This window comes from Populus trichocarpa, chromosome 11, assembly GCF_000002775.5.
Source record: "Populus trichocarpa isolate Nisqually-1 chromosome 11, P.trichocarpa_v4.1, whole genome shotgun sequence".
Classification (NCBI taxonomy): domain Eukaryota; kingdom Viridiplantae; phylum Streptophyta; class Magnoliopsida; order Malpighiales; family Salicaceae; genus Populus; species Populus trichocarpa.
This window is the reverse complement of record NC_037295.2, coordinates 11,646,170-11,707,117: the sequence shown is the minus strand read 5'-3', so window position 1 is coordinate 11,707,117 and position 60,948 is coordinate 11,646,170. Positions and strand designations below refer to the sequence as shown.

The window sequence follows — 60,948 nt, the reverse complement described above, 5'->3', positions numbered from 1 at the left end:
GAATGCCCCAACTACAAGCTCTTCTTGAATTAAATTAATCAAGTCTAGTGCTTCATTATTTAATGTGTTCTTGAAGTTCATTTTAGCCTGCGCATCTTAAAGAAATCTATTGAAAACCTCTTTGAACCTATTAACCATAAGTCTTGTTACTAGACCAACTAGAACCTCTAACAAATCTTTTTGAAGTCCATTATTTAATATCTTATTGAAATCTATTAAATTAATCAAGGCTTATGCTTTATTATTTAATATATTTTTGAAGTCCATCGTAGCTCACGTATAATAAAGAAATCTATTGAAAACCTTTTTGTACCTTTTAACCCTAAGTCTTGTCATATGACTAACTAGAACCTCTAACGGATCTTTTAGTGTTTCTTGGAACACATTAGGTTGCTTTGCATTTTTTTTTATTTTCTTTTTATGAGATTATCTTGATCTCATGATTTAGGTCGTGGGTTTGACAGGTTGACATTGATTGACCCCATTTATTTTTTTGTGCCTTTTTTAATTAAATATTTTTTTAATTAGATTTTATATTTTTTTTCCTTTTGCTTTATATGAAATGATCTCGATCTTATAACTCATGTCAGAAACCTGATAAATTGATCCAGGTTGATTATGTTCATTTTTTGATCCTTTTTCAACTAATTTTTTCTTCAACTTCACCCTTCAATAACTTAATTGTTTTTTTAGTTTAAATTTTTAATTTTATTTTTCAATATTAAATTGTTTATGAATTGAGTTTCATAATTATTTTTCTATTTTTTTATGGACTTATCATAGTCTTATAAATTTAATTTTTTTTAATCTCAATCACAACATTCAATATTTAATCTATTAAAAATAAAGTTTTATACTTTTTTTGTTTTTTTATAAAATGATTTCTATCTCATGAATATATTGATAATGATTAAATATTTTTTTTAACATTAAAAAATTTAATTTGACTGACAGGATAACAATAATTTAATTACAACTAAAAAGAGTATAAGATGATATATATTATTTTTTTTATATAAATAAAATCACAATCTATTTTTTTATTTTCATTTCTTATCTGATATTGATAATAAAATACATTAATTTATTTATTTCACTTGTGGAACGAAACTTTATTCCTGTCAAACCGAATTATATCATTTTTAATATTTCAAATAATATTTTTTTAGTTTGTATTGTGTTGTGGGTGTCTTTTATATATATATATATATATATATATATATATATATATATATATATATAAATATTAATATATTAAAATTATAATAAGATATAAATTTTGTTTTTCAAAATAAATAGACGAGGAAACACTTCCAAACATAACAAAAACAATTGGCTTTTGGGGTCTGAATCTGTCTTCCCTTATTTTGATATGTAGACCAAAGTCCATGGAGAGCAAAATCTTCTTCTAATTACTTTTCAATTACGTTTCTTTATTTCTTTTCTCTCTCTAGAACTGTTTTGTATCAATCGTATGCATTTTTGGAGAGATCTACCATTTCAGTTTGGAATTGGATCTGTAGTAGCTGTAGATAGTGTATAATACCTACACATATACTTGCAGACTAAGATTAGATCTTGGAAAGCCAAAACGAAATGGACAACGGAGATATTGAAGGTGGTGGGTCAGAAGACGAATTCCACACGAAGCAGAGTGGTCGCAAATACAGGCCTGTGGTGGCTCACGATCCCGCCGTCCTTGAGATGTCCTCCGTTCCTCCCGGATCTTCTTCCCAAGAAAAAACAAACACGAATTCCGATCGTTTGAATGATAATACAAATGGTTCAGAAAGAGAGCACAGATTGGAATTGTTTGGTTTTGATTCCCTCGTCAACATTCTTGGTCTTAAGAGGTACCTTACCTCGTTCATTCCTTTATTGTTGAACATCTATCTACATTATTGTTGAATGACTTGCTGTTCCAGTATGACAGGGGAGCAAGTTGCCGCACCTTCTAGTCCCAGGGGGGATGGTGAGGATGCTCCTGTCACCTTTGATCGAGATCGCCCAGGGGTATTTGCTACTGCTCCCTTTCTTTTTAGCAATTTCTCACTACTAGTTTTCATCCACTATTTATGCTTTATTTCTTTATTGATACATCAATGCAGCATAATGATCTTAAACTGGGAACGTTGATGGGTGTTTTCGTCCCATGCTTGCAAAACATACTTGGAATTATCTACTATATTCGGTTTTCTTGGTAACTATCTCGCGTGATGCTTCCTTTTAGCTTCCCTTTGTCCGCACCTGCATTTTGTTTTAATGTGAGTGATTATAGGGTCTGTGCAGATATGTACATCCACCTTGTTTCTTGCTTTTAATTGATAGCAATGAAGTTTTGAAATTCGAAGGAGAAATCTATCCAGTCGAATACTTTTTAATTTCACAAAGTGCTGCATTTAATCGCATCTCTCTCTCTCTCTCTCTCTCTCTTATATGTATTCATCATACAAGTTTCTTTAAGAAATATGGTTGAATTGTCTTTTAATATCAATAAATCATTCAACTAATGTCTCGTTTTTTTCTCTTGAACTACCCGTTTATTGGACATGCTAATAACGCTATTTAAAAGTGATAACAAATTGAGAGCTCTGAGTTCTCATTTTTGGATATACCCATATTTTCCATTTCTTCTTTATAAGTTGTGGTCTAACTGTCAATTGAATAAAGGACTATGATGTCCTCTCGTGAACCTGGAGCTGATTGTAAAATTCAAGTTACCTATAACATGGACATTTAGAAGTTGTGTTGTATTTAGATTCTTGAAGGTTTTAATTTTATATGGACATGGTGGGTTGTAATCAAGCTTGAGGTAAAGGAAAATAAATTGACATTCAGGTTTGGTTTATTAATGGCTTGCTGGCCTTTGATATAGTTAGTGTTTTTTTAAAGCCTTCAAGTTTGTTAATTTTTTCAAAAACTCTGTCAACTATTTTTAAATAGATAATCTGTCAGTTACATTTTTGTTAGTGGGAAGGAAAAAAATGTGTTAAGAGACTTAAGTTCACAACTATGTATAAAATGTAAATCTAGAATAATCAGTTTTGAAATTGGCTAGATGCTTGTAGAGGTAAGATGGGGAAAAGTTTTGGCTTTACATTGACTTGTGCCAGAAATCATACATCAAAGGGTATTCTGAATGGGGTTTATATAACCCAATGAAAATTAGGAACAGCTGTGATATTCAAAACAAATTGCTGGTCCTACTTCCTTCCTATGATTTAATCTGAATCTAGTTGTACTAAATGATGTTGATTACATCCTCCCCCTCTCACCATTCAGACTGACTGGATGTTGATGATGCACATTTAATTTCATGCCAATGCTTTCTCATACAATAGTTTTTGATTGCTTTATGTTTTTGTAAAAATTGCAGGATTGTTGGCATGGCTGGCATAGGCGAATCTCTGGTGCTGGTAGCATTTTGTGGTTTGTGTACTTTCCTAACCGGGATTTCACTGAGCGCTATTGCAACTAATGGTGCAATGAAGGTAAGTATCAGTTACGACATTATTAAATCAGTTCTTACTTATGTTTTGGATAAAGTATTGTTGGGGTTTAGTATCTACAAGGCTATTTTCACAGCCTTTTTCTACACCAGCTTAATGGCTTGTTAAATGTTAAATAATTCTTTCTCAATGAAAATATGGGATCGATTTTCAATGATAGCTCTTTAGCTCTTAGATTGAGCATATTAGGGACATAAGTGAAAACATGATTAATAAATTAGTTCTAATCGGTAGTTATTTTTGAAAAAATTACCCTAGATCTTACTAAAAGAGATACTGTTTTAATTTACCCTTTTTTTTTTCTATTTCTTTATGGTGGTACTTTGCATCTACTGGATATTGCATGACCACCCTAAATGTGCTTCCACCACAAGGGTTGATGTTAGTTGTCTGATACTTGTTTGGTCAAGAGAAGCATGGTAATGTTGTGATTTTTAATTTATTTGGTTCATTCGAGGATTCTTTCTGAACAATTTTGATGTAGAACAATTATCCCAAGAATTTATGGTCCAAATTAAATCATGAAGTTACTGTTTTCCTGTTTTAATTAATTTCCTAGTTAATTTTAGATTTTAATTATTTGTTTCATACTTAACTTAAGACTTTTAATTTAATTAGTATTTTACTGTTTAGGAATTCTAATACTAGATGAATTCTATTAATTAGGTAAATTTTAATTAGGAATCATTTTTTATAAAGGATTTTAGTACTAATATAAATAGGGATGCCTAGTTTATTTTATGGAGATCAATACTATTATTTAGAATCAATAAAAATACCATAGAATTTTCTCTACAATTTGGTCTGTAACCTTAGAGCTTGAGAACCTTAGTTTTATCTTCGCTATACGTTGCGTCAGGAGACCCCCACTTTAGAAAAACTTGTCCTCGAGTTGAGTTCAATATCTGGAAAATAGTCGTAAAGATCAGCAACATTGAAGGTTTTTGATATGCCCACGCTATCAGAAAAACTAATAACATAAGCATTGCCATTGATTTTTTTCAGCACCTTGTACGAACCATACTTCCTCATCTTTAGTTTGTTATAGGTGCCTACTGAAAACCTCTCCTTACACAAGAAAACCATGACTATGTCTCCTTCTTGAAACAATTTAACCCACCTATGCTTGTCTGATGCATGCTTATTTCTAGTAGTTGTTTCTTCTCGTTTTCTCCTGATCTCGTGATGCACAATTTGCACCTATTCAGCCAAATTCTTTGCTGACTTGCTAAACCTAGTAGCTTTAGGCAATGAATGTAGATCGAGTACATGATTTGAAGGCTTCATGTACACAGTTTCAAATGGTGTCTTGCAAGTAACACTATGCTTGGAACTGTTGTAAGCAAATTCTGCCTGAGTCAATGCAACATCCCATTGTATAGGCTTGTCTCCATAAATGCTGCGAATCAGATTGCCTAAAGTTCTGTTTAGAGATTTAGTATGGCCATCAGTTTGTGAATGAGCAACACTACTAAACTTCAAAGAGTAGTTAACATCTTCCACGAAGTTAGCCAAAAATGACCAAGGAACCTGGTATCTCTATAACACGTGATGGATTTTGGAACACCATGCAACCTCACTATCTCCCTGAAAAGAAGCCCAGCCACACTGATCACATCCATAGTTTTCTTACAAGGTATAAAGTGTGTCATCTTTAAATATCTATCTACAACAACAAAAATAGAATCCATTCCTCACTGAGTTTGTAGAAGACCTATCAAAAAATCCATGGAAATATCTTTCCAGAGATGTTCAGGTATAGGTAGAGACATGTATAAGCTAATTTTTTGTGATTGCCCCTTAGCTGTTTGACAAGTAAAAGAATGTTGAAAAAAATTGTTGGCATCATGCTTGAGCTGAGGCCAACAATACTTATCTTCCAAAGCTGACACTCTTTTATCTTTTCCTCCATGACCCTTTAATCCGCCATGCAAGTATCGAATCAATTTCTCGCCTAGGGATGTGCGAGAGATACACAATCGATTACCTTTCAGTAAATAACCATCATGTATACGGAAATCTCCATCAACTCAACCATTAGAACACTTATACCATATCTTTTGAAAAGCAACATTTTCACCCTATAGCTCATTCGACCCTATAGCTCATTCGTACACCCAAAACCCATAATCTCGCTACGAAAAGTGATTAGTAGGGCAACTTGCCTACTTAATGCGTTAACCACTTTGTTCTGAACTCCAACTTTGTGCTTCAGACTGAAATTTAACTTCTGAAGGAATGTAATCCACCTGGCCATCATATCCATATTGATTTGTTTATGATTATTCAGAGACTTAAGAGTTTCATGATCTGAATACAAGATAATTTCTATTAATTAAATAATGCTTCCAAACTTTCAAAGCCGTTGCCACATCATAGAGTTCTTTATCATAGGTAGTCCACTTCAAATGAGTTTCATTTAGCTTCTCACTGGAAAAGGCTACAGGACATTTCTCTTGGGAAAGAACTCCTCCAATACCTACTCCACAAGCATCACATTTAACCCCAAACAACTTGTTAAAGTTGGGTAAAGCAAGCACTGGAGCATTGCATAACTTCTCTTTTATTAAGGCAAAACTTTGTTCTTCCTCACCCCATTTAAACTTTCCTTCAAACATTCAATGATTAGTGCCACAATACTACTAAAATCTTGAATAAATCTTCCATAAAAAGTAGCCCAACCATGAAAACTCTGCACATCATTAACTGTCTTGGGCATGGGCCAATCACGGATTGCCCTCACTTTCTCCTTATTGACTTCAACTCTATCAGCTCTTGCTACAAAACCCAAGAATAACAGCTTGCTGGTCATGAAGCTACACTACTTCAGATTTACATACACCTTGTTTATAAGCAACACCTCCAGAACACTCCTAAAGTGCTCAATATGATATAAGCAACACCTCTAGAACACTCTTTAAGTGCTCATTATGATATGTTTCATTATGACTAAAAACAAGGATATCATTAAAATAAATCACAACAAATTTATTTATGAAAGATTCCAAAATCTGATTCATCAGCCTCATGAATGTACTCGGTGCATTCATTAACCTAAATGACATGACTAACTAATCATATAACCCATCCTTTGTCTTGGAAGCTATTTTCCACTGATCCCCTGGTCGAATTTGATGGTAACCACTTCTCAAGTCAATCTTCAAAAAGACTGTTGCACCACACAATTGATTTAGCATGTCATCTAACCATGAAATTGAAAACCGATATCACACAATGATTATATTAATGACACGACTATCAACACACATATGCCAACTACCATCCTTTGGTGTCAGTAAAGCAGGGACAACACATGGATTTAAGCTCTCTTGAATCATCTCTTTCTTTAGCAATTCATCTATTTTCTCCTTTAAGATCTCTCCTTTTTTTGGGCTCATTCTATAATGAGGTAAATTTGGAAGACTAGCCCCTGGTATCAAGTCAATATGGTGTGAATATCACACGTAACTCATTTGGAATAACTTCTTGAAACTCTTGCAATAGAGACTTAACAACTCCAGTGACCTCAACTGCCTTGTCAACTCATTTGTTTCAATGCCTTTCCTCCAGCCTTTTGGGCTTTTGGTTGGGAATTCCTCTTCAGAGGAATCAAAGTAAAATTAATCCCATCCTTAACAAACTTATAGATGTTTCTGTCCCCCATGCCATGCATTTACATTATACTGTCATGGCCTACCAAACAAGTTACAAGCATTCATGTCAACTACATCACAGTAAACTTCATCCTTATATAGTTGTCTATGGAAAAAAGGAATTTTACATCTTTCAATTACTGCTATCTTTGGTACCTTTTTAATTCAACCTATAGTGTAAAATTCTGGATGTTTTTCAATATTCAAACCCAATTTAATAGTGATTTCCCTAGCAATAATATTCTCGTAGCTACTGCTATCAAGAATAAAGTAAAAAAATTGTTGGTGTGTCGTCTCATCATTAGCTTTTGGTGTGAACAACAATCATCTCACCACATATGCTTGGCCATCATCATCCTCATACTCACCCTCACCATCAGGTTCACAACACTCCTCCAGATACAAAGACCTTCTCTACACTCTTCATCCTCACGTTCAACCACGATCACAAGTCTTCTCTGAGGACATACATTGGATCTATGCCCTTCCTGATTGCATCTATAACACTTTATTGGAGGTGGCTTGGCATGAGGATTATCACACTTATGTAGCATCGTGGTGATCATCTTCTTGGAACAAGATTTTGAGTGGTGTGGGAAGAATGAAGAATTCTTGTGTTTTTATGGTTTTAAAAAAACCGGAGTTGCCACCTAGTATTCTGGTCACTAGAAACTTAAATGGTTTTCAGAGTTTGGATAATGGGATTTGTTGTGTATAGGGAAAACAATATCACTCCTAGTACACCCTACCTACGATAGCTGCATAACTCATTTGTTTGATTATTACTAAGGTTTTGTTGTGTTTTTCTAACCATTGGTCTGTCTAATGGTTAAAGCAGGTTCACCTTAAAAGAGTGAACCATGACTTTACGAGTCAAGCCTAGCTATTCTAAAGCCAAAATATATTTTTTGCATTGTTTTTTTAATATCGGGAATACATCTTACGTATAAGTTCTTAATCCTTTATATTAAAAATAAATAAATTGAATTTTTGGTGTTTTTGAAATTTAGATCAAGTCCTCTTGGTTTTAATAAACTTATTATTAAATCCATGATGCATACAAAATATAAAATCTATTTTTTGATTTTTTTTGGTATGCTAAATCATGCAATGTCTTTTTGTCATATTTTTGTATTTTTTTAAAAAATGCAAACATGATTTTTTTGGAAAAACTTGGCCATGTTCATTTTAAAAAACATAATGTATATTTTGAAAGATTGATTTTTGTTGTTTTTCTATTTTTTTACAAAAAACCTGGTTTATATAATACTGAAAAAACGTCTCATGTATATAAGTTCATAATTTTAAATATTAAATATAAAATGGCAAAAAGTGATTTAAAAGGCCCAAAATTAATTGCGAAATAGTCCTTCAAAAATTTGAAAAATAATTAAAATTAAACTAGAGTGTGTTTGGCTAAACACAAGAAAAAAAAGAAAATAAAGGGTGTGAAAAATAAGTTAGGTTGTGTTTGCCAAACATGCGCAAACACGCCCATAACTAAAAAACACAAGCTTAAATATTGCTTTAAGGGTGTGTTTGCCATACACGTCTTAAAAAACTAAAGATGCAATTTTTCCTTGTTAGATTTTGGACCTTAAAGGTTTAGCCCGATCAAATGGACTGCGCTTCCTAGCCTGACCAGAAGCCAACACAAGCTTTGTCCAAAGAAATTAAATGGGCTTAAAAAAAGAGAATTGAAGCCTTATCTAAGAAGAGCCAACAGGCTTAACAAAACAACCCAAGTTTACTCCTAAAAAAACAAAAGGCCTTGAAGGCCTAATCCACGAACAAATCCAAGAAGAAAGTTTCATGTTTTAAAGATTAAAGCAACCATTCATGAACTTGCCTAGAATTCTTTTATTTTTCCAGGTACTAAAGGATCAAGCTCAATCCATATTCAAGTAAAGCATAAAAAGAGACTTAACCAACACTTCAAAACTAAGCTTGCATACACCATCTTATCTCATTTTGGTATCCAAAGATTAAAAGAACAGACATGGGTATTTCATGCTTAAAACAAAATCTTAACCAAACATTTTTTTGTACAGAAACAAAGGACCAAATGCTTAGCCTGATCCATGGGTTTCTTTGCCAAAACCACACTTCAAACATTGTGTTCAATAAATGCACATTTTTTTTTCTAAAATTCCTCAACCCCTGAAGTGAGAATCTATTGTTATACCAAAGCAAATGTTCGGAGAATAAGCTTTCTATCGTAACTTGTAGTTGTTCCTATCTCTTTTCTTGCTGTTGATGGCAGTTGCTTTTTTGGAGCTTTGGAGGTTGAAAAATCATGGCAGGGGGGCGTGGTGAAGGGTTTGAATGTTGAGGACTGTGGCTACTGCCAATGGGAGGAGTGATGGTGAAGGATAACCCTTGGTGTACTGGTGTACGGGGAAAAGAGGTAGGAGATATTGGCAAAAATGAAGGAGAAGAAAAGGAAAAATGGTGTTGCTGGGGTCTATGAACTAAATTGGGTCACAATGGAAACAATTTTGTACCATCCCAAAATGGAAAATTTAACAAACTCTTTGAAATGGAGGAGTACATAAATAGATTAATTGGTAAGTCAAACAATAAAACCAGTTACGCTGTTTTATGTGGTTCAATATAGGTTTGTGAAAGTATTGAATTGAAAATTCATATTGAATAGAAATTCAGATTGGTGCATGATTTGGATCATGGTTTGAGTAATCAAACAATGAATATCCCTTTGTCAAACACTTTATGTTGATCAAAGCTGTTAGAAAAACATTTGAGATAGAAATAGCATTTAGTTTCAAGTTAAAATGATAAATTTATAGTTTAGTTGGTTTGTTCAAAATATGGGTAAAATTGAGAAGGGGAAGAATGCAAAGAATGATCTTGTGATTTTTCCAATTTGCAATGCAATTACCGAGCTTTGAATTTTGATTCTTCAGAGGCATGTGGTTTCCCTCCTTTAGCACCTGCCTTTTTTTTTTTTTTCAATTCAAGTTGCTGATATGATTGCCTATAATCATCCCATCTTTTTATTTTTTTATTTAGGTAATTGAGTCGTAATCCTTCATTTTTTTTAAAATGGACCAAATTTATGTAATGCTATCCCTTTGCTGACCTGACGACCTGACATGGTTCTTGAATCAATATGAACTTGATTGAAAACACAGAACTTAAATATGTATTATGTTTTTTTTATCAACCATGTACTGTTTTTTCATTGGTCTTGGATAGTTTTATTTTTTTAATAATAATAAAAAGTAGTCTATTTCATGATTTTATATATTTTTTGGTACACTTGAATAGATGAATCATGAGAAGATGAATCATGATAATGATTAGTACATAAAATGTAGGGTATATTTTCATGTGTAAAAGTGTTTGGTATAGCATATTTGATAACATTCTAATAAATTGTTAGAAATTAGAGGATTAGGATTTCTTAGAAAAGGTACATCTATCTAAGTTTTGAGGACTGATAATGCAATTATCCCTTCGATTTAATTAATAGTTAAAGGGGTAAATGCTACGCGAGGAAAGCACATGCTCAATGTCCAAATTTAAATTTGAAAATTGGTCACTCAAATGTAAATAGTCCAAACTAAAAGGTTCTTTTTTGCATTTTCCCCAATTGAGAAATATGGGAAAAGTTCAAGAATTTGGCTACTATGTTGGGATCAGTGTTGTTAAAACCATGCCTTAGGCATGCTTGAGGCACAAGGCATGAATGCTAAAGCCAATGCTTTTATTTAACTCGGTGATGCAACTTCACCGAGATGTGGATCCAAAGGCACAAACCCATGCCTCAAAAGAAATCTTTCCTCTATTTAGTCAGTTGCTTTATACATTCTCTCTCTCTCTCTCTCTCTTGCCTTTCTTTCTTTCCCCTCTCTATCTACAACATTTTTCCTCAACTGAGGTCCATGACAATTTTTTGTCCTTTGCTCTAGCATTTGAGCTAATAGAGAAAATTAATTATCATTGTACTTTTCTATCTTCTCTTTATGTCTTAGAAATCTTTCCATGCAACTCTTCATGCATTCTATTAAAAAAATACACGCCTTGATTCTCCCAATCTCTTAACAACAGGACAACTTTGTCATCATGTCCCACAAGGGATTTGGTGAGTTACGGTTTCATAAATGTGGATTTATGAATGATTAGGGGATTGTTTTAGTAGAATTTAGTATTTGAATTAAGGCTGTAAATATTACCTACCTGATAGTGCAGTAGGTAGGCAATAAGAAAGAGAAGAAGAAAATAGCACATAGAGAAAAGAGAAAAAGACACTCAAGGCTGCAGCTCTGAAACAAAACCAAAATACTGATAATCGCATTATCAAAATATTTCCAATTAAACTGAAAATATGCTCCTTTTATAGGCATCAAAGCACCAATAGTTCTAAACTAAATAGTATTCTTCAATGGACTAGAATTACAAGAAATATAAACTATTTGGGATTTAAAGTTAAATGAAAATAATTTCTAAGCCTCTCTCTTGTTGATTGCATCAACAACACTTCTTGAGTTACAGTTTGTTAAGCATGCTGTTTGCTTTTTTTCTCATTTTCAGTTTCTTATAGTTGTTATCTTCTGATGACAAGTTCAATTTTGGAATAGTTTTTAAGCAAGTCACTTGTTGTATGAACCTTATTTATAGGGTGGGGGCCCATATTATCTCATTGGTCGTGCCCTTGGTCCTGAGATTGGAGTGAGTATTGGATTATGTTTCTTCCTTGGGAATGCAGTTGCTGGAGCTCTGTGAGTATATCTTGTCCCTTTTCTGATGCCACCATGTTATGTATGGTTAATGCCCTAGACCATGTTCTAGGACTTGAGGTTCCAATTAGTTTTATTATCTTTATGGCCTATTTGTATACGCTAAGTATTTGTGTTGACATAATTCTTTTCATTTGCTTCTACTCATTGTTTTAGCTATGTGTTGGGAGCTGTAGAAACCTTTTTAAATGCCTTTCCTGCTGCTGGGCTATTCGGAGGTAAAGATTCAGAGTTTTCTGTTGATATTATATATGATTGGTAGCTGTTAGCATGAATCTAACCTTACCATCTCAAAATGTTAAAGAACACTGATAATTTATATCTTTGGCTGTTCATGTTTTCCCTGTAGAGGCTATAACAACATTTAATGGAACAGAAGTTGCACATCCCATACAAAGTCCAAGTTCACATGATCTGCAAATTTATGGGATTGTTGTGACAATTCTCATATGCTTTATCGTGTTTGGTGGTGTGAAGATGATCAATCGAGTTGCACCTGCTTTTCTCATTCCTGTTTTGTTCTCGTTGTTCTGCATATTTATTGGGATATTTTTGGCGAAGAAGGACTACCCTGCCGGTGAGTGTTAAGTTGTTAAGTTCTTCTTCTTCTTTCTTGGTAATGTTTGCCTATTACTTGTCATAGCTACTCTGGGTGATGCATTGAGCATTTAAATACGATAGAAGTGTGGCATTGGAATGATGTTTTGGAGTACATGTTCCAAATCCTTGACCAAATTTAATGTTGATGAGTACATACGTGGTGTTTTTTAGACTACACCCTGATCCATTCTAACTCTGGAGGAAAATAATTAGCTACACTGTAGTTTTTTCAATTCACGGTTGTCTTTTACAATTTAGTTTTGATAGCTACATTGACCTATTAACTATCAGAATCAGAAAAAAGACTTGCCATGTTCATGATCGTAGCCTAAACTATTTTGAATTTTGAATTGAACTGTTAAAGACAAAAACCTAATGAGAAACAAAATTTGTTTGGGCAGACAGACTAGTTAATCAACCAGGCGACCTAGTGAAGCAATTTGTTTTCTAAGTATTTTGTTTTCAACTTAGCAATACTTCTCTGTTTATGTTTTTAATTATTCTTGAAAGTAAATTTGATAATATTATATGCCATGTTTTAAATATAAATATTATTTGAGTTAGTAATAGAGGTGGCAAATGGGTGGGCATGAAATAGGTATGGGCAATGTTCTGTGCATACCCTTTTATGACCCATTTATTTTTTCAATGGGTACCTACACCCGCTTAAACCCACTTAACCTAGCCATCAACCCATTTAAATTGTTTGACCAATTTTACTGTTTGATGTGCAGGGACTTGATTGCAAAAGAAAATTTTAATTAAGGGACTAAAATATATTTAGTATAAATAGCTTTCAAATAAGAACTCATTTGTTGGAAAAATAAATTAAATAAGTTTTTCAAAAATTGAGGGGCTAAATGAAAATTAGTAAAAATTTTGTTTTCCCTCTCAAATCAAATAACCAGCTATGAAATTTGATGGGGTCGGTCGATATGATGAACGGGAAATTCCCTGATGTTGCTTCATTGAAGTCCCTCATGGAATAAGAATTGGCTGATGTTGAAGGCTTTTACAATTCTTTGAGCTATATCTGTTAATGGGTCAGATGGGTGACCCTTACCCAACCCCATCCATCCCATTTATCTTAGAATATTTTTGGGTCAATCCATTAGTGATCCGTTTAAATTTTATACTGACACTTTTATGATCCATGCCCCTTTAAAATAGATAGATTTGGGTTGGCTTTTGCCACCCTTGGTTAGTAATTATTATGGATAACATATAAATAAATTTGCGAATTTACTTGTGGGTTTTATCTGATTCACGAGTTCAATCAGTGACCACCAACCTTGACAGCTTCACTATCTAGCTCAGTTTTGATAACTATGAATCCTGAACTTAAAATTGTGTTCTGACATTAAAACCTTTGATTTAGAACTATCTGTCTATAGATGAATACACTTGATGATTATTGAAAGCAATGGGCTGAGATAGAGCTTTAGATCTTAAGTGCATCTTTCACAAGGAGGAAATTGAATGCTTTGGTTATCAGCTCTGTGACTAGCAGAATGTATTTTTGGTTCATTAAAGGGTTTGGTTTTGCTGGGATGTTTACAACTTTTAGTTGTCCATCTTTTGGATGTATTTTTTGTCTTTTCACGAGATAAATGGATTTTGGCTCGCCTAACAGAGATTTGCAGCATCTGTGAAGTTGAAAACATATGTTCCCTCTTCAGCTGTGCATCTCATAAATCAATTTAGACGGCATTGTACATTTTTGGTTAACTCACTTCGAATGTTTTTAATTAATCATCCTATTGTATCCTTCTTACTCCTACTTTGGGGTTTACCTATGCCTGTGAAGACAAGGAGTTTTCATTTGCATATCTTTGTATCTCGTATAGGATGGTTTGTACAGGATCTTTGTCAATGGTTAGTGCTGCATTGTCAAAGTGTTGGAGATTGCTATCATCTAGCCTCTTCTTGTCATTGTTTGAAGGCTTTTGCACCATTTTTTCTCTTAGATCTAGCTGCTTATGTTTATTGAGTCTTCGTTCTTCTTCATGTTTTATGTGTGTTTTATTTATTAATTTATTATTGTTTAGATACATTTAGTCAATGAATAAACAGTGAACCATTCATTCTGACTTTAACAGTATTGTTTGGACTTCCATGATGAACATTATTAGTGTTGAGCTTTATAGGTTGGTGGCTTTGGATCTCTTTGGAATTGTTGGTGGCATTAGAACTCAATGGAATTTCACTATCCACTTGCATCTCTGCATAAAGCATAGTGTAGCCAAGTTACTTTGCTGATTTAAGTTCAAGGCAAACAATTTCTTTGATTGGTACATCAGGATTCACTTTTGACCTTAACCTATATGCTAATAACTGTCAACTTTAATTGTAAATGTATCTGTGATTGATGTTTTCATGGTCTTGCTTTCACTCTTATTCCTTGTTCTTTCTTATTGGTTGGTGGAGAAATAAAACTAAATGCTTCTCTTTCCATGATTTTAACAGATGGAATCACGGGCTTGAGTTTGGAAAGTTTTAAAGAAAACTGGAGTTCAGATTATCAATTTACTAATAATGCTGGCATACCTGATCCTGAAGGAAAGGTCTACTGGAATTTCAAGTAAGCTACGACAAGAATTTTCAATCTCATAGTATTTGTTGATTGTTGAAGTTAATAACATAAATGGATCTGATTGCAATATTATTAAGTGATGTACTTCCTGTTTTATTGTAATACCAGAATACTCTGGTATATATTAATTTCCAACCGTTGAATAAAGTTGCCGGAAGATGCTTCTTTCCTTTGGTTTAGCAATCTGAACTCTGTTTTCTGTTGGGAACACTTGCAATTGAATTTGAATGAGAGATTTTTGTACATTGTTTGGAAAGAAATATGCTTATTCCTTATACAGTTCAAGGAATGTAGAATGGAAAACTAATTTGGAGCTCCATAACCATGGAGCAGAAGCTGGTAGACTTGATTCTTCTACTTTACACCTTTTTTTTCATGTTCAGGTAACCAAACACAGTTTATGTCATCACTAGAAAAAAGAATAATGAACAAACACCTAATGGTCCAGCAGTTGTGAATATCTAATTTATATCATCTTAGTTGCCCTAGTTAATGGATTTTAAAGTTCCTGGAATTACCTTCCAGCTTGATACACTTTGCTTTTCTGCCACACCCTCCCAAGGCACACACCATTCTCTTTTTAATTACCATCACTGGAACTGTTGGGCATTATGCAATCGTGTATAGCTGTAAGCATTTCAATCAGTTATCTTGCTAATGGGTGTTAAAAGAAGTTGAATTTTTCATGGTTTTCATGTCTCAGTTAGACAATACTATGCCTCGGGCCCTTACCAAAACACTTCTATTGGTTACAATTCTATTGTGTCAACAACACATTCCTTTAAAGCATGGAAATGCATTTTCTTGAAATAGGGGTGAGATGAATTTTTTTATGCCTTTTCTCATTTTTTTTTTCTTAATTTCTTTCAGTGCGTTGGTTGGCCTATTTTTCCCTGCTGTAACGGGAATTATGGCGGGCTCTAATAGATCAGCCTCACTTAAAGACACACAACGTTCAATTCCCATCGGTACATTGGCTGCAACTCTTGCAACCACTGCACTATATCTAGTGTCTGTGTTATTATTTGGAGCACTTGCAACTAGAGATGCTCTCTTGACAGACAGGTATTTTGCATGGCCTTCTACACAAGTAGCCTTCATACTTGCTGTGAACATCTTACATTTTCCCCTCTTCAAATGTGGAATGAAATCCCTCGATATTTGCTTTAAACTGTGGACCACAAACTTCCCTCTTCTCTAGTAACTAACAATATTCAACTTTTAGTCAAGTGACCGGGCATTTGCAAGGCCACTTATCGGTTATATCTTTCTTCAGTGCCTTGTAGTTATATATTAATACCTAGCAAAGCATATCTGCATAAATATATCATCACTTAATTGTCTACTGGAATAATGTTGTCACCTAGTTTCTGTTAATTATATTATTGACTAGCAGAGTTTTCTTTGTTCATATGATGGATTTTCTCATGAGATTGTAGCTGTGCTCTTCGTTTTTATTTTCTTTAGTGGCTTGCACCTTTAGGTAATTTGTGGATTGCATCTTTATGCTTTGTTCATATGATGGATTTTCTCATGAGATTGTAGCTGTGCTCTTCGTTTTTATTTTCTTTAGTGGCTTGCACCTTTATGTAATTTGTGGATTGCATCTTTATGCTGTGACTTAGGACTCATTATATTGCTGGTGTGTTACATACAATAAATGCTTATACTAAATGCTCTTAATGCATTGTTAGATTTCTAAAGTTTTACTGGTCCTAGTTTAGTTTTAGCTATTTAGGTCTGATGCATTAATTATAGAAAGTGTTACTAGGCCTATGCTAGTTCTAAGGCTTCTATCACACATACTGATTATTGTATTATTCAAAATTTATTTCTGTAGAATTAATCTCTGTTATAAAATCTCTAGTTATGTATAGAATTGGAGATATTGTAAAAATTTAGAGAAAGATGCAGTTACCAATGTTAATTCAGGTTACCTTTCATTAAAATTCATTCTTTCATCTCATACTTGCATGATTAATAAAAATTGTAAAATACTGTTTGAATTTAATGATTGTATGGGAAAAAAAAATCATGTTTTAAGTAAAGATATTAACAACTTTGAATCATGCTGATGCCTGGATTATGTCTTGTCATGCTAGAAAAAGAAAGATATGATATGAGAATGCATGGTTATGGTTTGGGAATTCCTAAATGCCTTCAAAGTAGGTTAGGTAGCCTGGGTCTTCAATTGCTTTATTAGCAAGTCACTTTCGGTTCCTCATGTACACTTTGGATGGTATCAACATGTCCATAAGTTTAGAATTTTTTAAGTTTTTTCCTTCACTTGGTGATACTTTCATCCCAGTTCTTTGTTGCCTCCTTTTTATTTTGAATATACATTAGGCATCATGGTCATTTCTGCTGAAGAGAATAATATATGGTCAGTATGTTGGTTTGAGTTGTAGAATTTGGACTGCATCAAAACTCTCCACTATTTCTGTTTTACTGCTGAACTGTACTTTTTATGCAGGCTACTTACAGCTACTGTTGCCTGGCCTTTCCCTGCCATCATCTACGTTGGTATCATTCTTTCAACCTTGGGTGCCGCTCTTCAAAGCATGACAGGTGCCCCACGCCTGCTTGCAGCCATAGCCAATGATGAAATTCTCCCTGTTCTTAACTATTTCAAAGTTGCAGATGGACATGAGCCACACATTGCTACTCTCTTTACTGCATTTATCTGTGTTGGGTGTGTCGTTATTGGGAATTTAGATCTTATCACACCAACTGTAACTATGTTTTACCTTTTATGTTATGCTGGCGTGAACTTGTCTTGCTTCCTTCTAGATCTTCTAGATGCTCCCAGTTGGCGACCACGGTGGAAAATTCACCATTGGAGCCTCTCTCTTCTTGGAGCATCACTATGCATAGGTATGCCTCTTACTTTTCCCTTTGAAAAAAGAATCACATATTGTTTTGCTACTGGTATTATTTTTTAGGGCCTAGAGAGGCCTTAGGACTGTGGTGTTTCCGCACCTTATAGCTTCTTCTCTCTGAGTTCTTAATAGTGTCCCAAAAGAACAAATATGCAGTATTGTCCTCTTCGCCAGCCTGAGTTTAATACTCTCATCGGATGCTTTTGGAAATGTGATGTCCATTCTACTATTTGGAAATGCAGAAAGCTTTCTGTTACAACCCTTTGGCTTTATTTGTTAAAAGCTGGAATGCTTTAGTGTGTTAATTTCAGCTATATTTTCTGGAACGTCATACTAATCACTGTAATGTGTGAGGTTAATGCCCATGTGTATTAAAAATGGATTGCTTTGGGATTATGTGCATATAAATGAACCTCAACCTCAATCTCGACCTGTGCTTTTGGCTTTGTTCAATCGTAAATGCTTTGGGTGCACTAAATTAAGGTGAAATATTATGCTCATCATGTTAATAGTGGATCGCTTTGGGTGATATACATGTATGAACACTTGAAGCTAGACTTGAGATTGATGGAGTTGCTATGTTATACTTAAAGAACTCTCTTTGGAAACCCAAGGCTGCATTAGATGGTTCTTCATCAAGAAACAAGTTGTTATGGTAGATTTCTTGGTTTGGGGTTTAAAGTTTTTGAATCATAGATTATTTTGTAAGCAGGGGCAAAATTGTTATTTGAACACATTCCAGCAAAACAAGAGTATTGTGGTCATTTTGATATTTGGTAGGTCTAGGAATTAGCGTCTTAAGTCTTTAATAGTTTATTCCTATTTAGTTGCTTTGCTTGTCAAGTTGAGATTAGTTATGCCCATGGTTTTTTCGAATTGCACGTGAACGATTTGTTTGATTCACACAGCAAAAAATTTGACTCGGGCACATGAATTGGATTTATACAAGAATCGCATCTGAAATCATCCTGAGTTGTGTGTTTTGTACAATTCACTCAGTTGCCCCAAAAATATCAAATCTGAAAGAAGGGAATTCTGGAAAAAAAATAAAGAAAGATGGAGGAATTGCAAGAGAGAAAGCAGATTCGATAGAAAATTGTAGATGTACAAAGGATTTGTAGAGAAAGAAGCTTCAACTCAGACTTAAAAGTACTTTTTAATATAACCCATTAGATATTTTATAGAAGTACCTTTTTATCTTTTATTTCAACACAAGGTTCTAGAATTTAATCTTTTGAATTCTAAAACCATGGAGTTTCTTGAATCTTAGAACTTAGACGTTGGTGAGTTACTGCTAGGTAGTAGTTACTTATTGAACTAACACTTTGAATCATATTATTGCATAAATCATGGATGCTTTATTTTAGTATATTTATTATTGTTCTATGTTTTTGTTTAATAAATTTATGGCATTTATGAATCTTACTATTCGCTATTCAGAAAATGAGCTTTCCTATTAACGATTCAAATCGCGATTTGACAAATATGGTTATGCGAGGTTCATTTTCATATTCCTATTTACTAGCCTTAGGTCTAATTAGGATTTCAAAGCAAGCACCATTTGGGGAGAATCTTCAAGATTTACTAAAACTGTGGTACTCAATATTTTGGTGCCTATAAGCTTGGTGTGTGCTTTTATACATTTAATGTCCTTTTGTATATGCATGCATGCTTGGAAGTTGTTTGTGTTTGTTTCAGGATCTTACCTGCCTTCGCTGGTTTACTGCAGTTATCATGTTCTTGATTTCTTGGTCGTTCACTGTTGTGTCTCTGGCACTAGCAAGCCTCATTTATTATTATGTCAGCATTAAAGGAAAGGCTGGGGACTGGGGTGATGGCTTCAAGAGTGCATATTTTCAACTAGCTCTTCGCAGTCTTCGATCGCTGGGAGGTAGTGTCTGTCCTAAATTCGCTGTATGACAAAGTTTAGAGTTCTTGAGTCATTACATCTCACTGGTGAATATTGAAAGCATTATGTGCTCTGCTTGGTGGCCTATTATGGCAATTTGCTATGAACAGTCAGTACTGCTTCTATCAAACATCTTGAGCACAAGGAATTTGGTCGATATGTTTTTAGTGTCTTTATCTTTTTTTTCTTTTCTCTCTCTTCTCATTACCTATGTGTGCTTGTGTGCATGCATGCCTTTTCATTGTGTTTGACATATCTCACTATTACTTGCAGCTAACCAAGTGCACCCAAAAAATTGGTACCCAATCCCTCTTGTATTCTGCCGGCCATGGGGAAAGCTGCCAGAAAATGTTCCCTGCCATCCCAAGCTTGCCGACTTTGCCAACTGCATGAAGAAGAAAGGCCGTGGGATGTCCATATTTGTCTCTATACTAGATGGAGACTATCATGAACATGCTGAAGATGCTAAGGCAGCCTGTAAGCAACTAAGCACCTACATTGATTACAAGTGCTGTGAGGGCGTTGCAGAAATAGTTGTAGCCCCCAATATGTCTGAAGGTTTTCGTGGAATTGTCCAGACTATGGGCCTTGGTAACCTGAAGCCCAACATTGTGGTGATGCGGTATCCTGAAATCTGGCGGCGTGAAAATTTAAAAGAAATACCTGCCACTTTTGTTGGAATAATCAATGACTGCATCGTTGCAAACAAAGCTGTTGTTATTGTCAAGGGTCTTGATGAGTGGCCCAATGAGTATCAAATGCAGTACGGAACTATTGATTTGTATTGGATTGTAAGAGATGGTGGTCTAATGCTTCTTCTTTCCCAGCTCCTTCGTACTAAGAAGAGTTTTGAGAATTGTAAGATTCAGGTCTTCTGCATTGCAGAGGAGGATTCAGATGCAGAGGAACTCAAAGCTGATGTGAAGAAGTTTCTCTATGATCTTCGGATGCAGGCTGAAGTGATTGTAATATCTATGAAATCTTGGGATGTGCAAATAGAGGGTGGATCTCAACAAGATGAATGGTCAGAATCATTTACACCTGCTCAGCAGCGCATTGCTGGCTACTTAGCTGAGATGAAGAGGGCGGCTCAGGGGGATGAGAATAAGCTGATGGCTGATGGGAAACCTGTAGTAGTGAACGAGCAACAGGTAGAGAAGTTTCTTTACACCACCCTGAAGCTAAATTCAACGATATTGAGATACTCTAGAATGGCTGCTGTTGTGCTGGTGAGTCTGCCCCCGCCTCCAGTACACCACCCTGCTTACTTTTACATGGAGTACATGGATCTATTAGTAGAGAATGTGCCAAGGCTTTTAATCGTAAGAGGATACCGTAGAGATGTTGTAACTCTATTCACATAGTTGCCGGTGGTTTACTTTCTGGATGGTAAATGCTGCATCCCTACTTGTCCATATCCTCCAATCTTTCCAATCTTTTTAGTTTCAATGTTACATTCATTCTTGCAGTCTGTGGCAATGCATCCGCCTGTGTGATAGTCACGGTAGAAACTTGGTAGTTTTTCAGTCCTTTGGGGATGCGCATTTGAAATGTACGAGGTCAAATTTTGAGATAGCGAGACTAATCTAAATTTTCCCTTTGCATTGAACTTTTTTATATATTAACAAAAAAACTGAACTCATGGCCACAAAACTGAACTCAAATATTGTGTTCTATTCATGCGGTTGTGCATGGTTGTGATCAAGTTTTCAGGTGGCACATTCAATGTCATTTGTTGGCTAACCATAAGCTTTTGTGTTGGCGTTTGAATCTTCATAGTGGCTCTTCTATTACGGGCACTTTGACATAGATGATTTTTTTCATCCTTTCCCTCTACCTCAATTCCTATACTTGTTGCTATAAAGTTTCAAACAATCATTTTTTTTATGTGGTTTTTTTTTATTTGTTTATTCTAAATAATTCATGAAATTGAAGTTCTTTTTTAATATTATTCTCTTTTGATCTTTTTTATTTGTTAGATTTGGTTCTTAATTTTTCATTGTTTTTTTTTTGTTTTTTTTTTTATCATTTTTTTAATTGATTTTTTTTCAATTCATCTTTCAACATCTTATTTTATTTTTATTTTTATTTTAGTTTTTATTCTTTTAATTGCTATATTTCTTTTAGATTTTTTTTTATTGAAACTTTCTTTTTAAATTTTATCTTTCAATATTTTGTTGATAGAAAATTTGCCTTCATGATTTTTTCTGTTTGCTTTCTATGTGATAATTTTGATTTCAAGACTTGAATTACAGATTTGAAAGGTTATCATGCGTTGATTTAGGTCTTTTTTTAGATCATTTTTTCCAACTCCATAATTCCATAGGGCTATTTCAATTTCACGTGTTAGGTTGCGGGTTTTGTGGCTTAATATAGGATGACTCGGGTCAAGTTTGCTTTGTTCGATTTATCTGTTGTTGTCTTGGCCGAAGTTTGTTTTATTTGAGATGGTTTTTAAAATTATAATTTTTTACGATTTTATCCTTTAGATTTTTTCCTATAAGATTTGATCCTCATTCTTTTGACTAATATATATATATATATATATATATATATACTTTGGCAAGTTTTTCAAATTAATTTTATCCGGTCTAGGACTTCAAGGGTTATAATTTTATCCGCCTTAAGTTTTTTTCCTATCAAATCTTATCTCGATTCTTTTGATTACTATTTTCTTTACTTCATAAAATTTATTAAATTGATATATTTTTTCTATTTAATCCTTCAACATGAAAATTGAGCTTTTTAATTAAGTTCGACTCTAGAATTTAACGAGTTGTGAGTTTTTAAGATTAACTCAGGTTTAAGAGGTTCGCTGATGTTTACTTGTTTTTTTTTTTTTTTTAAGCTCGTTTTTTTTTTCAATTTTATCTTTCATTGTTTATCCAATTTGAGAGCAGTCTCTGTTATTTGTTTTTAATTGATTTCTATAAAAAATTTCAATGATTTTTATAATGACTTGATTTATCTTGGTTGACTTGGTTTATATTGGTTTTGTTTATTTGTTGTTCTTTATTAAATTTACTTTGATGAATTTTTTAAATTAATTTTTTTTCTTATTTCATCCTCTAATATTATATTCGTTGAGAATTAATTTTTTTTTTTAGTTCCATCCTTCTAGGTTGAAATTTTTGAATATTGAATTTCATGTTTTTCTTTAATTTCTTTTATATTTGTTTATCTCAGTCCCATTACTTAAACTACAAGTTTAGCGAGTTAGTGATAAATGCAAAATATACATATATTTCTACTCCTCTTACATTATGTTTTTTAATGTGTTTTAAGCTTATTGAAAGTTATTATATGAGTTTAGCATACCTAAAAGACTTTGTAATTTAATTGCTAAAATATAAGAAATTATGTATTTTATATTTCAAACCTTAATTCTTGTCACAGGTTTTTCACCAAGTTAGAGTTCCAGAATGTGAATATGAACTGAATCTAAGTTAAAGTACACGTATCAAGCTTTATAGGAATGAATTATGGGAAGAAATCTGAGTTTGTTTGGACCTCTAAATAGACCTGTAAAAATTGGGTTGGAATCTTACTTGTAACAAAATTTTCTGTTTTTCACACTAAACATTCAAATAGGCATATCTTGAGCTTCAAATATTGAAACTATACGATTCAAAAGCTCAAATTTATTTACACATTCAAGACTACAACTTTTATTAAGGGCTTCAGGTCAGGAAAAAGCGTTTTCAAGATGAAAAACATGATGCAAGTTGAAGGATGAGTTTATCTCCTGATATGATGAGAAACTAACAGTTTAGAAGTCTTATCGTTAAGAAGAAATCTGATGGGATTAGATAGATTTCTTCTACCGCTGTAACCTTCTAATATTTAGCCTTGATATCTTATCATGAAGGGTGCCTTTTGAGCAACAAAAACACCAGGAGATCAACGTGATAAGGGACTTGGCTATTGGAATTTTCCTAAAGGATGAGCAACTAATTCTTGAGTTCGGTTCAGAAGGAATATACTCTATCTCCATTAGTAGTTGTGAGGAGTAATATTTTCATTATAATAATTTCATATTCAAGTAATTATTTATCCTTATTTTAGAATTATGTTATTGATTTATTTTCATGCTAATTGGATTATTTTGAGATGACATATGTACTTTCTAGTTTCTTTCAATCCGTAATTGTTGTTAGGAACAAGAATAAAAAACAAAAGAATTAACTTGATTAGTGCAACTTTCAACTTAATTTGTTATGAAGGAATAAACTAAGTTAAATTGTTCAAGTTTTTGAATGGTTGCTTAGAATAAATTTAATAGACTTGCTCCTAAGACTATTTCTAAGTGAATGAGAATTGCTTTCCAATATTAAATTTACTTGATGATAAGAAATTGATTAAAAAGTTTTGTCTAAGTAATTTACTCGTAATCTTCTTAATCTTCTTTAGCTTTAAAGGATATCAAATTTATTTGCTTGACTTGAAACATATTTATTTTATTGTGATAATCAACAGAATTAGAGGAATGAATGTCTAGATCCTTGAAATAAGTTAACAACATATCGATTCATCATTTTTATTTTCAGAATCCTTCTTTCTTTAATTTTTTTATTCAAATCACCCCGTCCTTTTTTATTGTAGTATCTAATAGGAAGATTAAACAAAATTTCTTTTGGATTCGACCTGGTTTTCACAATCATACTATGAAATCATTTTGTTTGTGATAGCAAAGTCAAAATTATATTTTGGAGGTTCTAATGATCGACCAGTTAGCCTAGGTTGGATTGAGTGTTTTTTTAGGATCGTTTTGTTTTTAAAATCAATATTTTTAACGTTTTGTCCTTCATCATTGAGTTGTTTAAAAATTAAGCTTCATAATCTTTTTTTGTTTACCTTTTATTGGGTTGTCTCATTCACATGATCTATGTTGCAGAGTTTGGTTGACTTGCCTGGTTTGTTGATTGTTTTATTGGCTTTTTTTTTTTAAATATTGATTTTGTTTTTAATTTCATCTTATTACATTTGATTTGTTTGAAGTTGGACTTCAATTTCTTTTCTTGCTTTAAGTTGATTTATCCTAGTCTTATGACCTGACTTGCATGTTTGACATGCTCACATAGGTTGGCTCATATTGGTTTTTTTTTTCTTTACTTTTTTTTTCTCCAAGATTGGCTAGAATTTTAACTTTGTCACCTTTTTTGTTTTGTTTTAGTAATTGTTTAATTTTTTGCAAGTTCCCAACATTTTTTTTTGTTTAGATTGGTTCATTTATTATTGTTATCTAGAATTTTATTATCTAATTAAATTATACTGGTTTTTTTTACTTAGTTAGGACACGATGCATACAATGACTCAACATAATTGAAATTTCAATCACCGAGAAGTATCGCACGCACAACTCAAAATGCGCAGAAGCCACTCATGTGTAGGTGCGTGCATCGCATGCACTAGCAATTTTTTTAGATTGAAAGGTAAATTTATCAGACTTAAAAGATGAAAGTGCTCTTAATGATCCTGGAGTTCATAAAAAAAAGACTTATATGAAAAGACCAAAATATCCTCTATGCATTGCTTAATCTTTTTTTTATTCCAGGGGAAAAATTATCATTTTACAATAGTTTAAAGAAAGGAAAAAAAATCAAAATAACCCTCTTAACTAGCTTTAAAATTCATAATCTAGAAGGTAATTATGTCATTCTATTGTATTTAAAAAATTTAAAAGACAATTATACTCTGCACAAGTCTTTAATGATTAATGCACTATGTAATAAAATCAAAATATATGAGGGGCTGATGGTTTTTTTATAAAGGAAAAAAAAATATAATTTCATTATTCTATTGTATGAATAGTGAAATAAGTTTATAAGCACAATGTTTATGCCTTCAATTTTTTTTTTTTTATTATATGGATGTTCTCGTTATCAATACACTAGGAATGATGCAAAACATTAAGTGTATGTTTATGGGAAAATAATAGAAATGGGAATGAATGAGTGAAAATTAGGTTATTTTTCTTTGCCTAGATGATAAGATTAAGAATAAAAATTAAAGGAAGAGAAAACGGATAAAATTAAATTTGACTTACTTTTTAATGCACCAATGTTTAAATGGGGAGGAATTAATTTAGTTAATTAGGCAATCTGAATTTGAACTGAGAAAGAAAATTAGAAAAGAAAGATTTAAAGCCCCCTACCTTGCCACTCAACCATATAAAAATAAACAAAAATAGCCCCTTTTTCTTACTAAACTTTTTTCTTTTTTACCTGTATCTTGATATGAATCCCTTTTCATTCCAAGGGAATAAATTTACAATATTCTCCATATTTTATTTTTTTATTTGTCATAACATATTGATTTAGAAACCTAATTACTTAGAATCTAACTCAGTGAATCAAGACATTGAGCTCATTAAATATGATTGACTCAAAATCTAGCTGTTCAAAAAGTTAGAAAAAAAAAATAAAAATCAAATTACTTAGAGTAGAATTGAAACCTTGAACCTCTTTTATTATCTAAAAAGACCTTACCAACTCAATAACACCAACACAAGTGATTCAATTTAGCTTTAATATTATATGTATAGTTTCAAATAATAAAATGTTCAATTTCTTATGTAATTGACTTACCATGTCAACTATGTGACGCAATAGATTGGCCCATGATTTGTTAACCCAAGACTTTAACGAGGTTAAACTTTATGTTGGATTTGATAACTATACCCAACTCTTCTCATTGATATTTTAATATTTTATAAGAGATAAAAGAATATAATTTTATGGACTCATGAAGGGTTAACTTGAATACTAATGCTATTAAATTATGCTATTTCTTATTGCGAGTCAAAGTCATTTGAAACTTTTATTTTTATTAATGTCATTTTTAAATTGTTTAGATAAGAAAATGTTTTTTTTTTTTGATAAAAAAGGATTTGTGTTTAGAATCCTTATTGAATTATAGTTTAGAATCCTTGTACAAATATGATAGTTTGAACTTACATTTATTCTATAACTATTCTATAAATATAAGATCCTCACGAATTCAAGATTTTTTATGTGTGAAAATCATTAAATAAGAGCTTGGGAGGTTAAATACTCGTATGCTAGGTATGTTTGGGAACGCAGTGCAAACCACGTTCTTAAAAATTTTGAATTTTTTTTTGAAATAATTTTTTTATGTTTTCAGATTGTTTTGATGTGATGATATAAAAAATGATTTTAAAAAAAAAAAAACTTCATTTTGATGTATTTCTAAACGAATAATTGATCCACCATTCAAAACAACAACCACAATTATTATTAAGGCTAAAGAGTATTGGCAAGTCATTCTTTATAGAATAATTGATCCACCATTCAAAACAACAATCCTGGATTGCAAAAAACAGAGATAGAAGGGCAAGGATTAAAAGATCCAAGGCAAAAAATTATATTTTTCAATCGATTGACCAATCAATCTTGGAAATCATTCTTTACAAGGATACCTTTAAGGATATTTAGGATTCCATGAAAAAGAAGTACCATATAGCAGCTAGAGCAAAGAGGTAGTAACTTCAAGCACTTTCAATGGAATTTAAATTGTTTAGAATGAATATGGAAGAGCCAATTAAAAACTATTTTCCATGAACGATGATAATCATTAATAAAATGCAGATCCATGTGATAAAATGAAGGATATCATTATAATTGAGAAAACTCTTTCATAATTGGCATTGAAATTCAATTTTGTTATGTGTTCAACAAAAGAATCTAAGGATATTGATGATCTCTGAATTGCAAAGTTTCTTGCAAGGAATGAATCGAGAAGGTAAGGAGGAGTGGGGAATTTAACATTAATATAAATACTGAATCATCACGGTAAGGAAGAGTCTGAAACCTCTATCTTTCTTCATCTTTATAGTAAACTCTTCTTTAAAAAATAAATAAGCATAATCATATATAATGCGTCGAGGGTGGGAGATGAGGAGGATACGGGGAATTTAACATTAATATAAATAATTATCCATGTTGAGTAAAAAAAGACATGGTAGAATGTGTGAAGTAAATACATATACCTAACATTAATGCTTTGAATGTAAATTGACTTTCGTACTCTTTTGTGTCTATCTCAACTAAAAGTACATTGGTTTTGTTTCAAAGTTGGATAGTCAGTCTCATATGTGCAATTTGTATTCTAGACTTAAATTCTATACTTCTACCATAACTCTAGATTTGTAATTCCAGATTCATTACAGTGCCATAATATAATTAATTCAATACATAAGAAGTAATTAAATATTTTAATGCTTTGAATGTAAACAAGAACTTTAATAATTCAAGGTTAAATAACGTGCATTCCACTACAAGATTTCACAGTTTTACCGACATAACTATTCTGTCGGTATGTGATTTATAGTCCGTCGGTAATATTTTTACCGACGCATTCCCCGACGGAAACATTTTGTCGGCTTTCCTTTCGTCGGTAATACCTCATTCCGTCGCTACATCAGTCGGTAAAAAAAAAATTGCCGATGGTTTTACAGACGGAAATTGCGCGCAAAAAAAAAATTCCCGCTTGAAATATACCGACGGATTTATTCCGTCGGTGAGTGTGTGAAATACCGACAGACTATTTCCATCGGTCAGGTCGTCGGTGATTGTGAAATTTGCACCAAGCTACTATGAAATGCCGACGGATTAATTTCGTCTGTAAATTCATCGCTAAGATGTCAAATGCCGATGGATACAGTCCGTCAGTAAAACCCTCTGTGATTATTTTTAAATATGTTTTTAAAAAATTATTTAGAATTAATAATATAAAATTATATAAATTAATAGTAAAAAAAACCAATTATGCAAATAAAATTTTTATTAAACATCAAAAACAAAAAAAAAGTTAAATAATATTCATTACAAACTTAATGTGTTTCAAAAAAAATATTAAATTAACTATTAAAGTTAAATAATATTTATTACAAATTAACATAATGGTGGAGCTAGAGGAGAAGGAGGAGGCTGGTTGTTATACGACCAAAAAGGAGGAGGCGCATGTATCACCACTCTGTGATGCCATGTTCAGGACCATTTGGCGAAGGTGTTCATGATTCGCTTTGAGTTGTGTATACTCCGCCGTTAGGGGGTCGTATTTTTTGGTGAGCTGATCCGTGTGTTGCTACAAGGCCACGAACTCCTTAGACTGGGTGCTCGATACTGATTGGGAGCTCCTAACAGTTGAGACACTATGGGCCGCCCGCAGGTTCTCGGCCGTAGTGTTGGAGAGCCCGTACACCCGATTTTTATCGGGTTCACCGGATGATCTAACCTCCATCCACAAATCCGAATCGAAATCCGGATGGGTCGAAGGATCGTCTCCATATCTCTCCCTCAACCGGCTATTATAGGTCTCCTGAAAATGAAAAAAGTAATCATAATATTCAATTTAATAAAAATAATAACTTATGAAATAAAATGGTTGAACAAACATACCACAAAGTGTTGTGCATGGTTGTCAACGAACTGTTGCGCCCCCTTTTGGCAGTCTTGACTCCGCACGTGCGTCTCAACAAACAACTCTATTGGGCTCGGCTCACGTTCAAGAGACGTAGCCTATAATGAAAAAATTAATTAACAACAAATTAATTTAATGATATATTTCATTTAAATTAATCTTACCATCCGTTTCGCATGTGCTGCAAGCGAAACAGAGCCGCCGGTGTGCTTTGTCACCGAGCCATGAATTGTCCGATTCTGGTTGCCAGCACCGGCCTTGAGTGTGGTGTGAACCGTTCAGACGTCACATGCTCAAGATAGTGCGGCCATATATCTGTCGGGATGTATATCGGTTTGAAATCCCTCCAAACCGCCATGTCGTTCCAGCAATGGAGACCCTTATCCCTCACGGTTTGTTTTGCCTTTTTTGTGATTTATACCAAAAAATCACGCAACCTACTTCCATAGCGAGAAATTAGATTTTGAAACATAAATTTTTTTTCTAAAAAAATCTTGTATTGTTTTCGATGTTACCTAGTTGCTGCGTGATTTTCCCACACCCTCCTCACAACTTTGTCATGCGCCCTGTCCCAGACGATTTTGTGTTGTGTATAAATAATTAGGTAAATAAAAATAATAATTTATTTACAATTATATTAATAAATTATTAGAAATAAGCTAGAAATTAGAAATTAACACCAACCTCAAATATGTCAAACCATGCATCGGTTTGAGGTATCCATACAGCATGTCTGGATACCTGACTCCATTGAAATAATGGAATCTCCATCGATGATTTAAATGCCGATGATATTACTCGGGCGATTTCAATGTTTGTGAACCTGAAAATAAATTAAATTAATGAAATATTGATTAGTTGTTCATAAATTATGTTATAATTAAAAAAAAAAACTAAAACCTTAACAAACTTACATTGAAAGGTCGTCCTTCCACTGTGCCTCGTACTTGCGGGTGAATTGATTTCGCTGCGAAGGCATGCCGCCTCTTCACTGTGAAACCGCGCTGGAAGAGGCAGCATCAGTTGACGGCGCAGGTGCCTCTTCTTGAGAGGCACCTAAGGATATGTCATCCTCGCTGCTAGAAGAACTAGCTGTGACCATACGTGAGCGACGAGCCGTGGATTTCGTTCTACGCATCTACACAATTTTATACGAATAATTATATAATTAAATTCGAATGTTAAAAAAAATTCGACAGCACCTCCCCTATACTGGAGACTACCCAAATCCACAAACCTGCAAATATTGACAATAGCCACAACCAATTGACCCCATCTATACTAATATTGTATATAACATAACATCTATACAAATAACATCCACACTAATTACAAGGTAAATTCAACATTAACAATTACAATTCAATAAATTATTCAATTATTATGGCAATACAACAATAAAATATATTCAATAAATTAAAAAAAAAACTCTAGACTAACAATTAAAATTAATGGAAATAATTAAACACAAATCATGCAATAATAGAGTAAAATTACTAATTATTCCAACATATTCAATCACTAATTCTAAGGTAAATTCAACGTTAACAATTATAATTCAACAAATTATTCAATTATTATGGCAATACAACAATAAAATATATTCAATAAACTCAAAAAAAAAATGTAGACTAACAATTAAAATTAATGGAAATAATTAAACACAAATCATGCAATAATAGAGTAAAATTACTAATTATTTCAACATATTCAATTACTAATTCTAAGGTAAATTCAACATTAACAATTACAATTCAACAAATTATTCAATTATTATGGCAATACAACAATAAATATATTCAATAAACTCAAAAAAAAAAATGTAGACTAACAATTAAAATTAATGGAAATAATTAAACACAAATCATGCAATAATAGAGTAAAATTACTAATTATTCCAACATATTCAATTACTAATTCTAAGGTAAATTCAACATTAACAATTACAATTCAACAAATTATTCAATTATTATGGCAATACAACAATAAATATATTCAATAAATTCAAAAACAAAATATAGACTTTAGGAATGAAATATGCTTACCTTAATAATGTGTTTATTTCAAGAATTTATCTACATTATAAAAATACACCAAAACAAAACACATAACAAAAATAACAATAGCTAAAACAAAAAACAAATAAAAAAATAAAATATTTAAGAAATGAAGAAGAGGAAGTACATACCTTTTAATTTGCTGAAGATTGAACTAAAGATTATAAGACAAAAACACAAAAATCTTGAAGGAAATGAAAAGAAAAAACGAAACTGTGAAATGAAACAGGCGAAAAAATGAACTGCAAGGGTGGTCGCTGAGATTTATAGTGCAGTTTTACCGACAGCTTCACCAACGGAAATAAAAAAATAATATTATTTTCATAATTTCGTCGGTGAAGCTCCGAAAATTCGTTGGTAAATTTTGAATTTCGCACCATCATTTTTAATTACCCTCCATATTTTTCGTGGTTCGTTGGTAATTCTATCGGCAAAATGATGTGGTCAGAGATGCATTTAATGCCCCACCCTTTGGAATTCGCACATTCTGTCAGTGATTTTATCGGTAATATTGACCCGCCGACAATATACCGACGGACGAAAATCCGTCTGCACATTCGTCGGTGATTGTGGCATTTCCAGTAATTATTTTCCAACTCTCTGTGAAATGCCGACGGATTGTGGGTCATCGGAAAGTTCATCGGTGAATGTAGCATTTCCAGTAATTATTTTTCAACTCTCTGTGAAATGCCGACGGACCTTAGTCGGTCGGTATGGCCGTCGGTGATAGTGTATTGTACAAGAAAGATTATATTTGCATTGCCTATTTACCTTCCTGCAAACACTTAAATGATAAATTGTCCATCGCAAAAAATAATAACAACAGTGCTTAAACAATACATATATAAACTTATAAAATAAATATTTTGTGTTACAAAATATATCATCCATAATATATATTACATGAAAAAAATGTTTTACACAGGGCTTCATTCTGATAGTTAGTCAGAATTTTCTTTTTCTTCGTCGTCAATTGAATAGTCATCACCTTCATCGCAATCTTCAATATGGATATCATCATCTTCATCGACATTTGCTTGTCTGCTAGAGATCAAAACAACATCCAACTCCTCTGCGTCAACATCAACAAGACTATCATCGAAAACATGAAAATTTGAATTTTCTTCCAAGTCAATCGAAGGAGCAACTCGATATGGTTCAACCAACTCACTAACTTGAAAGACTTTATCTTGCACACTTGTGTCTTCGTTCTTATCCTAAATAAGCTCGACACGACCTCTGGGTTTTGTTTTTAAAACGGACAACCAATTCACTCTTGATCGATCCTTTTTAAAGGAAGGGGTGTATGTGTAATAAACTTGTTGACATCTTTGCGAAAACAAAGACATCATTTACGTTGCGGAGTCTAGCTTTTGAGTTGATTTCGACCAGACCATAGTGCGAATCAACTCTGATTCCTCTGTCAGTCGTGTCATACCAATAGCATTTGAATAAAAACACTCTATTCTGCTCGCTATGATATTGCAATTCAACGACCTCTTCTAATCTACCATAGTAGTCAACTTCTAACTCACTACTAGTCGATCCCTTAACACAAACAACGCTGTTGTATGTCTTTTTTTCATACCCGTATTCTTCAGTATGAAACACATATCCATTGACAAAATACCCGTTGTAGCACTTAACTTTTCTTTTAGGACCCAGGCTTAGTGAAGACAATGACTTACCAACACTCATTCCCATTTGATAAACCTTGTATGTAATGTACATCAATGAACAATCTATATTTTTCTCGTAATGACATGCATCCATTAATTTTGCAAGTGAGGATGAGTTTGTGATAGTACTTACATGTGTTCTGAACCACGTGACAAATTGTTCATCTTGTAATTGAAAGATCTGGGATTCGGTCAGCTATGAGTTATTGGACAACAAATATTATCTATGTTGCCTGCAAGTGATAATGACAGTATGATATGTTCGAGGTATATAATCTCAAGTATATATATTATTGACAAAGTTTAATTAGTATTACACATATATATACTTACTGAATAAAAGGTTTCAGCTCATCACAGTTAAATAGAACATAATTGTGTGCTTGTTTGAACTTTATTTTCGATAAATATCTTCCTCTTACGATATTTTTAGGTGTAGGTCGTCCAGGATTAAAGAATATTGACAAGTTCTCACTTGAAGGCACTTCACTGCCATCATCATGCCGTGGAACGCGATTGATTCTCGTTCTCAGATGAGGTTCGAAATAGTATGAGATAAATGTTGAGATCTCCTCAACAATATAGGCCTCACATATCGAAGCCTTAACATGCGCCTTATTCTTAACCTTTTTCTTGAGATTGAACAAGTACCTGCATTGAATTAATCAAATAATTTCAATTAATAAAAACAAAGAAAATACTTTTATATATGAATTATATTGCAACTGTAATATCTAACCGTTCGAATGGGTACATCCATCTATACTGGACAGGTCCTCCAACCTTTGTCTCGAACGGTAGATGTATGGGGAGATGCTCTATTGAGTCAAAAAATGATGGAGGGAATATCATCTCAAGTTTGCATAGTGTCTCGACGATATTCGCTTCAAACCTCTCAATGTGATCAACATTCAACTTGCTGGAACATATATCTCTAAAGAAATGACTGATCTCCATGAGTGCATCCCATGTTCTCTTTGGTTACAAATCACGAAAAGCTAATAGGATGAGTGTTTGCATAAACACGTGATAGTCATGACTCTTCATTCCATACAATCTGCATTCCTCCGTATTAACTAGCCTTGATATGTTCGAGGCATGTCCATCGGGAAAAAGCAGACTCTTAAGCCATTTGTAGACTAGTAGTTGTGCGTTTTTCTCTAACACGAAGCTTGCTCTTGGTTTTGCGACCTGTGACTCATCACAAACCAACTCTATATTTTTACGGTTACAGAACAAAGCTACATCCAATCTAGCCTTGATGTGGTCCTTTGTCTTCCCCTTCACATCCATGACGGTGTTGAAAATGTTCTCAAACACGTTCTTTTCAATGTGCATGACGTCAAGGTTATGGCGGAGCAGATTGGTCTTTCAATAAGAAAGGTCCCAAAAGATACTTCGCTTTACCCAATTATAGGTTAAACCAAAACCAGGAAACTTTTGCTTACCTGATTGAAGACCAAACACAATGTCACCGTACTCTGAGACAACATCATGCAATTCTTCACCAGAAAGACGCGGGGATGCAACATCCTTTTCAACTCTGCCAATAAAGAAATCTTTTCTGTTCTTTCTGTACCTGTGATTATGTGGCAAGAAACGACGGTGACAGTAAAAAAAAGAAGCTTTACCTCCGTTTGTTAGCATGAATGCCTTGTTGTTTTTCATGCAGTATGGACATGCTAGTTTCCCATGCGTGCTCCAACCAAAAAGCATTTAATAAGCTGGAAAATCATTGATAGACCACATCAAAGCCGCTCTCATAAGAAAATTTTGTTTCCTCGATATATCATAAGTCAAAGCTCCGGAGGACCACAACTGCGCCAACTTATCAATCAATGGTCGAAGACAAACATCTATATTCCGGCCCGGGCTGCTTGGACCGGGTATGACAGTAGATAAAAACATGAACTTCGGCCTCATACACAGTCCCGGTGGCAAGTTATAAACCGTGTGTACACAACCCAAGACGCACGTTCCTTGATTCAACTGAAAAGTGAGGATGCACGCTGTTAAAGTGTTTCCACGCTTCGCCGTCAGAAGGATGCATCATCACTCCATCAACCGCATCATGTGATTGGTGCCATGTCATGTGCTCAGCAGTCCTTGGTGACATGAATAACCTCTACAGTCTAGGTATGATTGGGAAGTATCTAAGTTTTTTATATGCCACTAGAGTCTTTCCCCTGCCAGTTCTGGGTTTGTAACGGGAATGTTCATATGTCATGCACTCGGTCAACTCAGCATTTTCAAGGTAGTATAACATGCAAAAGTTAGGGCACATGTCAATTTTCTGGTATCCTAAACCAAGGGGTTTCATCATGGACTTCACAGCATAGAAGTTCTCTTTCAGCCTGTTCCCTTCAGGTAAAATGCTTCTCGCCCATTCCATAATTTTGTCATACCTGACCTTACTCAACCCGTGATCTGACTTGATGGTGAACACCTGTGCTACGTCGATAATTTACTATGGTTCGTGCAGTCATCCCATAATGGTTCGTCAGAATCTTTCAACAAATGAAAAAACCTAGTTGCATCTGCATTAGGTTCTTCTTCTATGATTGGACATTGACTGACATTACCTTGATTCATTCTCATTGCATCCATAACCATATTCCTGTAAGGATTAGTGTTGTCATTTGCTGCTTCATGCACGTTGCTAGCACTAGAAGTTGACCCAACCACCATTTCTTCCAATATCTTCTAACTAACAAATACTTCTCTGTGTGCACACCAACACCGGTAATTCTTCATAAATCCTTTGTGTAGAAGATGCATCATTACAACATCTGGATGCAGATACTTTTTATTTTGACACTTCCTGCATGGATACCTAATACCGCTTCCAGTAAAATTTCTGGGAATAGATGTTGAGAAATTAATAAAACCCTGAACCCCATTACAATAATCCATCCTCCACAATCCTTGAGGTGAATCTCGATACATCCATGAACGATCATCCATGACTTCTATCGAACCTCTATAAAATTATGATGACAACATGTATTAATTAACTATGTTAGGTAAATAAATTTGCAAAAATATTGATTTACCTCAAGATTATCCAACAAACCAATTACAACTTCTCATAAATATTAAATATCCATTATCAATTATCAACGTCCATACAAATTAATACATATAAATTTATAAAAATTACAACTCCACAATACCATTGATAAAAATTAAAATGGACATGTTAAACAAGCTATTAATTATTTCAAAACAACACATGTAATTCGGTAATTCAATAAAGTTTCAACAATTTACAAAAAAATAAAATTTTACAAAATCTAAAACAAACCATAACAAGTATAAAATTATACATTCATATACTACAAGTTTGTTTGAGAAATAGCAATAAAACATGTACATATACTAACAAAATACATATACTAAAAAAACAATAAAATTGACATTTAAATGTTAAAATTTAAAAAGATAGAATTACTTACAAAAAGTTATAAAATCCGTTGGTAAATCAGAACACGGATGTTGTGACCACAAAACTTCAAGAAATATATATGACTTGTGCTGAGAAGAGGCATTTTTTTTAGGGTGGCTGGTTGTTTGCAGCAGGGGAGAGTTGGGATGGGGAAGAAGAAGGAGAAATAGGGGAGGAGAGAGTCGGCAGAGTGGGCATATATTAACTTTTGCCGACGGATTCACCGACGGAATTATTCTGTCTGTGATTCCGTCGGCTATTCTGACGGTAAACAGGGCACGTCACTATACGGAAATTTTGGTTTGAATCTCTCGGTAATTCCATCGGCATTTCAAACGGTGAATCGGTCACGTCACCGTATAGATCTGCCGTTTTGAATCCCTCAGTGATTCCGTCGATAAAATCACCTGCAAAAATCTCCACGTCAGCGAATAGCCTTTTTTTTCTAATTCTGAATTTCTGTCTGTCATTCCGTCGGTAAATACCGACCGAATGTGTTCGTCAGTATATACCGGCGGAATGACGGATGAAGAAAAGTCTGTCGGTAATTGTGACCTTAAATTACCGACATAAGTATTCCGTCGGTAATGCTGTTGGTATTAAGCGAATTTCTAAGAGATAGGGTTTGATGGTGCATTATCTAAGAGATGAGGGCTCAAAGGCGTGCTTAAAAGAATAAGATAGGGCCTGAAGGTGTACTATCTAAGAAATGAGGGCTCAAAGGTGCTTTCAAAAGAAGAAGATAAAGCATGTAAGCACACTATTTTAAAGGTAAGGACTCAAAGACGCGCTCAAAAGAAATTTGTTGCTAAGACACTAGTCTGTAAAAGATCAAAGTATAATGCACTATGATCAATATGCATGTATACTTACATGAGAAATATAGGTTCCTTTTCTTTATGGACTTTCCTTATTTTTAAAAGTTTAATCCTCTATAGGTAAGTTTCAATGGCTATTTTGCTTTTGTTTACTCGAGTCACAACTTGTGATCTTGACCTCTGGGAATGGCATGATATCAATAGACTTCTTTGCCTACAAACTTTTATCTCAAAGTTCACCAGCTCTGCCTTTATATTTTCTGTTTTCTTAGAAGGAATTATGAAGCCAACCCTATAATGTGTTTTTTTATTGCCCCCCAGCCTGATCATGCCCCTAACTGTTTAATTTGGGTTTTCTTTAGGGATGATGTTGTGCGAAAGAAGATTTGATTATTTACAAGGAATTGTTTTTATAGAGAATTTTTGAAATTTCAAAGCTATTCTAAACACAGAAACCATTTTGATATCAATTTCAAGCAAAGTTGTTCTAAGAAAAATTCAAGTGATTCCTATGGACAAGTTTGAAAGTCTTTGTTTTGCTATTTTGGTAAAAGTATGAAGTGACTTTTTGTTGGCCAGACTGGTTCAAGCTTTAATTTGAAGGTTTCAGAGAACCGGTCTTCAAAGCATTCATTTTATTTGTATGAATAATGAAGCTTGTTTCACATGGTAAAACATTGCCTACCAATCCAAATTACCTGCTTTTGATAAAAAAAAGAAGAAGAAGAAGAAAAAGGGCTTGATTGGGCAGGTGACATAGGCTTTGGCTCTTGGTTATGAAAAAAAAGAGAGGATATTTATAGGCTAAAAAGGTGTTTAATGGATTTCAAGACTAAGAATCACTACTACTTATTTCCAGACCTTTTTGATCCATGGATTTCTAGACCTTTAAATTGATTTACAAAATGATCCATCGTGCTCCCTAGTGTCGAGCTTGAGTTTTTTCTCTTTGTTTTTCTTCATTTGGTTTTGAGCATTGTCATCATATTAGTTATTTTTGTAGTATACTCAAACCTTCTTAACTTTTTGGTTTCTTTCATGCTCCTAGCTTTGTTTGGGCACCTTTAATCATTGAGGATTTTTTTTTTGTGCATATTTCTTGCACTTTACCCTAGTGTGGGGTGTGATCTTAGCCAAAATTATTTTTTCAAGAAAAACTTATTAGGCTCAATGGGGACTTCAAAAGGTATATTTTAGCCTTATGAAAGGATTATCAAAAATAACATTTTCTCTTTCAAACGCATGCATTTAGGATTGGTAAGCTTTGCTTTCTTTCATGTGATCATGAGAAATGGTTTCTCATTATTCATTCAGCTAAAACTCAGTTTTAAAGTCATCAGGTTTTTCTAGGTGTATGGTCACCTTTCTAGAAGATCACTTGAATTTTCAGAACGTGTCTGTTAGAACAAACACCATTTTGATTTCTGTTTTTGTACCAAAAATTTGATTTTTCAGAAACCTTTGAGAAAACATGAGATCATGCATAATTGTTTTTTTAGGGAAAGGGAAACACACCAAAGAATTCTTGGCCAAACTTTAATTTTTATTGATTGATTGAATATCAAAATTTAGCTAATTATTCTTATTGTAGTGAGTTTGTGAATTGATGGAACTTTTAAGATCCCTCAAAGTGTAAGAATAAAGACAGTCATAAACATAAGAAAATGCATGATATTATTAAAAAGATTGACTCATTTAACAGGGACGGTCTTGTGACATTATAAGCCAAATTGTCGACACGACTAAAACAGGTCAAAAGAACATTGTAAGTCCAAACACTTTTGCGGACATGATCAAGCAATTACTTTTCCAATTCTGGTACACTTCCTCTTCGACCACCCTCTTCACAAAAGCTCTTGTTGGGATCTCATCAACTGTGTAGACAGAAAGCTATGGTAAAACTTCATCTTCTATTTCAGCTCTCACTTCTTCAGTTTGTTCCTTATCTTCTCATTCCAGAGTATCATCGTTAAGATTTGTCATGCCAGATCTAATCACTTCTACAGACTTTGGAAAATTTGTTTGGAGTGGTGGGATGACAAGTTCTTCTTCATCTTCCTCCATCATGGACACCTCTCTATTTGTCCCCTTTTCGAAGAATTCCTTGAATCATTATTTGCATCAACTTATTATAGAAGCCTTCACATTGGTTGATCTTGTGGCCTTCTTTACTGTAATGCTCGCAAAAATTCATGCTACCTTCTTCACACCCTTCTTTCACCATCAATTCATAAATTCTTTCCATCGGCACCTTTAAACTTCCTGGGCATTTCACTTCTAATGCATTTATCGATCCACTACCTGAAACATGATTGGGTAGAGGGTTCATACTCACACTTAGAATTTCTTTGAACGTTATCCAACTAGCTTTAATCAATTGCAGGAGCTTCTTCTTGAAGGCATTGCAAGTATGAATGTTATGTCCTGCAGTGCCGACACGATATTCACAGGTGAGGTCTGGCTTATACTAGTTAGGGTAAGGTGGCTGCAAAGACGCGAGTGGTTCTATAGCTATATGCCCGATGCTTAGTAGCTTTTGATACATTTTTTTAAAGGTAGTGTTAATGGGGGTAACTATTCTTGGATTCTTTGGAAACTCTCAATTCATTTCTTGATTTGAGGCTTAAGTTTTCTGGTAGGAAATAAAGGGTTGAAGTTGATGATAACAATTTGGGATGAAGGGGATGGAGTGCGGTAGTTTGGGAATTGGTTTTTCTTACCCCTGTAGCTACCTTCAACATGATCGACCTCCTTCTTCTTCCTTTCGAAGCCCTTTTTCTTAATGGGTGCAAAAATTATGCCACTCCTTACTCCTTGCTTTATACACTCAGCTACTACTACAACATCAGTGAATTGATGTGTTGAACTACCCATCACATGCTTGTAGTATGATGTCTTGAGCATATTTGTGAATAAGGAGACCATTTCTTTGTCCAAAAGTGGGGGGGGGGGGGAGTACATATTTGACCCCTGATTTCAATCAATTTAGTCCCTAGAGTTCGACACCTTTTTTAAAAAGGTTTTTGGCTGTGAATTTCTTCAATTTAACCCTTAATTGACCCTAAACTTTAATTTTCTTGTAATTTTACCCTTGACTTCAACCACTTAACTTTGTAAAAAATTAAGTTTGATCCTCTAAAATTTCAATCTTTTCAATTAAGTTCAAATTGGGCTCCCAAACTTAATATTTCACCAATTAAGTTCCTAATAAAATTAATTTGACTCATTTAAAGTATAATCAAGTCCTTACACTTAATTAAATCCTTTAATTTGACCCAAATAAATTCTTAAACATAATTAAACTTTTAATTCGACCCATGATTAAATCAAATTAACTTATTAAAAATCTAATTGTATCATTGGGCTTAATTTTTATGCAGATTTGTTCAATAATAATTTAATTTGACCTTAAATCTCCATTGTCTCTCCAATTTTGAGTACAATGGGGTACAATTAGACTCTCAATTCATTCAAAATTACAGCTTGATCTTCCTCTATATTTCAAATCCTCTCTGCTTGCTTTTTCCAAATCGTCAATCTTCTTGACTTTGTTATTTATTTATTTTTAAAAGGGAAAAGGGTAAAGTTTAGGGAATAATTCAAAAAAAGGTTATGACAATGAAAATTGCAAGCCAACTAGATTACAAGCCTAGTGATTATTGACTACAAGTTACTTGCTTACTAATTATTGTTTACTGGTTACTATCTACTACTAGTAAACAAGTTTTAAAATTACTGCAAACTTGATTGAATTGCAATGCAGTTGTTGTTAATTTATTGTTATGTTTGATTATTGTGTTCTTTTGTCTTCAGCTTTTTTTAAATAAGGAAAACTATCTAAAACCTCCTGTTAACCACCCATCTTCTTCATTCTCGTTAGTTTTAAAGATGCATGATTTCAACTGCTATTCTCAATTACTCCATGTACCGTATTAGCTTTCCTTCGACAATATGAATCATTTTTACTTTGTATCCTAATCTTCCTTTCATTTGATCTAAACTAAATATTGGTTCAGCTCATAACTAAATACTGTTCTTCTTAAATTAAATTAGCTCAAACTTCATTACATACTTATCAAGTCTTACCTATCATCAAGTCTATCTTTCTTTTCTTTTAGCCTAGACTATCTCTTTATTAATTTGATTGTATAATACATACAAATATAGATAAGAAAACTTGTAACCATTTGTTAGAAAATATAAAATGTATATTAAGGATTTTGAATTAATACTTACGTAGTGAGACACTACAATTCTTCTTGAATGCACCAAAGATGACACCTTATCAACTTTTTGTGCGCAAGTATATAATTTTCTACTCTTTTTCCCTGCTGCCAAATATGAGATGGATTAAATTAATTGGAATTCATTGAAAAATAAATAATTACTTGATAAAATTACTTGCTAATTTTGACTTTCATATTATGTATATTAGACATCAATATGCCATTAGACGTGGTTTTTTTTAAATAATTTTGCTTGTTTTGGGTTATTTTGCTTTATTGGAATTATAGATCAAAATTAACTTGAATGTAAAAATGAAAACAAGGTAAAGAAAGACAAGTTTTCAGGCTTAGAATATCCAAGCCGACTATGAATTTTCAAGAAGTTAAATGTAAAGCTATTGGCCAATATGTAATTAGTATTTCATATTTAAATCAGTTGGCACTTTATTTAGCTATTTGTATATAGAAAAAAATTGAGTTTTCAAAACTTTTCTTAAGCAAATGTTTGATATATTTTCTCTTATTATCATATACTTATAAAAGGTTACGGTTCATTGACCTAAAGTTCACATCTACACAAGCAATCCAGCCAGAAGCTTTTATAATGAAAAGGCATCAATATATCTGCTAGGAGATTTTTCTACATCACCTCATCTTAATTTTATGTGGAAACCTCAATCATCAATTCATTTCTTATTAACATTATGTTATCACTAATATGTGAATTTTTGCTAGATATAGACTAGAACTAGAATATATGGGTTATAGATCTAAATGTTGAAATAGAATCAAATGTTGTGACCAGCCCTATTAAGGCCAATTCTCTAGAATCCAAATGATATGTTTTAAAAAAGACGCATGTAAAACCCTTAATAAATTTTTTTAAAAAAAATATTAAAATATTAACCTAGAAATAGAATGAGTTAAATTAAATTAAGAATATAGAATTAAATGACAAGGGATGAAATTAAAAGAAATAAAAGAATATATAGCAATAATTGTTAGAAAAGAGAAAGGATGGGAAAATGAAATAACTAAACAAATAGGTCAATATGTAAATATTAAGAGTTTGGGCTACAAAGAAGAAAAGGGGGGAGAGTATTCAAGTTTCCTACACACACAAAAAAAGAGAGGAAATTCAACAAATTAAAGTGGTTTGGGTAAGATTTAGGCTAGGTGGTGAGGGTAACAACATCAAGACAAGAATTAAATAAGAATAAATGAAAGAAATTAGCAATTTGGAGAGGAAAGAAGCCGACCAAAAGGGGGAAAGGAGTGTCGAAACAAATTTCAACAGGTTGAGGATCGAAGCTCACTTTATCACAAGGTAAGGGGTTTTGGACTCGATTATGTAAGTTAAATTAAATATGATTAGGAATTTATGTATAAATTGCAAGTTCTAGGGTAGGGTTCATGAGTAAAATTGGAGGAAATGAAAAAATGACCTTGAGTGATATAATTTGGATGGAAATGGAAGAAATAACTTAGGATAATGAACAATTGAAAAAAATTAATCATGGTGTTGTGAAGGGTGGTGATGCCGGCCAAAAAGGAAAAAAATTGGAAAAATTTCAAAACAATGCATAAATGTTGTTTGGTTATAATTATTTTAGCATATGTTGAATTGTGAAGAATGAAATGAAAAGAAATAGAAATCTTGTGTTTAATTTGTAATGAAAAGATTGATTATGCTTTGAATTAGGAACATTGCAAGTTTGTAGGGAATTATAGAATTTTTGTGTTATGTTGAAGTATTATAGATGAAGGAATTTAGAAAAAGTGAGTGTGCTTTCAGTGAGAGGATTTTAGTTATTTCTAGAAGGATGTGAGAAAAAAAAAATAGTTGATTATTAAGGGGGATAGGGTTAATGATATTATAATTTACATAGAGGAGATGTAATTGCGTTGAATGATGAGAAAACGAATGAAAATACTTCGTTGTATGTCAAAAGAAAAAAATTAAAAAACTAGACATCTTCATCACTCATCTTCCAACTGGCTTTATGACTCAAGAATGAAAAAAAAAAAAAAAAACTAGAAGAGGTTTATTCAAAAAAGATGAAGTTAGGAACGATAACTTTCCAACAAAATTGACCTCACTTAAATTGAAGTTATAAAACTCCATATACAGGTTAAAACTAAGGGAGGTTTGGATTAAATTTTGCTGGATGATTTTTAGATATTGCAATAACAAGTAGTTTTGGATGTGTTGATAGCAGAACCGAGTTTTCTTCCTTTCAGTAAAGTTGTGGCCTTGTATTTTAGATTTTGAAAACTAAAGTATGTACTCGACACCTTAAAACTAAAGTATTATTTAACTGTGAATGTAATGTTTCTTAAATGTATAAGGTCATTGATAAATGTTAAATTGTTGGCGAAACTAGTTACCCTGGTAATGGGTTTAGAGTTCTAGTTAATGAGCAATTGAATAAACTAGTTACCCTCCTAGTTAATGGGAATAGTTCCTTAGATAATGGGTAAATTGTGATAATAGTTCTTTGGTTAATGGGATAGTGCCCTGATTAATAGGTAATTGGAGAAACTAGTTCCTAGTTTAATAGGATTAATGCCCTTGTTAGTGGACAAATAAAGATATTCATTAAAGTAGTAATGGAATGAGTGCCCAATTTGGGTTAGAGAGGATGTCCTTAAACTATACAAGTTGTATTAAATGGGAATATAGCAAGGTACCTAAAAATTTATATAACAACCAATACAATCAATTTATACATAATGAATATTTATTATTACTACTGGTATAAAGTTTCAGGTACCTTGCAGTGTCATGTCGAGTAGTAGATCTTGTACTTGTAGTTTTTTTTTTTGGTAATCAAATGCATATTGTGCTATGTAATATAATTTTGTATCAAAGAAAAAAATATTTGAATCTAAATTAAGTATGAACGATGTATCTAAATTAGGTTGTTTCGAAAACACATTACTGTAATTATGTGGACTTTTATTTTAGATTTATTTTGCTTTTAAAAATATATATCTTGAATAATGTTGTGATTAGATTGCTAGTCTCATTATTTGTAATATTTCTTCAATAATATAATAATTGATTCATTTGGGTAACATTGAAGAATAAGAAGAAGAAGGAGAAGTTTATTCTCATGTTGGGTTTAATATAAATAAGAAAGTCCTAGATGATGAGAAAATGTTGAAATTTGTATTTGTAGGTTATTGAAAAATTAGAGGAAACTCTGCTAAAATTTTGATATAAATAGATTAAAAACAATTCTTGTGCTTTCAACAATAATACAATATGTATACATGGAATATTGTGTACGATAAAAATTGGAGTTATTATAGCTGGTATTAGAGCCTTGGTCTGGGTTCAGGAGTTGGAATGAAATTTGATGATTATTAAATTGTATCGGGATGGTTTCTACGAGGAAAGGTACGTTGACAAACCCCCCTCTAACACGAAGACATATTTAGCATACAGGTCTTGAGGAGAGGCAGAGGGAGGATCCTCTCTCAAGGATACTACCTCTCGTATGCCACTGATATCTCATCAGTTAAGACTGGGGAAGTGCCTTGACTCTAGGATGATGTTATCTCGAGACAGGCTAGAGTGTCATAACCTGAGGGGCTAGGCCAGCAGAGATAGCGAGTGGTACCCCCCTACCAGCAATAGTAGCAGCTATAGAAATACCTACAATGCACATTAACCATACATTCATAGCCCAAATAATGAGTGTAGTGATGAAGGTGATGCCTCGTACACCAACCCTGATAGTTCCAATATCTCTGGCAGTGTGAGCAGCACCAGTAGTTACGACATCTACAGAAAATGTAACCACATTGATACGGATTGTAAAGAGTATAAGAGAGTTGAGGTGCGAACCCTATTCGGGGGAGCCATATGCTGAGATTGTGGGTAGGTGGCTTCGTACAATTGAGAATATTATAGATTATATTCACGTAGTGGAGGATATACAAGTGAACTATGCTACTCACTTACTATTGGATATAGTATAAAATTGGTGGGATATAGTATGATCGATGAGACCGGTAAGAATATGGACATTGACTAATTTTAGAGTACAATTTGAAAATCAGTTTTATTTATCACATTGGCATAAGGTGAAAGAGAAGGAATTCCTAGCCTTTGTACAGAGAGACATATCAGTACTTGACTATGAAAGAAGGTTTTATAACCTCTCCATGTTTGCTTCGTATTATGTTCTTACTGAACAATACAGGATTGAGAGATTATAAGATGGATTGTGGTAGGAATTGAGGCAAGGGCTGATTACATTAAAGTTTGACACAACTATAGAGCTCATCAAGGTGGTAAAAGCCCTAGAGGCATGTATAAAAGAAGGCCAGCAGGGCCAGTCTGAGTTTGGCAAACAAAAGGATATGGATTCTTCTTCAAGTAGACCTCTTATTCTAAAAAAGGACAAAGGACAATTTGGTTAGTTTAGAAATGGGATGAGCAACAACTAGATCTTCTCAGAGTGCTGATATAGGGTCGATTGGAGGGTAGTCAAACCCAAGAGGTAGTTTCATCAGAGGAGCTTTATAGCAGAAGACGATCATCTATTTGTAATATGCCTAGTATGGGCAAAAGCATCCGGGGTATTGTTCTGCATCACTATGATTGTGTTAACATGTAATTAGCTGAATTAGAGGGTAGTTTTCCATATATAAAACATACTCTATAGGAGTCCTGAAAGGATATACATTGTTGTATTCCTTTCAGAATAGAAAATATGTAAACCGACATATATATTTGCCTATATAAGGCATTCCTCCCAGGGGAGAAGAATAATAAGCAGAATATACATACAACCCTAAACCTTAAAAGTTATCATGGTATCAGAGCAACGTTGAAAGCTAATTCTTCCTTAAAGTTTTCAACCGCCACATTAATCTTCACCTAGAATTGGTCTTGAAACAAGGGACCAACCATGGATGACACAAATACCTCTATTATCCCCATAAACCAGACATCAATATCTGTTGAAACACCCAACCTAAACACCTTACCCTTTGGATTTAAATTGAATGAGACAAACTTCAAAATCTGGTCACGGATGCTTGAACTTCACTCTGCTGGATTGAACAAGCTCGACTACTTAACTGGGCAGAATGCTAGAGTGGAAGAAGGAAATTTTGGTTACTCAAAGTGGTGCACTGAAGACGTAGTGGTGCGAGGATGGTTATTGAAAACCATGGAGCCTCACCTTATTGGCTTATTTATAGATCTGTCATCAACCAAGGAAATCTAGGATAGTGTCACTCAAACCTTCTATGATGGGGCTGACAAGTTACAATTCTATGAGCTACGCTGCAAGGCCACGAGGACGAAACAGAATGGGCGTCTAGTTAACCTGTATTACACAGAGCTTAATAGCGTCTGGCAGGAAATTGATAAGCAACGACCAATTAAGATGATATGTGCTGCAGATCTTAGAACCAGACAAGAAGAAATTCAAAAGGACCGGATCTATGACTTTCTTGCAGGATTGGATGAAGTATTTGACTCAATACGCAGTGATCTCCTTCGTAAAAAATCTGTTCCAAGTATTGAAGAGTGTTTCAATACAGTTCGACGGGAGGCTCAAGGACAAGTCACCATGCTGGGAACAAAGAACACTGGTGAAGGATCATTAATGGCAATGATTTCCAAAACCATCACCCCATCTAACTTACGCACTCTTCGAGCTATTGAGGAAGCAGAAAAAGATAAGTTGCGCTGCAGTCATTATAATGGAAGTCGCCATACTAGAGACACTTGTTTTGAGATTCATGGCTACCCTGACTGGTTCCTAGAAAAACGAAACCAAAGTAAAGCAAGAAGCAATAAACGTCCAGTCCAAGCAAAATTAACCACTACAACAGAAATTCCTTCCAGTTTTGCTGCCATGGCAATAGGCCAAAAAGACCATACTAAACCGGGTGAATTACTCTCTTTAGGGGTGAGCAAAAAAACAGACAAACCGAAAAAATAAACCGAAAAAACCGAATTAATCGATTAAAAAATTACAAAAAAGTTCTAGTTCGGTTCGGTTTCGGTTTCCAAAGTCTGAAACCGATTGAATTGAACCAATTCAACCATGCCAACACTTCAAAAAAAAAAAGCAAGTATAAATAGGAAAAACCCTAGACCTAAATAACATTCAGCAGCCGCGCCCCCCTTCCTTTTCTCTGCCTCTCATCATCTTCTCACAGCCCCCCCCCACTTTTTCTCCCTTTTCCTCTCTACCTCTCATCTCTCCCCGTAGCCCCCCCTCCTTTTCTCTCCATCTCTCATCTCTTTAAGTTCACCCCTGCATCAACATTTACTTTAATCAAACTATATGGGCAGATAAAAAAAAAAGATGGCTTTTTGATGATTAAGATTCTAACTCCATTTCAAGTTCATCTCTGCATCTTGTGGGTTTTTGTTTTTTTTATTATTATCTTATGATTTGCTTGTAGTTTGTGGGCAGATTTGTTTTCTTGAACAATAAAAACCGAGATTTGCTTGTAATTTGTAGGCACTGGACATCGAGATTTGCTTGTAGTTTGTGGACACTAGGCAGATCTGTTTTCTTGAATAACAGAAACCGAGATTTGCTTGTAGTTTGTGGGCACTGGGCACCGAGATTTGCTTTTCGGTTTTACTAGTTTTTGAACAATAAAAACCGAACTGAACCGAATCGAAACCGGTCGGTTTGAACCGGTTTCGGTTTTAAAATTTTAAAATTAATAATGTCGATTTGGTTAATTTTTTTATGTAAAAACCGAACCGAGCCAAAAATAATCACCCCTAACTCTCTTTAGCGAAAGAAGCTGACCAGGCTTCAGCCACAGGTAAGACTGGAGTGGTTTTGTCGACATCCACGATTCATGATACAAGTTGGATCATTGACTCGGGTGCCACAGACCATATGACTTACAACAAATCATTATTTCAATACATAACTTCCCATCTAAGGAAAAAGTCATGACAGCTAATGGGGAGTCTACCCCAGTCATTGGAGCAGGATCAATTGTTCTCACTCCTAATCTTTCACTACATAATTGTTTACTTGCTCCTGCACCTTCCAATCATTTATTGTCTGTTAGTCAAATTACAGAAGAATTGGATTGTGGTATATTAATGTTTCCCATGTTTTGCTTACTTCAGGATATCCGGACTCAAGCGATCATTGGACGTGATACTAAGAGGAAGGGGTTATACTATGTAGATAATGTTGCTTCAGGTCATGTTCATCAAGTTCAGAGTCACAATGGTAATAACCACAAGAATATTTGGTTATGGCATCGTCGGCTGGGTCATGCATCCTACGGCTACTTAAAAAAATTATTTCCATCCCTCTTTGATGACATTTTGGATCCTAGTTCTTCTCTTAAATGTAATGTTTGCATCTTGGCCAAAAGCCACCAAACTTCATATCCTGTAAACTTGAATAAAAGAACAAAGCCTTTTGAATTGATCCACTCTCATGTTTGGGGACCTGCTCCAATTACTTCCCAATCAGGAATTCGATGGTTTATTACATTTATCGATGATTACACCAGAATGACTTGGTTATATACTATGCGACACAAAAATGATGTGCGAAATATATTCCTAATTTTTTATCGCATGGTGTGCACTCAGTTCTCCCTTCCGGTGAAGATTATTCGATCAGACAATTGTGGAGAATATCTTAACTCTGAACTCTTGAGTTTCTTTCAAAACAATGGTATTCTCCATGAGACTACTTGCCCGCGCACTCCACAACAAAATGGTGTGGTAGAATGCAAAAATAGGCATATCCTTGAAACTACTAGAGCTCTTCTCATTGGTGCCCATGTCCCTCAACATTATTGAATTGATGTCATGACCTATGTGGTGTATCTTATCAACCGGATGCCATCCCAAGTCCTCTCCTTCAGCACTCCCCTACAGGCTCTCACTCAACACATTCAGATTCCATCCCTCCTACACTTAGAACCCCGTGTGTTTGGATGTGTAGCTTATGTCCACCTGTAGAAAACTCAGCGCACAAAACTGGATCTATGCGCAGTGCGATGTATCTTTCTTGGCTTCAATCCTCACCAAAAGGGATACCAGTGCTACCATCATTCTTCTTACCAGATGTATGTCAGCATGGATGTTACCTTCTCTGAAACATAATATTTTTTCCACATGAATCCATCTAGCTCTAGTCCTCATGGGGAGCTGCAATATGATGCCTATAACTAGATTGATCTTCAGTCTGCTTCAGGGGAAGGAGTGGAGACCAGCACACGCACAATTAATAGTGCTGGGGAAGGAAATACAGAGCAGCGGCAATCTGCTTCAGGGGAAGGAGTGGAAACCAGTACACGCACAATTAGTAGTGATGGGGAAGGAAATACAGAGCCCAGCTCCAGTACACGCGCAACTGGCAGTGCAAGGAAAGAAGACACAGAGTCCAATTCACACAATAACAGTGATGCAGGAGCAGAATACATGCATAATGAAACAACCCCTTCCTCTTCACAAATCCATGTTCAAGATCGACCAGATATCCATGAGGTAAGTGACACTGAAAGCCCTTCCTCTTTCCTTTTATTATCTGCCTCATGCTACTCTCTCCCTCCTAGACAGAACTGTGGGAAGGCTCTTGACAGGTACTCACCAAATGGCAAAGCAAGATATGCAATCACACAGTATGTCTTTACACACAAACTGCCCCCACAGTATCACGCCTTCGTAAGTGAGATGGCGAATATAAAAATACCTACAGAGGTTGAGGATGCCTTACAACACCCGAATTGGGCAGAAGCAATGGAGGCTGAAATGGGTGCATAACAAAGAAATGACACATGGAGTATTGTATCACTCCCTCCAAGAAAAAAACCAGTGGGCTACAAGTGGATATTCAACCTCAAACATAGAGCAGATGGCAAAATTGATCGGTACAAGGCAAGGCTAGTAGCAAAGGGGTACACACAGTCATTCAGCATTGTTCAGAATCATCGTTTGGCCATTCACCCAGATCAGGTACCAACAAACAAAGAAAGATACCAGCGATTGGTAGGGCGATTAATTTATTTGTCACACACACGCCCAGACATTACCTATGCGGTTAGTGTGGTAAGTCAGTTTATGCATGCTCCAAGTGAAGATCATATGACAGTCGTAATCAGAATTCTGAGTTACCTAAAAGGGGCTCTAGAAAAAGGACTGACATTTAAAAGACATGGAAATATGGAAGTGAAAGGATTTACTGATGCAGATTGGGCAGGGAATCTAACTGACCGGAGATCCACCTCTGGCTATTTTACATTTGTTGCAGGAAATCTTGTCACATGGCGAAGTAAAAAACAAAATGTGATAGCAAGGTTCTCGACAGAAGTAGAATATAAAGGGATGGCACATGGAACCCAAGGAACCTATGTTACTATACTGTGACAATCAGGCAGCACGAGAGAAAGCTAATAATCCGGTCCAGCATGATCGAACTAAACACATTGAGGTAGATTGACACTTCATCAAGGAAAAGTTACTTTTGAAGTTAGTGGACATCCCTTTCATCGGATCAAGTGAGCGACTAGCAGATATTCTAACCTATGCAGTACCTGCGGAAGCTCTTCATAAGTCTCTAGACAAGTTAGGCTTAAAAGATATTTTCGCACCAACTTGAGGGGAAGTGTTAACATGTAATTAGCTGAATTAGAGGGTAGTTTTCCATTTATAAAACATACTCTATAGGAGTCCTGAAAGGATATACATTGCTGTATTCCTTTCATAATAGAAAATATATAAACCGACATATATATTTGCCTATATAAGGCATTCCTTCCAGGGGAGAAGAATAATAAGCAGAATATATATATAACCCTAAACCTTAAAAGTTATCAGATTGTGCTATATTTGTAGAGGAGAGCATAGATGGCAAGACTGCCCATATTTAGGCCAAAGGTGCTATTATTGTAGGGGTCAGGGATATTTTTCAAGGAACTACCATCGAAGGAATGAGTTTATTTAGAGCCAAAAGTAACAATAGACTTAGAGCCAGCAGCAATCGGTCACTATGGGCAGTTAGGGATCAAGGGTTATAGGGGTCAGCCTTAAGCTCATAGTGATAGGGCCCAGGGCGTGGTACTATGTATGATACAGGAAGAGGCTAAAGTTACACCCAATATAGTGGCAGGTACATTACAGTTAAATTGTCTGCCTATGTATGTGTTATTTGATTATGGGGCTACACACTCCTTTGTTACAAATAAACTTGTGGGGAAACTAGGGAAAAATCCATGTAGGGCAAAAAAAGGGTTTACTATAAGTTCGTGGTGGTGTTTATTAATGATATTTTGGTTTACTCTATCTTGTATTTGGAGCATGAGTAGCATCTAAGACAAGTATTACGGATTTTGAAGGAGCATCGGTTGTATGTTAAACTAAGTGTGAACTTTGGTTGAAGAAAGTGGTTTTTATAGGGCATATCATATCTTTCGAAGGGATATTGGTGGATCATAGGAAAGTTGAGGCAGTATCAAAGTGGGAAAGACCTGTGAATGTAACTGAAATTCATAGTTTTCTTGGGTTAGCTGGATATTACAGGAGATTCATTGAATGATTCTTTAATATAGCAATTACAATAACTTGATTGACTCGGAAGGAGACAAAATGGAAATGACCTAAAGAGGTGAAGAGAGCTTCCAGGTGTTGAAAAGGAGGCTTACAACTGCTCCAATGTTAACACTTCATTTGGGAACTGAAAGATATATAGTTTTATAGTGATGCATCAAAGAAAAGTCTAGGTTGTGCATTAATGCAACATGGTAAGTGACTGCTTATGCCTCAAGATAGTTAAAGCCTTATGAGGTCACTTATTTGGTGCATGACTTAAAACTAGTTGTTGTGGTGTTTGCTTTAAAAGTATAGAGGCATTATTTATATGGATCTCAAGTTTAATTTTTTATAGATCATAACAGTCTGAGGTATCTGATGACACATAAGGAATTGAATATGCAACAAAGACGATGGGTAAAATTAATCAAATTATAATTGTATAATAGACCATCATTCAAGAAAAGCAAATGTTATTGAAGATGCCCTTAATCACAAAAATAAGGTAGTGACTATTGAGTTGAATGATTGTGATGAAAAAGAATTATTAGAATTGAGAAAAATTAAAGCCAATATAGAAACAGGGCCTGAGCACTCTTTAATAGCTCAATTAAGAGTAAGGTTGATGCTCCAAGATAAAGTGTTAGAAGCTCAACAGAAAGATGTTGAAATTGGTAAAATAAGAGACAAATTGAAGTTAGGGATTGAAACTCCTTTCTAGATTTTAGAAGATGGAATGATAGTAATGGAAAGGCAAATATATCTACCTGGAAACAAGGCATTGAAAGAAGAAGTGTTATAAGAAGCCCATAAGTTGAGGTTCGTTGTACACCATAGTAGCACTAAGATGTACTGAGACTTAAAAGAGTTTTACTGATGGCAAAATATGAAAAATGAGATAACTAAATATGTGGCTAGTTATGGTATTTGTTATCAACTAAAAGTATAACATCACTATGGATTTTGTATCAGGTTTGCTTAGGAAAAAAGGCAGTGATGTCATTTGGGTGATAGCCAACAGATTGACTAAGTATGCTTTTTTTTACCTATGAAGATAGCAAACTCAGTCGATAAATTAGTTAAACTATACGTGAACGATGTGGTAAGATTGCATGGGATACTAGTGTCAATTGTTTCATATCGCAACCTCATGTTCACATCTTGTTTATGGCCAAGGATATAGCATACCTTAGGAACAAGATTGAATTTGTAAACATTGGGAAAAATAAATAAATAAATAAATAAAAGTGAAGAAATTCATGCATATAGTTAAATAAAAACAGGAATTCAGAAATTTTTGAATATAAATTTCTGGGCAAAATAATTCGAGACATTATAATAAACCCGGTAATGTTGAGGGTTGGATTTAATTGAAGAGAATAATACACTTAAAGGAAATGAGCCTAAATGCAAATAGGGGAAATTATATAGTATAAATACTCTCTCCTCACCAAAAATATGCAGGAACCATAAGGAAAGAAAATAAGGAGTTTTGTATCCATTCTTGCAAAATCAAGAGAGAAACACTAAAATTTCAAGAACCCGTCCAAGATTAAGGGTTTATAGATGGGATAAACACTTGTTTGCAAGGGATTAACAAGAAAATTGAACAAGAAAAAAAGAAAGGAGGGAGTTGAAAATCTTCAATTGGTTGAAGATCAAAATCTTAATTAGTACCGGGTAAGGTGTTCTAAACATGATCTTAAAAATTCATTTCAAATTCGATAATGAATTGATGCCTTGATATTGAATTATAGGTTAGGGTTCTTAGACATGAATTGGGGAAAAAGTATTTGTTGTTAAAATTAAGTTAATTCATGTGTGGTATGTAGTTTATGAAAGTATTGTGTGAAGGGAAGGGGGGTAACGAATCTGGATAGACTTGTCTCCTGATTTTCGGTGAGATTTCGGGTAGGAGGATGAGGGAATTAGGATTGGGTTCCTTCATAGAAATTGTAGATTTGGATATTAGCTAACCAAGAAAATTAGTCTTGCTCAATTTGGAGATGTAGAACTCCAGTTATGGGTTATCACCCGAGACTGAGTCGTGACTGATTCTGTGGGGCAGTAGGACTGATTAGTTTATGAGAAATTTTGACTATCTTGGAGGCAGAACTGGGTTCTCCTTCCTTCAGAGAACTTGTAGCCTCGTGTCTTATCTTTCCAACGAGATCAATCTCACTTAAAATGGAGTTCTAGAACTCTAGATATAGTTAAAAATCTGATGAGTGTTCATACAGTAACAGTTGGACAGTAACAGTTCAATATCTAGACAATAATGGTTAGACGGTAACAGTTGGATAGTAACAGTTCAATGTCTAGATAGTAACGGTTGGACAGTAACAGTTCAATGTCTAGATAGTAACGGTTAGACAGTAATAGTTCAATATTTGGACAGTAACAATTCAAAGTTAGACAGTAACATTAGACTTTCACGTGATTATTATATGTAAGGATATAAAAGAATTGAGTCATACGAACACTTAACATTGAGATACTAACTCTGAAAATATACATGATATATGTATGTATGTTATTATGAGGAAATGAACATGCATAGAAAGTAACATATGAGTAATGAATGAATATGGATTCTCTATAATATCAGCTTGAAGGAATCATAACCAAAAACTTCCTTGTGATTCAGGAGGAGCAACCAGGATTGGATCTTCTATTAGGGGAGGTCACGACACAGGCGGAGCAGGTGCGTGATTTCCCCTCCTATTTGCACTTATACAATTTAAAATTCTTCTGGTGAATGCAATTACAAAAAATATCGTGTTCAATGTAAATAAAGTCTAGCGTATTTACTACTAATGGCATCCGTGATAGGATTGCTGGGAGATGAATTACAAGATTAGCTTCAGCTAATGGCATCCGTGATAGGATTGTCGGGAGATGGATTACAAGATTAGCTTTGGCTAATGGCATCCGTGATAGGATTGCCAGGAAATGAATTACAAGATTAGACTTTGCAAGGTCACCAGGTTCATGCAAGTAAATAAGAGTATTCAAATTAAGAATATGCAAATGAGTGTTAATTGGGTTTAAAAGATTTACAAGCAAAATATAAGTTGTCTGTTAGAATTCTTATGGATCCGATAGAAAATTAATACTTTATTCGTATACATTACATGAGCATATATATATTTCTTTTATCAACATAATGGTATGTTTATTTATGCAATAGGTCCATCAAATATCCACGGAGATCATTAGTTTAGGACTCTACTTTGTCAAGCTTATGTAAATATTTAACTTAAACAAAAAGGAATTAACGCGTTTATGCAATATGCTTTTGTGTAAACCTTGATGTATTTATAAAAGTTCAGCTTAGCATGTAGTACTTTAGTTATCTTGTAATTAACCCTTTTGAAATGTTTAAGAACACTTATTATGTTGTAAATGCTTTCTTTGCATGTTAGTATTCCTTTTTTCTTTTAAATTTTATGATATGATATGTGTGTTATGTTCATATTGAACTTACTCGTAGGATATATATATTGTGTGAATTGTATGAGGTGTTGAATTATGATGATTGATATAAGGTCCGGAATTATGGGACCTTGTGATGATGGGTTGATTGAGTAAATTGATAGCAGTCGATAACTTGGGATATCCTAAATACAAACAAAACTCTGCCGAATTTTTGGTAGATTTAAAAAAAAATTACCCTCAAATTAAGAGCATATGTTGGGATCTTTTAACATTGATCAAGTCGTACAGTCGGGTCTGTTACAGAATTTAAGCATTGCTTTTCACCCTCAAATAGATGGGAAATCTAAAAAAAAAATTAAGACCTTAGACGATTTGTTAAGAGCATGTGTATTAGGGTTTGAAGGAAATTGGGAGGACCAATTCCCACTTTGTAGAGTTTACCTACAATAACAGTTATCAAGCTAGTGTGCGGAAGGCTCCTTATGAAACCTTATATGATCAATGATTTTGAACACCTATATGGATCCCCCAAAATGGATCCAATTAAAAGTAAGGTTGACTTGGGGGGCTACTGATGAATTTAAATAAAATGGACCCAAAAAAATCCCTCAAAATAGACCCAAATAAATCCTCTAAAAAAAGAAAAACCTGAAAAATCACCTAAAGAACATGGGCTCGGGTAAAGAGCCCGGTCCCACGTACCAGGAACATGGGCTCGGGCAAGTAGCCCTAGCCTATGCACCCTGCATGGGTGTCATACAGTGCACCGAGCGTTCGCTCAGCATATATATGCCCATGCAATGCACTAGGCGTGCTGCCCACCACCAAGGGTGTTGGGCATACACCCCCAGCACTTTTGTGGGCTCGGGTTATCACGCCCGAGCCCAGTATGTTTGGGTCCAAGTAATGCGCCCGAACCCACTTTCACCTCTAATGGGTTTGGGCACCTTGCTCGAGCCCAACACTTGCTAGGGAATTTTTTTCGAACCCCACGTGAGTCCCTCATTATTTTATATTGATCTAATATATATTATTTTGAATAGAATACAACTCAAAATATCACAAGGGTGAAATTACACTTCAGCCCCTCCTCTCCACAAAAAGGACAAGATTCATGGGCTATAAATACACCATGAATCTTTCAAGTCAAAGGTTCACAATCTCTTCATTCTCAATATTTTTAGAATATATATTCTTAGAGTCTATCTCTTTAAAATATCATTGTGCTTTCTCTCTCTACAAAGTTACTGACTTTACTATCGGAAAGTTCTCATATCCATAAAAAAGGACCTCTTGCAAGTACCAGCTACCAGTCACCTGATTTACCAACTATTGCCTGCTACTACCACAACTACCAATCACCTGACTTACCAAACATCACCTGCTACCAGTTTCCAATCCTCTTAGCTTTCAATATCAAGTCACTAGATACCATTATAGGACTCATCAGATTCAAATATAAAAGTGATCAAAATGATAGAATGTAGAAGAAGGTTGAGCCATAAGAGAAATAAAACTATCATATAATTCAGGTATTAACTAGAGCAAGAGAGTAGTAGTCTCATCCCATTATTAGATAAATGAAACCAAACATGGTCCTTTTGATTTTTAGTTTAAAGATAAGTAAAGTTCAAAGCAAACTAAAGATTTTGGCTCCTTAATTTTTTATTTCCTAAACTTGTTCAGCGTTATGGATTAAGAAGAAAGTAAAATGAATGACAATCCATTTAAGAAAAAAGTTGATATGAGTGATTCTCAATCCTAGATAAGAACATACATAATCAATATGGTCTTTTTCATTCTATATTCCTTTAAGACAAAATCTAACCAACCTTCATTTTTAGTTAAAGATGATAAAAATGAAAAAAAGGAGAAAGTAGTGATTTTATCTATTGAAGAGGTACCTGTGACTTCAAAATGCAATAAAATGGAGTTGTGTTGACTTTTAGTAGGTTGACCCAATAATGTTTCAACATATAAAACCTCCATAATGAAGTTCACTTTGGTGGGATTCCCCATTCTGAGAGTTTTGGTTGATAATGTGGTAGCTCTCAATAATTTACTTTATTTTATAATTACCAAGGTATTATAAAAAAATAAGATATGTTTCCTTCAAATGTCATTATGTTAGATTTTTCTAGAGGGGTTTTCGAAACCATCAAAGTTCTTTCTATTGACTTATTTATAGGATCTAAAATTTCTAAACTTTTTTTTTTGTTATGAATTTTATTAGAAAGTGATTTGATTCACTCTAACATGTGGATACCTTCATCACTTATCAACTTCTAGTGTTTTGGTTATATGATGGAGATACTAGCACTACTCAATTTAATAACTGTGACAATGAAGGTTGTATGATTGAATTTCCCATGTCCAAAACTGCATATCATATCGTCCATGAGTTTTCTAGGATAAATGTCCTCAATTTGAGTTCACATGGCCAAGTTGATGATGGATGGAGTTGATGGACAAGCTAGAAATGGAATAGTGTATGAGAGCTTTGATAAAAGCTTATAATTTTAACTACCACTAATGAAAATGCCCTATAGAATTTATCTATGAAGACAAAGACTGTAACATCCCCATATCCAGGTTAAAGCAACGATCTCATGTTAACTGATAAACAAAGTGACTGACTATATATATATATATATATATTCATGGTATTTGTATTAAAGTCTACCGAAATTTCGACGGGGTCTCCCCTATACCGGGAGGTCCCAAGTTATCGACATACGACCTGTTTACACTTTTAATATACCACATCTCCTAACTCAATTCAACCCAATCATCCTGGGTCTCAATCCCACAAACATCATCATTCATATCAACCACAATGTTTATGATATACATTGTACAACAATTATCATTATGGATGGATAAAGATATAAACATGCATACATGGAATATAGTTATACAAACTACAGAATTAAATTCATCTATTCAAGTTTAAACATCAATTATACAAATTGAGTTAAATAAAAGTTGTAATATTGCCAAATACAAGGGTACACTCCCTAGAACTTAAATTACAAAAAGTGAACCTAAGCTAGAATCAAATCCTGTTGTGCATGCGATGATCCTGAAAACAAAATACATATTATTGAAATATGAATATCACAATAATATAGCAATACAAATATCCAGCAATTTAAAAAGGCAAACATGCATTCATATTTTATTCACTTCTCCCTTTTGGTTTTCATTGGAGACTTTTTCTCCTTCAACAACTAAAAAAAAACCACTTCCTCTTCCATTATCAACCTCCATTCAAGATCTCATAAAACCGCCCATAATTATTTTTCGCTTAACACATTACCGATACCAATTTCACTGTTATCATCATCACCCTGTAGGAGTCGATGCAAGGTGATCCCCTTACCCAGGATCCTAACATACACTAAATGTATGCTAGTCAATACATCTTGATCCCCTTATCTGGGATCCTAACATACACTAAATGTATGTTAGTCCAAACATGGCGATCCCCTTACCCGGGATCCTAACATACACTAAATGTATGCTAGTTCACGCCCTAAATCACACTTCTCATATTTCTTTGTCAATGATAATTTCATCACTTGGCAATTCACACAACAACCGTTCACCTTGAATACACATATATTCAGAATACTATCCAAAATATCGGCATCATTACGCAAACTCTTCCTCCTTTCTTCTAATATCCAACGTTCGGTAATTCACATCTCACATCAATAACATATTAAATTATAGAATTTAACTAGAAAGTATAGGTGCGGATCACCTACTTGCAATAGAAGCTCTACTCGTGCTCCCCTGCTGCTGCTGCTACACCACGCCTGTGGTCCCTCCTGCAAATCACAGGTTTATCTCATAAATTTTCCTCACTCAAGGATATGTTTTATAATAACCATATCAATAACCAATAAGTCTTTCTTTCAATCATTTCTTAATATTTTATGTTTTTTCTCATTTCACCCATTAATATTGTCATTCTTTGTCCAACCCCAGTTATCATTCCTTTCTTTATATTTGGATTGTTACTGTCCAACTGTTACTGTCTCGTTTTTGAACTGTTACTTTATGACCTCTCTTTAGATTTTTAACTATATCTGGAGTTATAGAACTCCGATTCAAACGAGATTAGTCTCGTTGGAAAGTTAAGACATGAGGCTACAAGTTCTATGATTAAGAAGAACCCAGTTCTGCCTCTAAGATAGTCAAAATTGCTCATCAACAAACACTTGGACTGTTACTGTCCAACTGTTACTGTCTCGTTTTTGAACTGTTACTTTCTGACCTCTCCTCAGATTTTTAACTATATCTGGAGTTATAGAACTCCGATTCAAGCGAGATTAATCTCGTTGGAAAGCTAAGACATAAGGCTACAAGTTCTATAATTAAGAAAAATCCAGTTTTGCCTCTAAGATAGTCAAAATTTCTCATCAACAAACACTTAGATTGTTACTGTCTCGTTTTTGAACTGTTACTTTCTGACCTCTCCTCAGATTTTTAACTATATCTGGAGTTATAGAACTCCGATTCAAGCGAGATTAGTCTCATTGGAAAGCTAAGACATGAGGCTACAAGTTCTATGATGAAGAAGAACCCAATTTTGCCTCTAAGATAGTCAAAATTGCTCATTAACAAACACTTGGATTGTTACTGTCCAACTGTTACTGTCTCGTTTTTGAACTGTTACTTTCTGACCTCTCCTCAAATTTTTAACTATATCTGGAGTTATAGAACTCCGATTCAAGCGAGATTTGTCTCGTTGGAAAGCTAAGATATGAGGCTACAAGTTCTATGTATTAAGAAGAACTCAGTTCTGCCTCTAAGATAGTTAAAATTGCTCATTAACAAACACTTGGACTGTTACTGTCCAACTGTTACTGTCTCGTTTTTGAACTGTTACTTTCTGACCTCTCCTCAGATTTTTAACTATATCTGGAGTTATAAAACTTCGATTCAAGCAAGATTAGTCTCGTTGGAAAGCTAAGACATGAGGCTACAAGTTCTATAATTAAAAAGAACCCAGTTCTGCCTCTAAGATAGTCAAAATTGCTCATCAACAAACACTTGGATTGTTACTGTTCAACTATTACTGTCTCGTTTTTGAACTGTTACTGTCTGACCTCTCCTCAAATTTTTAACTATATCTGGAGTTATAGAACTCCGATTCAAGCGAGATTAGTCTCATTGGAAAGCTAAGACGTGAGGCTACAAGTTTTATGAATTAAGAAGAACCCAGTTATGATTCCCCCATCCTCCTATCCAAAATCTTACTGAAAGTCAGGAGACAAGTCTGTCCAGATTCGCACCCCCCTTCCCTTCACACATAACTTTCACAAACTACATATTCTGGGTAAATTATCATGGTTTCACGTCCCCAATCACAAACCACACATAAATT

At 34.1% G+C, this 60,948-nt stretch overlaps 1 protein-coding gene across 5 annotated transcripts; it reads left to right on the top strand.

Annotated features, from left to right (window-relative positions):
• Positions 1 to 1,314: 1,314 nt before the first annotated feature.
• Positions 1,315 to 23,787, top strand: LOC18103270 (cation-chloride cotransporter 1). Of its 5 annotated transcripts, none has more exons than XM_052445306.1 (13): positions 1,315 to 1,853; positions 1,926 to 2,013; positions 2,109 to 2,200; positions 3,377 to 3,491; positions 11,804 to 11,904; positions 12,079 to 12,140; positions 12,272 to 12,499; positions 14,989 to 15,103; positions 15,986 to 16,180; positions 17,589 to 17,989; positions 19,724 to 19,885; positions 20,177 to 21,292; positions 23,772 to 23,787. In XM_052445306.1, the coding sequence occupies exons 1-12, from the start codon at positions 1,597 to 1,599 to the stop codon at positions 21,265 to 21,267; spliced, it is 2,907 nt and encodes a 968-aa protein (XP_052301266.1). In that variant the 5' UTR covers positions 1,315 to 1,596; the 3' UTR covers positions 21,268 to 21,292; positions 23,772 to 23,787. The 5 variants fall into 5 exon arrangements, with proteins under 5 accessions (XP_052301266.1, XP_024436901.1, XP_024436899.1 ...); XM_024581133.2 differs by lacking the exon at positions 23,772 to 23,787 and adding an exon at positions 21,373 to 21,512; XM_024581131.2 differs by lacking the exon at positions 23,772 to 23,787 and having other exon boundaries at positions 20,177 to 21,512.
• Positions 23,788 to 60,948: the final 37,161 nt, after the last annotated feature.

Coding starts and splice junctions, on each gene's coding strand:
- LOC18103270 (XM_052445306.1), top strand. CDS start 1,597: ATGGACAACGGAGATATTGAAGGTGGTGGGTCAGAAGACGAATTCCAC. Junction 3,492..11,803: donor CAACTAATGGTGCAATGAAG/GTAAGTATCAGT, acceptor CCTTATTTATAG/GGTGGGGGCCCATATTATCT. Junction 17,990..19,723: donor TGGAGCATCACTATGCATAG/GTATGCCTCTTA, acceptor GGTTTACTGCAG/TTATCATGTTCTTGATTTCT.